This window comes from Pristiophorus japonicus, chromosome 20 (assembly GCF_044704955.1).
Source record: "Pristiophorus japonicus isolate sPriJap1 chromosome 20, sPriJap1.hap1, whole genome shotgun sequence".
Lineage (NCBI taxonomy): Eukaryota > Metazoa > Chordata > Chondrichthyes > Pristiophoridae > Pristiophorus > Pristiophorus japonicus.
Window position 1 is genome coordinate 71835926 of NC_091996.1, and position 72089 is coordinate 71908014.

At 49.7% G+C, this 72089-nt stretch overlaps 1 protein-coding gene across 1 annotated transcript; it reads right to left on the minus strand.

Annotated features, from left to right (window-relative positions):
• Nucleotides 1-9555: 9555 nt before the first annotated feature.
• Nucleotides 9556-58043, minus strand: LOC139232966 (coiled-coil domain-containing protein 183-like). The gene is made up of 5 exons (XM_070863463.1): nucleotides 57927-58043; nucleotides 57012-57177; nucleotides 54814-54939; nucleotides 30604-30688; nucleotides 9556-9782 (listed from the first exon to the last, which is right to left on the minus strand). The coding sequence occupies exons 2-5, from the start codon at nucleotides 57114-57116 to the stop codon at nucleotides 9622-9624; spliced, it is 477 nt and encodes a 158-aa protein (XP_070719564.1). The 5' UTR covers nucleotides 57117-57177; nucleotides 57927-58043; the 3' UTR covers nucleotides 9556-9621.
• Nucleotides 58044-72089: the final 14046 nt, after the last annotated feature.

Consider the following 72089-nt stretch of genomic DNA (forward strand, 5'->3'; position numbering starts at 1 on the left):
GGGCAGGCGGCATCAACAAAACATGTACCATGATCGCGCAAATTTGTCACGTGATATTGAAGTCAATGACCCTGTATTTGTACTCAACTATGGACATGGTCCCAAATGGCTTGCTGGCACTGTCGTAGCCAAAGACGGGAGTAGGGTGTTTGAGGTCAAACTTGCAAATGGACCAAACCAAACTGAGATTCACAGAGAGCCACGAGCAACCTGAAGAGGACACCACCAACTTCGACCCTCCGATACACACACAAGTGGCAACCGACATCACGCCAGCTTCGAAGCTGAACCCATCATCCCCAGCAGGCCAGCTGCGTAGCAGCCCAGCGAAAGCCCAACCAACTCACCTGCACCTGTGTTTGTACTGAGACAATCGACTAGGGAGCAGAAAGCCCCAGATTGTCTCACCCTGTAAATAAATGTAATATTGACTTTGAGGGGGGGAGTGATGCTCGAATGTAACCAGCATTCTAGCGCCATCAGAGGGCACATCTGATGGAGTCTCAAGGGATCCCAGCATCCCTTGGGAGCACTGTATATAAGCAGGCCTCCCATGCTGTGCCAGCACTCTGGAGTCAGAATAAAGAGACTATGGTCACATTTACTCAAGTCTACAGTAATCAGTCACATTGCTTTATTTGAGACATAACAGTTCGAATTAGAGATTGATCACAAGCCACACATTTCCTTGTTTTCCAAGAGCAAAGGTATCAATGCCAATGCTTCATCCCGCATCCAAAGGTGGGCGCTGATGTTATCTGCCTACAATTATGTGATTCGCCACAGACCTGGCACAGTGAATTGTGCCGATGCTTTGAGCCGGTTGCCGTTGCCCACACCGGAGGTGGAAACGCCACAACCGGCGGATCTAATGTTAATCATTGATGCTTTTGAGAGTGAAGGAACCCCTGTCACAGCTCAACAAGTTAAGTCCTGGACCAACCAAGACCCGATTTTATCGGTCGTAAAGGGTTGCATCCTCAAAGGGGATTGGTCTGCCATACCTAAGCAAATGTGCAAGGAGGCCAAACCGTACATTTGTCGCAAGGATGAACTGTCGATTCAAGCAGATTGCATATTGTGGGGCAATTGTGTTATAATGCCCAAGAAAGGGAGAGAGAAGTTCATGCATGCGTTACACAGCACGCATCCTGGTATAGTGATGATGAAGGCCATCGACAGGTCCCATGTATGGTGGCCAGGAATTGATTCGGAGCTGGAAGCATGCGTGCATCAGTGCAACACTTGCATGCAGCTCAGCAAAGCACCAGTGGAATCGCCGCTGAGTCAGTGGTCGTGGCCATCCAAACCTTGGTCCAGGATCCATGTAGATTTTGCAGGTTCCTTCCTGGGCAAGATGTTTTTAGTGGTGGTGGACGCTTATTCAAAGTGGATAGAATGCATAATCATGTCATCCAGTACGTCCACGGCAACCTTGGAGAATCTCAATGTCATGTTCGCGACACATGGTCTGCCTGACATAGTGGTGAGAGACAATGGGTCGTGCTTCACCAGTCAGGAGTTTCAGGAGTTTGTGAAACGTAATGGCATAAAACATGTAAGGTCAGCATCATTCAAGCCTGCGTCCAACGGGCAAGCTGAACGGGCAGTACAAATTATCAAGCAAAGCATGAGGAGTAACCCAAGGGTCACTGCAGACCCTCTTGTCCTGCATACTACTGAGTTACAGGACAAGACCCCACACACTCACAGGGGTCTCGCCTGCTGAACTCATGATGAAAAGAAGTCTTAAGACCAAGTTATCTCTGGTACATCTGGATTTAAATAATCATGTTGAATACAGAAGACAAAGTCAACAAGGGTACCACAATCGCTCAACTGTGTCACGCGAGATTTCTGCTAATGATCCTGTATATATGTTGAACTATGGTCAGCGTCCCAAATGGATCGGTGGTACGGTCATGGCCAAGGAAGGCAACAGAGAATTAGTTATTATGGGCAAACTTGCATGAAACACATGGATCAAACAAAGCTGAGGCACACAGACGAGCCAGAGCAGTCGGACGAAGAAACCTTCGATGACCAACCAACCTACCAGCAGTCTTCAGAGGACTCAAGGTGTAAAGTCCTGACCCCTCAGTACAGATTCACACGAGGTATGTAGTGAAGTCAAGGTCACTCTGGACCTGCACCTTTATTTCACAGCTCTGGAATGCTGCACTTGCCTGAGACCTGCCCTTATATATCTGTCTCTTGCAAGTGCACCTCTGGTGGTAAGGTATGCTGGTGGTGACAGGTCATATCTTATTACAGTCATGTATAGCATGTTAGGATACAGTTATATATAATAATGTAAGATACATGACATCACCCTCCCCCAAGGTCTTATTGTCTTTATAGGTTCAGTGTCTCAGGTGGTCTACGCTCTCACGTGGAGCATCAGAGTTGTGGCTCAGTTGTTTGCCTTGGTGTCTGTTTATCTTTGGGTGTGGTTGCTGATATCTCGCCTGGGCTGTCTGTTTCGATTGGCGTGATTGTTGTTGACTCGCCTGGGCTGTCTGTTGGGATTGCTCTTTCCTCAGGTTGTTCCCTCTGTCTGTCCACCAGGTGTGGTGCGAGTTCCACATTGTAGTCTGCCTCTGGTTCCGCAGTGTTGTTGGTAAATCTACTTTTGACTTGGTCGACATGCCTCCGGCAGGTTTTTGCCATTGTCCATTTGTACTACCAGTAGCCTGTTTCCTTCCTTGCCCGTTGCTGTCCCCGCAAGCCATTTGGGACCCCTGCCATAGTTTAGTACCCTATCTCATTCCATCTCCCCCTCGAATTTCTGTCATGGTACTCAGTCAGCTTACGGCGCTTTGCCTCAACGATTTTGTGCATGTCTGGGATGATTAATGAGAGCCTTGTTTTTAAAGTCTTTTTCATCAACAGTTGCGCGGGAGGATCCCAGTCAATGAGTGCGGACGAGATCTGTATGCCAGCAGCAGTCGCGACAGGCGACCCTGCAGCGTGGAACCTTGGATTTTAAGCATGCCTTGTTTAATGATTTGCACTGCTCTCTCCGCCTGGCCATTGGAGGCCGGCTTGAACGGTGCCGTCTTGACGTGATTTATGCCGTGGTCAATTATAAAGTCTTGGAATTCTGCGCTGGTGAAGCATGGACCATTGTCACTGACCAATATGTCAGGGATTCCGTGTGTTGCAAACATGGTTGCGAGGCTCTCCATAGTGGTGGAGGTTGTGCTTGAGTTTAAAATGGTGCAGTCGATCCACTTTGAAAATGCATCTCCAACTACGAGGAACATTTTGCCCATGAATGGGCCCGCATAGTCTACGTGCACCTGCGACCATGCTTTGGTAGGCCAGAGCCAGGGGCTCAGTGGAGCCTCCCTGGGGGCATTGCTGAGTTGGGCACAAATGGTGCACCTTCGGACGCAGAGCTCCAAGTCCGCCTTAATACCAGGCCATCAGATGTGGGATCTGACTATGGCCTTCATGAGAACGATCCCCGGGTGCTCGCGGTGGAGCTCCCGGACAAATGTCTCTCTGCCTCGCAGAGGCATGACTACTCAGCTGCCCCACATCAGGCAGTGTGCTTGTCGTGATAGCTCATGCATGCGCCTGTGAAAGGGTTTTAATTCCTCCGGGCAGGCATCGCGAGCCTCTGCCCAGTCACCAGTTAGGACACATCTTTTTACTAAGGATAACGTGGGGTCGCTGGCTGTCCAGGCTCTGATTTGGCGAGCCATCATGGGCGAACTGTGGACTCAAAGGCATTGATTGCCATGACTATCTCACAGTCCTGTTTGTCAGACCCTTCCGTGGTTGCCAGGGGTAGCCTGCTGAGCGCATCGGCATAGTTGTCTGTGCCTGGTCTGTACCTTATGGTATCGTCGTAGGACGCCAGCATGAGTGCCCGCCGTTGAATTCGCACCGAGGCGTTGCCGTTTATTGCCTTGCTGACGGATAGGAGGAACATGAGGGGCTTGTGGTCGGTTTCGAACGCGAACTTGGCCCCGAAAAGGTATTGGTGCATCTTTTTGACACCATACACGCACCCGAGCGCCTCCTTCTCTACCATTCCGTACCCGCGCTCCGCCCGCGAAAGTGACCTGGAGACATAAGCTATGGGTTGTAATTTGCCCGCACTATTGACATGTTGCAAAATGCACCCGACCCCATACGCTGACACATCGCATGTGAGAACTAGCTTTTTACCTGTGTCAAAGAAAGTCAAAACACTGTTGGAACACAGAAGGTTGCATGCCTTATCGAAGGCGCGTTCCTGGGTGTCCCCCCAAAACCAATCGCACCCCTTCCTGAGTAGCACGTGGAGAGACTCCAGCAGCATGCTTAAGTTCAGCATAAAGTTCCCAAAGTAATTGAGTAGCCCGAGAAAGACGCGCAGTTCTGAGACATTCCGGGGCCAAGGTGCCAGGCGAATTGCTTCTGTTTTGGACTCTGTTGGGCGGATTCCATCAGCAGCAATCTTTCTGCCCAAAAATTCAACCTCGGGTGCGAGAAACAGGCACTTGGATTTCTTGACTCGTAGGCCTATCCGATCCAACCGCTTTAGTACTTCCTCCAAATTACAGAGATGGGAGTCGGTGTCCCTGCCCGTGATAAGTATGTCGTCTTGAAATACAACCGTCCCCGGGATGGACTTGAGCAGACTCTCCATGTTGCGCTGGAATATGGCAGCTGCCGACCTGATACCGAATGGGCATCGATTGTACATGAAAAGGCCTCGATGTTTGTTGATGGTGGTGAGTAGCTTGGATTCCTCGGTCAATTCTTGCATTATATACGCAGATGTGAGGTCTAATTTTGAGAAAAGTTTACTTCCAGCCAATGTGGCAAATAAATCCTCCGCTCTGGGCAGCGGGTACTGGTCCTGTAGGGAGACTCTGTTTATGGTAGATTTGTAGTCCCCACAGATTCGTACGGATCCATCAGGCTTCATGATTGGGACGATGGGACTTGCCTCGTCGCAAATTCCACAGGTGATATAATGCCTTCCTGCAGAAGCCTGTCTAGTTCGTGTTCAATTTTTTCCCTCATCACATAGGGTACAGCTCCGGCCTTGTGATGGACCGGTGTAGCATCCTGTGTGATGTAGATTTTGACTTTGGCCCCCTTTGAAAGTGCCCACACCTGGCTGAAAGAGATGTTCAAATCGCTTTATAACTGTTGAGCAGGAGGTCCGTTCCTCTAATGACATGGCATGGACATCATCCCATTTCCAGTTTAGTTTTGCCAGCCAGCTTCTCCCCAGCAGTGTTGGGGGGTCTCCGGGGACAATCCACAGGGGAAGTCGGTTCACTGTCCCTTTGTGTGTGACAGAGAGCATGGCACTGCCGAGGACTGGTATGATTTCTTTGGTATAGGTCCTTAGTTTGGTGTCGACCCTTGTGAGTTTTGGTCTGTCTATTTTATGCGGCCACAGTTGTACAAATTGTTGAGCGCCCATGAGAGATTGACTCGCTCCCATATCCAGCTCCATGTTGACAGATATCCCGTTGAGTAGGTCCCTCACCATTATATGAGGTGTCCTGTTGTAGGAGCAGTGGCCATTGATCGTGTTGACCCACTGTACATCGGTGTCCTGGGTACTGTCCCCACCATCTTCTGGTCCGCTTTCCAACCCATCCGATTCGTATACCAGCCGAGCTGCCATTTTTTTGCACATGCGGGCCAAATGCCCTGTATATTCACAATTTCCGCAAACAGCCTGCTGAAATCGACATTCCCTTGACGAGTGCCCACCCCCACACCTCCAGCACAGACCTGTTCCATTGTTCAAAGTGCTCCCAAAGTATGAGCTGCGTCTGGCTGATCTCTCTTGAGCTTCTCTCAGTTTGTAGTTGATTGCTCGCATTGTGGGTTGATGAGGTATGAATGGCCATTCCTGTGGCCCTTGATGGCTTCTGCCTGCTGTCGAGAGCCTGTTCTCCCGGTTTTGTCTGTGTGTGGGGGTAGCAGCTTGTTTAGTGCTGTGAACTTCTTGTTCCGATATTTCGTTAGTTGTCGTACCTGCATTGTAAATCAACCTCGTTTCTTCTTCCCCTACCAAGAATGTCTGTGCAACCAGTGCTGCTGCCTCTAAGGTCAGGTTCTTGGTCTCTATGAGCTTTCGGAATATGCCTGCATGGCCTATTCCTTCAATGAAAAGGTCTCTCAGCATTTCTCTCCTCAGTTCATCGGAGAACTCACATAAACTAGCCAACCTCCGAAGTTCCGCCATGAAGTCAGGTATGCTCTGGCCCACACAGCGTCTGTAGTTGTAGAACCTGTGTCTGGCCATGTGTAGGCTGCTCGCTGGCTTCAGGTAGTCTCTTACCAGTGTGCTCAATTCTTCAAACGACTTGCTTGCTGGTTTCTCGGATGCCAACAGATCCTTCATTAAAGCGTATGTTTTCGAGCCACAGTTGGTCAAGAGATGGGCTCTTCTCTTGTCTGCCTTATCGTCTCCTAACCAGTCTTTGGTTACAAAGCTTTGCTGGAGCCTTTCTATAAAGTCCTCCCAATTGTCTCCCACATTGTACTTTTCATCTGATCCGTTGTTCGCCATTCTGTGGATTCTGTAATCCCGTAACTCGTCGCCACTGTAAAGTCCTGTCCCCTCAGTACAGATTCACACGAGGCATGTAGTGAAGTCAAGGTCACTCTGGATCTGCATCTTTATTTCACAGGTCTGGAATGCTGCACTTGCCTGAGACCTGTCCTTATATACCTGTCTCTTGCAAGTGCACCCCTGGTGGTAAGGTATGCTGGTGGTTACAGGTCAGATCTTATTACAGTCATGTATAGCATGTTAGAATACAGTTATATATAATAATGTAAGATACATGACACAAGGGTCATCAGTGAACCCCTAATTCCCATCACGGACCTGTTCAATAAAAATGGAGTTGCAATTTCTGACATGGCCACTGCCACCCCCAACAAGTCAGTCATCCAGCCATCAGCCATAACAGACCCTGCATACTGAACACTCACCCAAGGCTGGAATCGAACTGAGACGGTCAACCCGGGAGCGCAAGGCACCGGACCGTGTCAACTTGTGAAAGACTGTGGTAAGATCTCAGAGGTGGGTATTGTCATGTATGTACATTCTGTTTGTAGCCACCAGATGGCGTCATTGTTGGAGGCCACTGAGCAGCACGTGTATGGTGCTGCTCTGGTATAAAAGGCCAGCCATTTTGAGAATCAGGCACTTTGGGCCGAAATAAAGCAGAGCCAAGGTTGTACCTTGGTTAGTTAAACAGTACTCAGTTTGTACCTTTATTGCATACATAACAGGGGAAGCCTGTAATTCTGCCAACCCCACATGTCCTCTCATTCTGGCTGTCGCTGCTCATTGGGAACGTTGTGAAGTCCATTCTGTGGGTGTACAGAGCCTTTGTAACCTGGCGAATGCAGTGATGTGCTGTGAATTATGAGACGCTGTATACGTCCCCTGCTGCTGCTTGGAAGGAGCCAGAGGCATAGAAGGCCAGCGCCACAGTCACCTTCACCTTGACGGACAGCGCAGTCCTGTTGGCGCTGGAAGGCTGTAGGTCTGCCTGTAGGAGATGGCATATCTCTGTCAGCACTTCTTTTTGGAAGTACAGCCTTCCCATACACTGCTCCTCAGAGAGCTGGAGGTATGAGCTTTGGTCCCTGTAAACCCGTGGGGGGTAAAGCCCGCTTTCCCGAAGTCTTCGGTCTCTCCTCATCCGTGGGCTGACTTGGCCAAGAGCCTTTATTCTAGCTTGAAGGCACCTGCCAATAGCAATCAGCATAATACGCTTGCGAACTCGTAATGCCCCCATTACATTCTCTCACTCTCCTTGTCAGGGCACTGTAATGGCAGATAAAAGCGCCGTTTGCAAGTTGTGCGCAACTGATGCAGTCAATGTGACCTGCGATGTCGGATCCTCCTCCCACCATACATCAGCAATACCGCCTGCTGCACCCTGGGTATGCCTGCTTTTTCAGACATTTCCTGGGGCGGGCCTTAAATGAGGTGTAAGGGCCAAATTTTCCACCTGGGGTGCAAGTGCAGCATTGCACGACGATTGACGTGGTGATCTGTCAAATTGGAGCGGGGCGGGGGGGGTAAGTTTTTGCACCATTTTGCACCATCGCAAATCAGGAGCCAAATTTACCGTCCGGGCGCTAGACACCCAGAAACACCATTTACCGCCCCTTTAGGGAGGCAATCAGAGGTGCAAGAGAGCCGAAAATCCAGCCCTTGCTCTCTATCTAACCCGTGCTGTACCTGCCCTCGGAGTGTGTGATGGGACAGTGTCGAGGGTATTGGTGAAGCCACACCTGGAGTACTGGATACAGTTTTGTCTCCGTATTTAAGGAAGGATATACCTGCATTGGAGGCTGTTCAGAGAAGGTTCAGTAGGTTGATTCCAGAGATGAGGGGGTTGACTAATGAGGATAGGTTGAATAGGTTGGGCCTATACTCATTGGAGTTCAGAAGAATGAGAGATGGTCTTATTGAAACTGATAAGATAATGAAGGGGATTGACACGGTGGATGCAGAGAGGATATTTCCACTCAGAGGGGAAACTAAAACTAGGGGACATAATCTTAGAATAAGGGGCCGCCCATTTAAAACTGAGATGAGGATAAATTTCTTCTCTCAGAGGGTTGTAAATCTATGGAATTCTCTGCCCCAGAGAGCTTCGTAGGCTGGGTCATTGAATATATATAAGGCGGAGATAGACAGATTTTTGAGCGATAAGGGAGTAAAGAGTTATGGAGAGGGCAGAGAAGTGGAGCTGTGTCCATGATCGGATCAGCCATGATCTTATTAAATGGCGAAGCAGGCTCGAGGGGCCAAATGGCCGACTGCTGCTCCTATTTCTTATGTAAAGGGAGCTTTACTCTGTATCTAACCCGTGCTGTACCTGCCCTGGGAGCGTTTGATGGGACAGTGTAGAGGGAGCTTTACTCTGTATCTAACCCGTGCTGTACCTGCCCTGGGAGTGTTTGATGGGACAGTGTAGAGGGAGCTTTACTCTGTATCTAACCCGTGCTGTACCTGCCCTGGGAGTGTTTGATGGGACAGTGTAGACGGAGCTTTACTCTGTATCTAACCCTGTGCTGTACCTGTCCTAGGAGTGTTTGATGGGACAGTGTAGAGGGAGCTTTACTCTGTATCTAACCCGTGCTGTACCTGTCCTGGGAGTGTTTGATAGGACAGTGTAGAGGGAGTTTTACTCTGTATCTAAACCGCACTGTACCTGCCCTGGGAGCGTTTGATGGGACAGTGTAGAGGGAGCTTTATTCTGTATCTAACCCGTGCTGTACCTGCCCTGGGAGTGTTTGATGGGACAGTGTAGAGGGAGCTTTACTCTGTATCTAACCCATGCTATACTTGCCCTGGGAGTGTTTGATGGGACAGTGTAGAGGGAGCTTTACTCTATATCTAACCCGTGTTGTACCAGCCCTGGGAGTGTTGATGGACAGTGTAGAAGGAGCTTTACTCTGTATCTAATGTCTGTATTTTGAGTGCTGCAAAGTTAAATGGTTTCCACTCCTTACTCTATTTTCTTGTGTAAATGTTGATGTACAAATTAAATCAGTAAGTGTTGGTCCACACAGTAAACACACAGCTGTTTATTTTCAGCCATTGAGACAGAACCATTCTCGGACACCAATCTAACAAATAACCTTCTTCTTGCTGACGTATCGTTTCCTGCCCTTCTTCTTCACGGTCCTCACTATTCTCATCTTATCTTGCACCAGACGCTCACTCCGTTTTTTAATTTCTTCTCTTGTGAGAACACCATCAGTGTCCAATCCTGCATAGTCTGAATCTTCTGGAATAGAAGAAGAGAAGAATGGCAGACAATTCCCAACAACAACTGACCCCGGTAAGGCTGAGTCCAGCCACAAAGTGGTCTGGACCGTCCTTGGGCGAGGGTCAGCCCCAGTCCCAGCAATCGACACAAGAGCTTGTGGTACAAATAATGCTGAGGCCATCAGCGCTCACCGTTATGAAAGCGAAACTCGGACACAACTTCCGGTGACCGCACATACAGTTAAACGTGGAAATCAGGAGGTTGCTGTCAGAGATACCCCATTCACCCAGAAGCTCCACAATAATGACATCTCACCAAGAGAATCAGCATTGAAATACATGGCAGGGTGTGCAGGTTTTCGAGGAGGTAACCAGGAGGGTCGATGAGGGTAGTGCATACGATGTAGTGTATATGGACTTTAGCAAAGCTTTTGATAAGGTCCCACATGGCAGAGTGGTCACAAAGGTTAAAGCCCATAGGATCCAGAGCAAAGTGGCAAGTTGGATCCAAAATTGGCTTTGAGGTAGGAAGCAAAGGGTAATGGTTGATGGATATTTTTGTGACTGGAAGGATGTTTCCAGTGGGGTTCGCAGGACTCAGTACTGGATCCCTTGCTTTTTGTGGTATACATCAATGATCTAGAGCGCCAGTGCAGCCTTCAGCCACCTGAGGAAAAGAGTGTTTGAAGACCAGTCCCTCAAAACTGTCACCAAGGTCATGGTCTACAAGGCCATTGTAATACCCACCCTCCTGTATGGCTCAGAGACGTGGACCATGTACAATAGACACCTCAAGTCGTTGGAGAAATAATGTCTCCGCAAGATCCTGCAAATCCCCAGGGAGGACAGACGCACAAGCATTAGTGTCCTCGTCCAGGCCAACATCCCCAGCATTGAAGTACTGACCACACTTGATCAGCTCCGCTGGGCAGACCACATAGTTCGCATGTCAGACACGAAATTCCCAAAGCAAGCGCTCTACTCGGAACTCATCCACGGCAAACGAGCCAAAGGCGGGCAGAGGAAACGTTATAAGGACACCCTCAAAGTCTCCCTGATAAAATGCGACATCCCCACTGACACCTGGGAGTCCCTGGCCATAGACCGCCCTAAGTGGAGGAAGTGCATTCGGGAGGGCGCTGAGCTCCTCGAGTATCGTCGCCGAGAGCATGCAGAAATCAAGCGCAGGCAGCAGAAGGAGCGTGCGGCAAACCAGGCTCCCTGCCCACTCTTTCCCTCAATGACTATCTGTCCCACCTGTGACAGAGACTGTGGTTCTCATATTGGACTGTTCAGCCACCTAAGAACTCATGCTAAAAGTGGAAGCACGTCTTCCTCGATTCCGAGGGATTGCCTATGATGATGAGATTTGAATATAGGATGTATGATTAAGAAGTTTGTAGATGATACTAAAGTTGGCTGTGTGGTTGATAATGAAGAGGAAAGTCATGGACTGCAGGAGGATATCAATCTACTGGTCAGGTGGACAGAGCAGTGGCAAATGGAATTTAATTCGGAGAAGTGTGAGGTAATGCACTTGGGGAGGGCTAATAAGGAAAGGGAATTCACATTAAACGGTAGGCCACTTAAAAGTATAGATGAAAAAAGGGACCTTGGAGTGCTTGTTGACAAATCCCTGAATGTAGCATATGAGGTGAATAAGGTGGTTAAGAAAGCATATGGAATGCTTGCCTTTATTGGCCGAGGCATAAAATTCAAAAGCAGGGAGGTTATGCTTAAATTGTATAATACTCTGGTTAGGCCACAGCTGGAGTACTGCGTGCAGTTCTGGTCGACGGAGGAAGGACGTGATTGCACTGGAGAGGGTGCAGAGGAGATTTACTAGGATGCTGCCTGAAATGGAGAATCTGAGCTATCAGGACAGATTGGATCGGCTGGGTTTGTTCTCAGGAGGTTGAGAGGAGATTTCATTGAGGTGTATACAATTTTGAGGGCCTGGATATAGTAGATAGCAAGGGCCTATTTCCCTTGGTGGAGGGGTCAATTACGAGGAGGCATAGTTTTAAGGTGGTTGGTGGAAGGTTCAGAGGGGATTTGAGGGGAGGCTTCTTCATGCAGAGGGTTGTGGGGGTCTGGAATTCACTGCCTGGAAGGGTGGTGGATGCAGAAACCCTCACCACATTTAAAAGGTGCTTGGATGGGTAACTTGAGGTGCAATAACCTGCAGGGTTCTGGACCTCGAGCTGGTAATTGGGATTAGACTGGATAACCTCTTGTTGGCTGGCGCAGATACGATGGTAAGTACTGCAGGGAATCGAAAAAGGCCAGGGTGATCTCCTGGACTAGTTTTGATCACCTGGATGGGTCGGAGAGGAATTTTCCCAGATTTTTACCCCCCGGTTGGCCTGGGTTTTTTATCTGTTTTTTGCCTCTCCCAGGAGATCACATGGCTCCGGTTGGGGTGGAGTATAGAATGTTGCGGTGCAAGGGGTGTCGCAGTTGTGTGGGGCGGACTGGTTGGCCTGGGTGCTCTTTACCTTTCTGCCATTGTTCATTGTTCATCGTTTTATATGTAACCTTCAGGGCTGCTGACCGAGGGCTGTGTGGCTCTTTGTCGGCTGGCACGATGCTCCTTCTGCGCTATAAATTTCTAAGTTTCTACTCAGCCGATAAGCCCTCTACACTGTCCCATCTGACGTAATAGGTCTTAATTATTGCCAAACAACCGCGCAGGTACTGAATATTAACTTCATAAGTGACGTGTGCACTCTCAATCCTTCAGATTTGAATCATTGTTGGAGTTTTTCAAAACCAAAATAATTTAAATAAAAAATATTTATTTTACTTTTTCTCGTTATCTCTCTCTCCTGATCCCATCTTTCTTTCCCTCTCTTTATTTAGTTTTCTGAACAAGATTTGGCATTGAATTAATTCGTGGGCCTGAAATTCGGGTCGGAGGCTTCTTTTGCACGAACGCCTCCGACTGGAGAATTTTTACAAATCTACCTGGTGGTCTCGAGATTCCGGTGGGGAGGCCTTCCCTTCCCGCGCTGCGAAGCACGTTCCCGTCCTCAAGGTTCGGAAGCAGAAGGTGCAATCACGTGTGACTGCTCAGCCATTAATAGCAATGAGAACTCCGTATCTACCAGTCCTCATTGTTATTAATGAGAAAAAGCAAACACACTAAACACAACATAAAAAATAAAAAACACACCTCACATAATTAAAATTAATTGAAATTAAAGTTAATAATTGTGTTAGAAAAAATATATATTTTTCCAATTTTTAAAAAAGTTTTGTAATTAGGGTTTAACATAAACTTACTTTAGTGGGCAGGGTTTTTAACTTAAAAATGTGTTTATAAATTTTATTTTTAGATGTTTTTTATATGTTTTAAAACTCTTACGCTGGTAAAAGTAGGCTATGTACCTGCTTTTACCAGGCGCAAGAGTTTGAAGGACATTCGCTGAGCAAGAGATGGGCAAATACCGCAATCTTGCCCATGCGAATGTCCTTGGTGCCGAGATGCGTTGGATCTGTCAAGCTTGACAGATCGGAAAAGCCATTTTTTGCGCACCGAAAACCGACTTTTGCGATGCCTTCCCGGGTCCGTACACACTCCGTATGGAACCAGGAAGGCCGGGATTTCAGGCAACTTAAACTTCCTATATGGAGGTAACTTTAACCGCAAAAAACAGGTGGTGAGGGGTAGTGTAATGTATGCCATTGTGAGTATGCTCACAGGTTTGTAGAGTTGTTGAGTTAGGAGTGGCTTAGTTAGTCACATGATCTTCACAAGACTCAAGAAAACCCCAGCCAGTTAGGTTCAGGGGATCCACGATAAGGCAAGTGGTTGTGAGCCTGGTGGATGAACTGGTAATGTGTAGTGTGATTGTTAAATCTTTGCTAATAAACCAACTGTTATATATGCATACTATAGATATACTCTTTGTGTAGTCACTGTAGAGTTTCATAAGATGGAGACTTGTTTACCTGATGTATTATCAATAAGGTTTACACTGTGTATATACTCTGCTGGCATCACTAGAGAGTGCAACTGGTGGAGACCGGGGTTTCCTGCCCTGGTGGCAGGGGCTGTATAAAAGGGTAGCCACCATGTGGCTGCCTGATTCTGGAGTTACGAATAAAGGACTAAGGTCACTACAGTTTGAGTACAACACATTGCCTCGTGGAGTCACTGATAAGTACATTACAGACATAAAAACTGGCGACGAGAATAGGGACTTTCACACAATTATGGCTACCTTTGGCACACTAAAAGACTTCACAGAGTGTGATGATTGGGATGCCTTCACGGAAAGGCTCGAGCAATATTTCGTGGCAAACGACCTGGCAGGGGAGACGGACACATTGGTGGAGAAGCACAAGGCTATACTGCTGACCAGTTGTGAGCCCGAGGTCTACCGCCTCATCAGGGACTTGCTGGCACCCACGAAGACCAAGGATAAACATACTATGAGCTGACTGAACTAATTCACAACCAACTAAAACCAAAAGAGAGCATCCTCACGGCCAGGCACAGATTCTACACTCACCGCAGACCTGAGGGCCAGGAGATTGCAAAATATGCTGCCGACCTCAGGAGACTTGCGGCACCATGTGATTTTGGTACGCACCTTGACGAAGCATTGCAAGACATCTTCGTTATGGGAATTGGCCACGAGGGCCTCCTTCACAAGCTATTATCTGCCGACACCACAGTCAACCTGCAGAAGGCCATCAGCATCAGTCAGGCGTTCTCGACCTACAGCACCAAGCAAATTATTCATCCTGTGGACTCAAACCCGCCAAGTAATGTACGCAGAATGGTGCCTTTCACAGGCAAGACTGTAGAACGTGGCACTGCCCAGGGCAGAGAGCACAGATCTCAGGGTTGCAGAATTCAGAGTCCACCGAGGGGTACTAATCGAGTAGCACCATGCTGGCGTTGCGGAGGAAACCATAGGGCTCACCAGTGTCGATTTGCTGAGTACGTATGCAAAGCCTGTAACACGAAGGGCCACCTCCAGCGTATGTGTAAAAGAAATACGACTCACCGTCTAGCAGAGGAGTCGGTAGATGACTTTGAATCCAGCGGGGAGTATGATGATTTGGCCAGAGAGACAGCTCAGCCCCAAGAAGAAATGTATGGAGTGTATACTTGCACCACCGATTGTCCCAGCAGCGTCGGGAGCAGCAGTCGGGAGGTGGAGCAGCGTGGGACAAGAGGTGCGAGGCCTATTAAGGCTCAGCAGCATCGGAAGCAGCAGTCGGGAGGCGGAGCAGCGTGGGACGAGAGGTGCGAGGCCTACTAAAGGCCCAGCAGCATCGGGAGCAGCAGTCGGGAGGCGGAGCAGCGAACGGTGAGAGGTGCGAGGCCTACTAAAGGCCCAGCAGCGTCGGGAGCAGCAGTTGGGAGGCGGAGCAGTGAGCAGCAAGGGGTGCGAGGCCTACTAAAGGCCCAGCAACAAGCTACTGCAGGGAGAAAGGGCAAAAAAGTAAAAAGAAATTGAAAGGTGACGTCACAGCCAAGGTGGTAAGTGATTGGCTGGTGATTGGTGAGTAGTTTTTCCTTATCTTTATCTTTTTCTTTTTCTTATCAGTAAATAACTTTGGCATAGTTGCCAAATTAAATTAATTTAAGGGTTAATTCATGGCAGGCGAGCCCAGTCTCCTGTCATGCTCCTCCTGTGCTATGTGAGAAATCAGGGACAGTGTCCTTGACGACTATGTATGCAGCAAGTGTATCCAGCTGCAGCTTCTGACAGACCGCATTGCAGCACTGGAGCTGCGCATGGATTCACTCTGGAGCATCCGCGATGCTGAGGATGTCGTGAATAGCACGTTTAGTGAGTTGGTCACAGCGCAGGTAAAGGTTACAAAGGCAGATAGGGAATGGGTGATCAACAAGCAGAACAGGAATAGGAAGGCAGTGCAGGAGTCCCCTGCAGTCATCTCCCTCCAAAACAGGACCTCAAAATTAGTAATCTCGGGATTGCTACCAGTGCCGCGTGATAGTCAGAGTAGGAATCGCAGGATAGCGCAGATGAATACGTGGCTTGAGCAGTGGTGCAGCAGGGAGGGATTTAAATTCCTGGGGCATTGGGACCGGTTCTGGGGGAGGTGGGACCAGTACAAACCGGACGGTCTGCACCTGGGCAGGACCAGAACCAATGTCCGAGGGGGAGTGTTTGCTAGTGCTGTTGGGGAGGATTTAAACTAATATGGTAGGGGGATGGGAACCAATGCAGGGAGACAGAGGGAAATAAAAAGGAGGCAAAAGCAAAAGACAGAAAGGAGATGAGGAAAAGTGGAGGGCGGAGAAACCCAAGGCAAAGAACAAAAAGGGCCACTGTACAGCAAAATTCTAAAAGGACAAAGGGTGTTAAAAAAACAAGCCTGAAGGCTTTGTGTCTTAATGCAAGGAGTATCCGCAATAAGGTGGATGAATTAATTGTGCAAATAGATGTTAATAAATATGATGTGATTGGGATTACGGAGACGTGGCTCCAGGATGATCAGGGCTGGGAACTCAACATTCAGGGGTATTCAACATTCAGGAAGGATAGAATAAAAGGAAAAGGAGGTGGGGTAGCATTGTTGGTTAAAGAGGAGATTAATGCAATAGTTAGGAAAGACATTAGCTTGGATGATGTGGAATCTATATGGGTAGAGCTGCAGAACACCAAAGGGCAAAAAACGTTAGTAGGAGTTGTGTACAGACCTCCAAACAGTAATAGGGATGTTGGGGAGGGCATCAAACAGGAAATTAGGGGTGCATGCAATAAAGGTGTAGCAGTTATAATGGGTGACTTTAATATGCACATAGATTGGGCTAACCAAACTGGAAGCAATACGGTGGAGGAGGATTTCCTGGAGTGCATAAGGGATGGTTTTCTAGACCAATATGTTGAGGAACCAACTAGGGGGGAGGCCATCTTAGACTGGGTGTTGTGTAATGAGAGAGGATGAATTAGCAATCTCATTGTGCGAGGCCCCTTGGGGAAGAGTGACCATAATATGGTGGATTTCTGCATTAGGATGGAGAATGAAACAGTAAATTCAGAGACCATGGTCCAGAACTTAAAGAAGGGTAACTTTGAAGGTATGAGGCGTGAATTGGCTAGGATAGATTGGCGAATGATACTTAGGGGGTTGACTGTGGATGGGCAATGGCAGACATTTAGAGACCGCATGGATGAATTACAACAATTGTACATTCCTGTCTGGCGTAAAAATAAAAAAGGGAAGGTGGCTCAACCGTGGCTATCTAGGGAAATCAGGGATAGTATTAAAGCCAAGGAAGTGGCATACAAATTGGCCAGAAATAGCAGCGAACCTGGGGACTGGGAGAAATTTAGAACTCAGCAGAGGAGGACAAAGGGTTTGATTAGGGCAGGGAAAATGGAGTACGAGAAGAAGCTTGCAGGGAACATTAAGGTGGATTGCAAAAGTTTCTATAGGTATGTAAAGAGAAAAAGGTTAGTAAAGACAAATGTAGGTCCCCTGCAGTCAGAATCAGGGGAAGTCATAACGGGGAACAAAGAAATGGCAGACCAATTGAACAAGTACTTTGGTTCGGTATTCACTAAGGAGGATACAAACAACCTTCCGGATATAAAAGGGGTCAGAGGGTCTAGTAAGGAGGGGGAACTGAGGGAAATCTTTATTAGTCGGGAAATTGTGTTGGGGAAATTGATGGGATTGAAGGCCGATAAATCCCCAGGGCCTGATGGACTGCATCCCAGAGTACTTAAGGAGGTGGCCTTGGAAATAGCGGATGCATCGACAGTCATTTTCCAACATTCCATTGACTCTGGATCAGTTCCTATGGAGTGGAGGGTAGCCAATGTAACCCCACTTTTTAAAAAAGGAGGGAGAGAGAAAACAGGGAATTATAGACCGGTCAGTCTGACCTCAGTAGTGGGTAAAATGATGGAATCAATTATTAAGGATGCCATAGCAGTGCATCTGGAAAATGGTGACATGATAGGTCCAAGTCAGCATGGATTCGTGAAAGGGAAATCATGCTTGACAAATCTTCTGGAATTTTTTGAGGATGTTTCCAGTAAAGTGGACAAAGGAGAACCAGTTGATGTGGTATATTTGGACTTTCAGAAGGCTTTCGACAAGGTCCCACACAAGAGATTAATGTGCAAAGTTAAAGCACATGGGATTGGGGGTAGTGTGCTGACGTGGATTGAGAACTGGTTGTCAGACAGGAAGCAAAGAGTAGGATTAAACGGGTACTTTTCAGAATGGCAGGCAGTGACTAGTGGGGTGCCGCAAGGTTCTGTGCTGGGGCCCCAGCTGTTTACATTGTACATTAATGATTTAGACGAGGGGATTAAATGCAGTATCTCCAAATTTGCGGATGACACTAAGTTGGTGGCAGTGTGAGCTGCGAGAAGGATGCTATTAGGCTGCAGAGTGACTTGGATAGGTTAGGTGAGTGGGCAAATGCATGGCAGATGAAGTATAATGTGGATAAATGTGAGGTTATCCACTTTGGTGGTAAAAACAGAGAGACAGACTATTATCTGAATGATGACAGATTAGGAAAAGGGAAGGTGCAACGAGACCTGGGTGTCATGGTACATCAGTCATTGAAGGTTAGCATGCAGGTACAGCAGGCGGTTAAGAAAACAAATGGCATGTTGGCCTTCATAGCGAGGGGATTTGAGTACAGGGGCAGGGAGGTGTTGCTACAGTTGTACAGGGCCTTGGTGAGGCCACACCTGGAGTATTGTGTACAGTTTTGGTCTCCTAACTTGAAGAAGGACATTCTTGCTATTGAGGGAGTGCAGCGAAGATTCACCAGACTGATTCCCGGGATGGCGGGACTGACCTATCAAGAAAGACTGGATCAACTGGGCTTGTATTCACTGGAGTTCAGAAGAATGAGAGGGGACCTCATAGAAACGTTTAAAATTCTGACGGGTTTAGACAGGTTAGATGCAGGAAGAATGTTCCCAATGTTGGGGAAGTCCAGAACCAGGGGTCACAGTCTGAGGATAAGGGGTAAGCCATTTAGGACCGAGATGAGGAGAAACTTCTTCACCCAGAGAGTGGTGAACCTGTGGAATTCTCTACCACAGAAAGTAGTTGAGGCCAATTCACTAAATATATTCAAAAGGGAGTTAGATGAAGTCCTTACTACTCGGGGGATCAAGGGTTATGGCGAGAAAGCAGGAATGGGGTACTGAAGTTTCATGTTCAGCCATGAACTCATTGAATGGCGGTGCAGGCTAGAAGGGCTGAATGGCCTGCTCCTGCACCTATTTTCTATGTTTCTATGTTTCTATGGCTCATCAGGGGAAGGCAGCAGCAGCCAAGTTCATGGCACCATGGGTGGCTCGGCGGCACAGGAGGGCAGGAAAAAGAGTGGGAGAGCTATAGTCGTAGGGGATTCTATTGGGCAGGACCGGAACCAATGTCCTAGGGGGAGTGTTTGCTAGTGCTGTTGGGGAGATGTTAACCTAATATTGCAGGGGGATGGGAACCTATGCAGGGAGACAGAGGGAAGTAGAATGGGGGCAGAAGCAAAAGATAGAAAGAAGAAAAGTAAAAGTGGAGGGCAGAGAAACCTAAGACAAAAAGCAAAAAGGGCCACATGACAACAAAATTCTAAAGGGTCAAAGTGTGTTAGAAAGACAAGCCTGAAGGTTCTGTGCCTCAATGCGAGGAGTATTCGGAATAAGGTGGTCAAATTAATTGCACAGATAGCAGTTAACGGATATGATGTAATTGGCATCATGGAGACATGGCTCCAGGGTGACCAAGGCTGGGAACACACCATCCAGGGGTATTCAACATTTAGGAAGGATAGACAGAAAGGCAAAGGAGGCGGGGTGGCATTGCTGGTTAAAGAGGAAATTAATGCAATAGTAAGAAAGGACATTAGCTTGGATGATGTGGAATCGATATGGGTGGAGCAGCGGAATACCAAGGGGCAGAAAACGATAGTGGGAGTTGTATACTGACCACCAAACAGTAGTAGTAAAGTTGGGGACAGCATCAAACAAGAAATTAGGGATGCGTGCAATAAAGATACAGCAGTTATCATGGGTGACTTTAATCTACATATAGATTGGGCTAACCAAACTGGTAGCAGTGCGGTGGAGGAGGATTTCCTGGAGTACATTAAGGATGGTTTTCAAGACCAATATGTCGAGGAACCAACCAGGGAGCTGGCCATCCTAGACTGGGTGATGTGTAATAGAAACATAGAAACATAGAAAATAGGTGCAGGAGTAGGCCATTCAGCCCTTCGAGCCTGCACCGCCATGCAATGAGTTCATGGATGAACATGCAGCTTCAGTACCCCATTCCTGCTTTCTCGCCATAACCCTTGATCCCCCTAGTAGTAAGGACTACATCAAACTCCTTTTTGAATATATTTAGTGAATTGACCTCAACAACTTTCTGTGGTAGAGCATTCCACAGGTTGACCACTCTCTGGGTGAAGAAGTTTCCCCTCATCTCGGTCCTAAATGGCTTACCCCTTATCCTTGGACTGTGACCCCTGGTTCTGGACTTCCCCAACATTGGGAACATTCTTCCTGCATCTAACCTGTCAAAACCCGTCAGAATTTTAAATGTTTCTCTGAGATCCCCTCTCATTCTTCTGAACTCCAGTGAATACAAGCACAGTTGATCCAGTCTTTCTTGATATGTCAGTCCCGCCATCCCGGGAATCAGCCTGGTGAACCTTCGCTGCACTCCCTCAATAGCAAGAATGTCCTTTCTCAAGTTCGGAGACCAAAACTGTAACAATACTCCAGGTGTGGCCTCACCAAGGCCCTGTACAACTGTAGTAACACCTCCCTGCCCCTGTACTCAAATCCCTTCGCTATGAAGGCCAACATGCCATTTGCTTTCTTGACCGCCTGCTGTATCTGCATGCCAACCTTCAATGACTGATGTACCATGACACCCAGGTCTCATTGCACCTCCCCTTTTCCTAATCTGTCACCATTCAGATAATAGTCTGTCTCTCTGTTTTCACAACCAAAGTGGATAACCTCACATTTATCTACATTATACTTCATCTGCCATGCATTTGCCCACTCACCTAACCTATCCAAGTCACTCTGCAGCCTCATAGCATCCTCCTCGCAGCTCACACTGCCACCCAACTTAGTGTCATCCACAAATTTGGAGATACTACATTTAATCCCCTCGTCTAAATCATTAATGTATATTGTAAATAGCTGGGGTCCCAGCACAGAACCTTGTGGTACCCCACTGTCACTGCCTGTCATTCTGAAAAGGACCCGTTTATTCCTACTCTTTGCTTCCTGTCTGCCAACCAGTTCTCAATCCACATCTGCACACTACCCCCAATCCCATGTGCTTTAACTTTGCACATTAATCTCTTGTGTGGGACCTTGTCGAAAGCCTTCTGAAAGTCCAAATACACCACATCAACTAGTTCCCCCTTGTCCATTCTACTGGAAACATCCTCAAAAAATTCCAGAAGATTTGTCAAGCATGATTTCCCTTTCACAAATCCATGCTGACTTGGACCTATCATGTCACCTCTTTCCAAACGCGCTGCTATGGCATCCTTAATAATTGATTCCATCATTTTACCCACTACCGATGTCAGGCTGACCAGCCTATAATTCACTGTTTTCTCTCTCCCTCCTTTTTTTAAAAGTGGGGTTACATTGGCTACCCTCCACTCCATAGGAACTGATCCAGAGTCTATGGATTGTTGGAAAATGACTGTCAATGCATCCGTTATTTCCAAGGCCACCTCCTTAAGTACTCTGCGATGCAGACCATCAGGCCCTGGGGATTTATCGGCCTTCAATCCCATCAATTAATGAGAAAGGACTAATTAGCAATCTTGTTGTGCGAGACCCCTTGGGGAAGAGTGACCATAACATGGTAGAATTCTTTATTAGGATGGAGAGTGACACAGTTAATTGAGAAACTAGGGTCCTGAACATAAGGAAAGGTAACTTCGATCTTGTTGAATGGCGTTGCAGGCTCGAAGGGCCGAATGGCCTACTTCTGCACCTATTTTCTATGTTTCTATGTTTCTAACTGGGCCTTTATACATTGGAGTTTAGAAGGATGAGAGGGGATCTCATAGAAACATACAAGATTCTGACGGGACGGGACAGTTAGATTCGGGTAGATTGTTCTTGATGGTGGGGAAGTCCAGAACTAGGGGACACAGTCTTAGGATAAGGTATAGGGCATTTATGATTGAGATGAGGAGAAACTTCTTCACTCAGAGAGTTGGTAACCTGTAGAATTCTCTATTGCAGAAAGTTGTTGATGCCAGTTCATTGGATATATTCAAGAGGGAGTTAGATATGGCCCTTACGGCTAAGGGGATCAAGGGGTATGGAGAGAAAGCAGGAAAGGGGTACTGACGGAATGATCAGCCATGATCTTATCGAATGGTGGTGCCGGCTCGAAGTGCCAAATGGCCTACTCCTGCATCTATTTTCTATGTTTCCATGTAAGGGGAATAGATAGGCGTTTCTACGGTCGCAACCGAGACTCCAGGATGCCTCTCTGGTGTAAGGGTAAATGATGTCTCGGAGCGGCTGCAGGGCATTCTGGAGGGGGAGAATGAACAGCCAGTTGTCGTGGTGTATAAATGTACCAAAGATATAGGTAAAAAATGGGATGACGTCCTACAAGCTGAATTTAGGGAGCGAGGAGTTAAATTAAAACGTAAGACCTCAAAGATAGTAATCTCAGGATTTCTACCAGTGCCACGTGCTAGTCAGAGTAGAAATAGTAGGATAGCTAAGATGAATACGTGGCTTGAGGAGTGGTGCAGGAGGGAGGGATTCAAATTCCTGGGACATTGGAACCGGTTCAGGGGGTGGTGGGACCAGTACAAACCGGACGGTCTGCATCTGGGCAGGTCCAGAACCAATGTCCCAGGGAGAGTGTTTGCTAATGCTGTTGGGGAGGGGTTAAACTAATATGGCAGGGGGATGGGAACCTATGCAAGGAGACAGAGGGAAGTAGAATGGGGTAGAAGCAAAAGATAGAAAGAAAAAAAGTAAAAGTGGAGGGCAGAGAAATCCAAGGTAAAAATTAAAAGGGCCACATTACAGCAAAATTCTAAAGGAACAAAGTGTGTTAAAAAGACAAGCCTGAAGGCTCTGTGCCTCAATGCGAGGAGTATTCATCATAAGGTGGACGAATTACCTGCGCAGGCAGCTATTAACAAATATGATATCATTGGGATTACGGAGACATGGCACCAGGGTGACCAAGGCTGGGAACTCAACATCCAGGGGTATTCACCATTCAGGAAGGATAGACAGAAAGGAAAAGGAGCTGGTTAAAGAGGAAATTAACGCAACAGTAAGGAAGTACAGTAGCTTGGATGATGTGGAATCGGTATGGGTAGAGCTGCGGGATACCAAAGGGCAGAAAACGCTAGTGGGAGTTGTGTACAGGCCACCAAACAGTAGTAGTGAGGTTGGGGACAGCATCAAACAAGAAATTAGGGATGTGTGCAATAAAGGTACAGCAGTTATCATGGGCGACTTTAATCTACATATAGATTGGGCTAACCAAACCGGTAGCAATACGGTGGAGGATGATTTCCTGGAGTGTATTAGGGGTGGTTTTCTAGACCAATATGTCGAGGAACCAACTAGAGAGCTGGCCATCCTAGACTGGATGAATTGTAATGAGAAAGTACTAATTAGCAATCTTGTTGTGCAAGACCCCTTGGGGAAGAGTGACCATAATATGATAGAATTCTTCATTAAGATGGAGAGTGACACAGTTAATTCAGAGACGAAAGTCCTGAACTTAAGGAAAGGTAACTTCGATGGTATGTGACGTGAATTGGCTAGAATAGACTGGCGAATGATACTTAAAGCGTTGACAGTGGATAGGTAATGGCCGACATTTAAAGATCACATGGATGAACTTCAACAGTTGTACATCCCTGTCTGGATCAAAAATAAAACAGGGAAGGTGGCTCAACCGTGGCTAACAAGGGAAATTAGGGATAGTCTTAAATCCAAGGAAGAGGCATATAAATTGGCTAGAAAAAAGCAGCAAACCTGAGGACTGGAGAAATTTACAATTCAGCAGAGGAGGACAAAGGGTTTGATTAGGAGGGGGAAAATAGAGTACGAGAGGAAGCTTGCCGGGAACATAAAAACTGACTGCACAAGCTTCTATAGATATGTGAAGAGAAAAAGATTCGTGAAGACCAACATAGGTCCCTTGCAGCCAGAATCAGGTGAATTTATAATGTGGAACAAAGAAATGACAGACCAATTGAACAAATACTTTGGTTCTGTCTTCATGAAGGAAGACACCAATAACGTTCCGGAAATACTAGGGGGACCGAGGGTCTAGCGAGAAGGAGGAACTGAAGGAAATCCTTATTAGTCAGGAAATTGTGTTACGGACATTGATGAGATTGAAGGCCGATAAATCCCCAGGGCCTGATAGTCTGCATCCCAGAGTATTTGAGGAAGTGGCCCGAGAAATAGTGGATGCATTGGTGATCATTTTCCAATAGTCTACTGACTCTGGATCAGTTCCTATGGACTGGAGGGTAGCTAATCTAACACCATTTTTTAAAAAATGAGCGGGAGAGAAAACGGGTAATTATAGACCAATTAGCCTGACATCAGTAGTGGGGAAAATGTTGGAATCAATTATTCAAGATGAAATAGCAGCACACTTGGAAAGCAGTGATGGGATCGGTCCAAGTCAGCATTGAATTATGAAAGAGAAATCATGCTTGACAAATCTTCGAGAATTTTTTGAGGATGTAACAAATAGAGTGTACAAGGGAGAACCAGTGGATGTGGCATATTTGGACTTTCAAAAGGCTTTTGACAAAGTCCCACATAAGAGATTAGTGTGCAAAATTAAAGCACATGGTATTGGGGATAATGTATTAACGTGGATAGAGAACTGGTTGGCAGGCAGGAAGCAGAGAGTCGGGATAAACAGGTCCTTTTCAGAATGGCAGGCAGTGACTAGTGGGTGCCGCATGGTTCAGTGCTGGGACCCCAGCTATTTACAATATACATCAATGATTTAGATGAAGGAATTGAATGTAGTATCTCCAAGTTTGCAGATGACACTAAGCTGGTTGGCAGTGTGAGCTGTGAGGAGGATGCCAAGAGGCTGCAGGGTGACTTGGACCGGTTAGGTGAGTGGGCAAATGCATGGCAGATGCAGTATAATGTGGATAAATGTGAGGTTATCCACTTTGGTGGCAAAAACAGGAAGGCAGAATATTATCTGAATGGCGACAGATTAGGAAAAGGGTAGATGCAATGAGACCTGGGTGTCATGGTACATCAGTCATTGAAAGTTGGCATGCAGGTACAGCAGGCGGTGAAGAAGGCAAATGGCATGTTGGCCTTCATAGCTCGGGGATTTGAGTATAGGAGCAGGAGGTCTTACTGCAGTTGTACAGGGCCTTGGTGAGATGGGGAAGATCCAGTGGAAATGGGAAGACCTCTTCACTCCAGCAAAGGATGTCCCCGTGGTCAGAGGCAGAGCAAAACCTCACCTTCGCTTGGGCCAGGCACCAGAGAACAGACCAGCGCAGCACCTGAGGCACAGACCGTCCATCACGACTGCATGGCAATGATCCGACCGGAACGACCTAAAAGTACCTTCACGGCTCCAGTGGCAGGACTCCTGGGAAGGAAGATCGAATTCACAGCAACTCTTCCAGCTTTTGTGGCAGAATCGTGGGAGGGATCAAGGCAATCGACCTCAAGGACAGAGGCAAGATGGTGTCCCTGCTGCTGCGAGGTGCAGCGTGGCTTTAAAAAAAAGATGGCCCCGGCCAGACCATGAAGTGCAACACTGAGGGACCAACACGTGGTGTCTAACAAAGGATTTGATTGGGGTAAAGCCAGCAGGGTTCTCTTAAAGGAGACCTGCAACCAACTGAACTTAAAGAGACATAGTATGCATGGCAATCAATGTAACGAACCGATTAAGATTGTGAACAAAATGTTGTTGCGAGATGTCGGGAATAGAGTGTCCCCAAAAGTAGCAAGCGAGTGCTTTCTGCCCCAGGTCTATCCCACGCTGCAGGCACCCGATGGTACTATCCGCCACGGACATGGAAACGAAAACGGCGCCAATACGCACAGTCGGCTGCCGTTGCCCATCACCCGGGTGGAGACGGCGCAGCCCCCAGACCCAGTCACTACCTCGGGAGCGAAAGATCAGAACCAACGAGTTCCCCAAATGGGAGCTGGGACAGTCAGGTTCCCAACACGGTTAGAGAGCAGGCAGAAGATTGTGCAGCCCTCAATGGAGGACAGGGAGGCCACACACATCTGTGGCTCTGCCCACCACTAGGCAATGGTAAAGGCTCTGAGTCCTGGCAAGGTGAGCGAACCAAGCCCACCCCGCGAGCAGGAGGTGCAGCGAAGCCATCAGACGTCTAGGACCCCGTCCGGTTGCTCTGGAACTAGCGTCCTTGCATACCTGTACTGCTACCTCAGTACTGACCATGACTGAACCATGAATGCAATCTACCCAATCCTGGCACACGACCACAAAACGTAACGAATGTAAGTCACGGAACCAAAGTGTCGCGATACAAACTGTAACTTCCTTTCTTTGTACTTGCACTGTGTCTGATCCTGTATGTTAATGTATTGGGTCTGCTGCATGATCTCGCTGTGGGGCGGGGTGGGGGGAGGGGAAATGGACATACACATAGATCACACCCAGAACTCACTGGAACCTCCACTGCATCATCGAACCATCCAAACTGGTAACCACTACCTAACGTTGTGGCAAAAGGACTTGGGGTTAACAGGGAGAGAGCCAAGCCAAAGCACAGCCAAGGTACAAGGGCTATTGGCACTTAAGTCTGGGGAGAGCTAATGCCAAAGCACATAGTGCAAAGGTAATTGGCACAAAGGACTTGGGGGAGAGCGATGTTATATATGCAGATTATAGATATACTCTCTGTGTAGTCACTGTATAGTTGTATAAGATGGAGACTTGTTACCTGATGTACTATTAATAAGATTTACACTGTGTATATACTATGCTGGCACCACTAGAGGGTGCAACTGGTGGAGACCGGGGGTTTCCTGCCCCTGTGGCAGTGGTTGTCCACCAGAGGGCACTGCAGTGGGAGACCTGAGGGTCACCTGCATAGGTGTGCAGGGCCCTGTATAAAAGGCTGCCCACCATGCTTGTGCCTGACTCTGGAGTTACAAATAAAGGACCAAGGTCACTACATAGAAACATAGAAAATAGGTGCAGGAGTAGGCCATTTGGCCCTTGGAGCCTGCACCACCATTCAGTAAGATCATGGCTGATCATTCACCTCAGTATCCCTTTCCTGCTTGCTCTCCATACCCCTTGATCCCTTTAGCCATAAGGGCCATATTTAACTCCCTCTTGAATATATCCAATGAACTGGCATCAACAACTCTCTGCGGCAGGGAATTCCACAGGTTAACAACTCTCTGAGTGAAGAAGTTTCTCCTCATCTCAGTCCTAAATGGCTTACCCCTTATCTTTAGACTGTGTCCACTGGTTCTGGACTTCCCCAGTATCGGGAACATTCTTCCCGCATCTAACCTGTCCAGTCCCGTCAGAATTTTATATGTTTCTATGAGATCCCCTTTCATCCTTCTAAACTCCAGTGAATACAGGCCCAGTCGATCCAGTCTCTCCTCATATGTCAGTCCTGCCATCCCGGGAATCAGTCTGGTGAACCTTCACTGCACTCCCTCAATAACAAGAACATCCTTCCTCAGAGTAGGAGACCAAAACTGAACACAATATTCCAGGTGAGGCCTCACCAAGGCCCTGTACAACTGCAGTAAGACCTCCTTGCTCCGATACTCAAATCTCTTATCTATGAAGGCCAACATACCATTTGTCTTCTTCACCGCCTGCTGTACCTGCATGCCAATTTTCATGACTGATGTGCCATGACACCCAGGTCTCGTTGCATCTCCCCTTTTCCTAATCTGCTGCCAATCCGATAATATTCTGCCTTTGTGTTTTTGCCTCCAAAGTGGATAACCTCACATTTATCCACATTATACTACATCTGCCATGCATTTGGCCACTCACCTAACCTGTCCAAGTCACCCTGCAGCCTCTTAGCATCCTCCTCACAGCTCACACTGCTACCCAGCTTAATGTCATCTGCAAACTCAGAGATATTACACTCAATTCCTTCATCTAAATCATTAATGTATATTGTAAATAGCTGGGGTCCCAGCACTGAGCCCTGCGGCACCCCACTAGTCACTGCCTGCCATTCTGAAAAGGACCCATTTATCCCGACTCTCTGCTTCCTGTCTGCCAACCAGTTCTCTATCCACGTCAGTACATTACCCCCAATACCATGTGCTTTAATTTTGCACACCAATCTCTTGTGTGGGACCTTGTCAAAAGCCTTTGAAAGTCCAAATACACCACATCCACTGGTTCTCCCTTGTCTACTCAACCAGTTACATCCTCAAAAAATTCTAGAAGATTTGTCAAGCATGATTTCCCTTTCAGAAATCAATACTGACTTGGACCGATCCTGTCACTACTTTCCAAATGCGCTGCTATATTATCTTTAATAATTGATTCCAACATTTTTCCCACTACTGATGTTAGGCTAACTGATCTATAATTACCTGTTTTCTCTTTCCCTCCTTTTTTAAAAAGTGGTGTTATATTATATACCCTCCAGTCCATAAGAACTGATCCAGAGTCGATAGACTGTTGGAAAATGATCACCAATGCATCCATTATTCCTAGGGCCACGTCCTTAAGTACTCTGGGATGCAGACTATCAGACCCCGGGGATTTATCGGCCTTCAATCCCATCAATTTCCCTAACACAATTTCCCGCCTAATAAGGATTTCCTTCAGTTCCTCCTTCTCACTAGACCTTCGGTCCCCTAGTATGTCCGGAAGGTTATTTGTGTCTTCCTTCGTGAAGACAGAACCAAAGTATTTGTTCAATTGGTCTGTCATTTCTTTGTTCTCCATTAAAAATTCACCTGAATCTGACTGAAGGTGACCTATGTTTGTCTTCACTAATCTTTTTCTCTTCACATATCTATAGAAGCTTTTGCAGTCAGTTTTTATGTTCCCGGCAAGCTTCCTCTCATATTCTATTTTCCCCCTCATAATTAAATTCTTTATCCTCCTCTGCTGAATTATAAAATTCTTCCAGACCTCAGGTTTGCTGCTTTTTCTGGCCAATTTATATGTCTCTTCCTTGGATTTAACACGATCCTTAATTTCTCTTGTTAGCCACGGTTGAGCCACCTTCCCCGTTTTATTTTTTAGTCCAGACAGGGATGTACACTTGTTGAAGTTCATCCGTGTGATCTTTAAATGTTTGCCATTGCCTATCCACCGTCAACCCTTTGAGTATCATTTGCCGGTCTATTCTAGCCAATTCACGTCTCATACTATCGAAGTTACCTTTCCTTAATTTCAGGAGCCTAGTCTCTGAATTAACTGTGTCACTCTCCATCTTAATAAAGAATTCTACCATATTGTGGTCACTCTTCCCCAAGTGACCTCGCACAACAAGATTGCTAATTAGTCCTTTCTCATTACACATCACCCAGTCGAGAATGGCCAGCCCTCTAGTTGGTTCCTCGACATATTGGTCTAGAAAACCACCCCTAATACACTCCAGGAAATCCTCCTCCACCGTATTGCTACCAGTTTGGTTAGCCCAATCAATGTGTAGATTAAAGTCGCCCATGATAACTGCTGTATCTTTATTGCACGCATCCCTAATCTCCTATTTGATGCTGTCCCCAACCTCACTACTATTGTTTGGTGGTCTGTACACAACTCCCACGAGTGTTTTCTGCCCTTTGGTGTTCCGCAGCTCCACCCATACAGATTCCACATCATCCAAGCTAATGTCCTTCCTTACTATTGCGTCTTTAACCAGCAATGCTACCCCACCTCCTTTTCCTTTCTGTCTATCCTTCCTGAATGTTGAATACCCCTGGATGTTGAGTTCCCAGCCTTGGTCACCCTGGAGCCATGTCTCCGTGATGCCAATTATATCATATTCATTAATTGCTGCTTGTGCAGTTAATTCATCCACCTTATTATGAATACTCCTCGCATTGAGGCACAGAGCCTTCAGGCTTATCTTTTTAACACACTTTGCCCCTTTAGAATTTTGCTGTAAAGTGGCCCTTTTTGATTTTTGCCTTGGGTTTCTCTGCCCTCCACATTTACTTTTCTTCTTTCTATCTTTTGCTTCTGCCCCCATTCTACTTCCCTCTGTCTCCCTGCGTAGGTTCTCATCCCCCACCATAGTTTGAGTACAACACATTGCTTCGTGGAGTCATTCATAAGTGCATTACAGACATAACACACGACAATTGGTTACGGTGATATAGTTACTTGCCCTGGTCTCAGATGGCCGGTGCAGGGCACCACAGGGTTTGGATTCCCACCGGTTGGAATGCGAAAGCCCACAGTACGCCTGTGGCCAAGTCGGAGTGTAATGAATGCCGAGCGCTGTCCACGCACCGCCAAATCCGCACCATCGTGTTTGAAAGCAGTGCCTGCTGCTGAACAGAAGCATTGCTTTCCCGAACAGCTGCGGCTGAAAGGCTTGCCCTCCCTGTGCACGGAGGGGCTGGCGATGCTGACGTTCAGGAACGTAGCAACCGGAGGTGAGCAGACACAACAGGAAAGCAACGAGTCGGTCAGCCTGAGGCAGCACTGTTGCACCACCACAGGTATCCGAGGCCCTTCCCACACAAGGGCTGCCTGGGGCTGAAGTAGATGGCTGGGATAACAGACTCTCACACTGCAGGGACCAAGGGATCAGTGTCCCAACGACCAGTGAGCAAGCTGGATGCTGAAGTTAGTGGAGCCTCCTCATCAACACTCACCTTGCACGTTGTAGTCAACTAAATCAGTCAGGACGTTCCTGTTTTGTGGATTCTCCCCAAATGTCTTCTCCATTAATTCTGTTAACTGAAACCGAACAAAGATCGGGGTTAGTTTACAAGGGTCAGATTTAAAGCTGGTTCCTGCTGTAACCGGGCTGGTGGGGAGTCTTTCCGAACATTGACCCCTGCAGCAGCTGATTCACCGCTCACTACAATGAAGTGTGAATCCTGGGCCCCAGCCGTGTTGATCTAGAACTTTCTGGAACATCCAGAAAAGTCAGCTAGATGTTGGCTGCTGTGGACTCCTCCCCCGGGCCTAGTATTGGAGGCAGTGTCCGAGAATCGTCATCAATCAACATGGGAAAGTAGGCTGGATAAGACCCTACAGCCTGCTGTCTAAAATTAACACCCCTTAATCTCCCACTCCCCGCCCTCCCCACCTAAATATCTGTCCAATGCTCTGCCCCCACCCCCCCCCTCGCATGGCCATCCATTCCACACGCACATCGCCACCTGTAAAACCCGTCAGTCTAACCCGTCCAGGCCCTTCCCGCTTGGGCCCGTGTCTCTGGGTCGAGAGTTTGCAACAATATCCAGTTCCATTTATCCATTCCCTTCAGAATCTCAAATCCTTCAATAATCTCTCCCCGATCCTTCTCTTCATCGCAGTGCTGGGCTTTGCACCCTCTCCCCAGGCTTCAGGCACCTCATGCTTGCCATCCGTTTGGTTGCCCTTATCTGCACTCACTCTAATGCCTGGATATTCTTGGTGAAGTAGTGAGACCAAAATTGTGCCCTATACTCCAGGTGTGGATACCAGTGCCTAGAATTGAATCCAGTGTCACACTGCTTGTCTGACATCCAGTGCCGGATGAGTCAACATTTCCTTCAATTAAACATTGTGAAGACTGAAGCAATTGTCTTCGGTCCCTCTCCCTGGCCACTGTCTCCAGACTGAATGAGACTGTACGCAGCCTCAGCATTCTATCTGACCAGAGCTGACCTTCCGACTCCATGTCCTCTCCGTCGCCAAGACCGCCTACTTCCACCTCTGCAATCGCTAACACCTCGATTTTAAAATTCTCATCGTTGCTTTCAAATCCCTCCATGGTCTCTCCCCTCACTATCTCTGTAATCTCCTCCAGCCCCACAACCCTCCTCCAATTCTGGCCTCTTGCGCATCCCTGATTTTGATCGCTCCACCATTGGCTGCCATACCTTCAACTGCCAAGGCCCTAAGCTCCGGAAATCCCTCCCTAAACCTCCCCACCTCTCTTTCCTCCTTTAAAGCACTCCTTAAAACCTTCCTCTTGGAATAAAGGTTTGGTCACCTGTCCTAATATCTCCATATGTGGTGCGGGGTCAAATTTTGTTCGACAATGCTGCTGTGAAGCGCCTTGGGACATTTTACTACAATTAATGACGCTATATAAATGCAAGTTGTTGTTGTTGTAAGCACCGCTATCAGCTCCAAATCATTTAGAATCATGCAATCGTAGAATTTTACAGCACAGAAGGAGGCCATTCAGTCCATCATGCCTGTGCTAGCTCTTTGAAAGAGTTATCCATTTTGTCCCATCCCTTTGAAGATGTAATGAATAGGGTGGATAAGGGGGGGACCAGTAGATGTGGTGTTTTTGGATTCCCAGAAGGCATTCGATAATGTTATGTATGTAACTATGTAACACCTGCCACCAGAGGGCGTGACTGTTGGAGTCCTAATGGGCACCTGCACACATGTGCAGGGCCAGTATAAGAGGTTGGCTGCCATGTTGTTTAGGCACTCTGGCATTGTAATAAAGAAGACTAAGGTCACACTAAATATAGCTCACAGTACTCAGCCTCGTGGAGTTCTTTTATACACAACAATTGCCGACGAGTAACAGAATACGAACCCTCACGCAACCATGGCTGCCATTGGGATATTAGAGAGATTCGTAGAGGGTGATAACTGGGAAGCCTTCGTCGAGTGTCTCGACCAATACTTCATGGCCAATGAGCTGGAAGGAAACACTAATGCGGTCAAGCACAAGGCTGTTCTCCTCATCGTCTGTGGGCCTAAAATATACGGCCTCATCAAGAATCTGCTCGCACTGACAAAACCAATGAAGAAGGAATATACAGAGTTGTGCACACTGGTTTGGGACCACCTCAAGCCGAATGAGAGTATCCTCATGGCCAGGTATCGTTTTTGTAGTATATGTAGGCACCTTTAGTAATGACTCCACGAGGCAGGGTATGATACTTAAACTGTGCAGACCTGCAGTCCTTTATTTGCAGCTCCTGAGTGCCGACAACAAGCTGTGTGTTCCTTTTTATACTGGGTTACCTGCAGTGTGCAGGTAATCCTTAGGTCTCCAGCAGCAGCAACCTCTGGTGTACAGGCAAGGTGTGTACAGTGTAAGGGTACATTTAGTGTTGCATAACAGTGTTACAGACATCACACAGTAAACAGGCATGCATACACAACAGTTTTTACACGCACCATTGCTTCGGGGGCCAGGACGTGGCGGATTATGCCGTCGACCTGAGACGCCTCACGGGACCTTGCGATTTTGGAACTGCGTTGGGGCAAATGCTGCGGGACTTTTCGTGCTGCTGGCTGCCGAAACCCTAGACCTGAGCAGGGCCATTGCGATTGCCCAGGCAAGCATGGCCACGGACGATAACACCAAACAGATACCTCCTCAACATTGAAGCTCACCGGCAAGTACTGTGCATAAAATGACGTTGCTAGCAGGCCGAACTGCATATGGCAGGGCCTATACGTCTGTGGTTGCAAGACCTGTGATAACTCAGAGTCTGCCATCAGGGGTGAACGTGAATCCATTAGCACCTTGTTGGTGCTGCGGGGGTAATCATCTGCCCATCAATGTTGATTCAAGCACTACATGTGCAAAGGCTGCGCAACAATGGGGCAGCTCCAGCGAATGCGCAAACGTGCTGCGACACACCACATGGCAGAGGATGATCGATCCGGCGCGGATCACGCAGCACAGGCAACTCAACCCGAGGAAGAAGTGTATGGGGTACATACCTTCACCACAAAGAGCCCTCCTATAATGTTGAAAGTCAAATTAAATGGAGTTCCAGTATCCATGGAGTTGGACACGGGTGCGAGTCAGTCAATAATGAGCCAGAAGGCTTTCGAGAAACTATAGGGCAATAAGGCATTAAGGCCCAAACTGAGCCCGATTAATGCAAAGCTGCGTACCTACACCAAAGAGCTCATACCAGTCATTGAAAGTGTGGCTGTGAAGGTGGAGCTGTGCATGACCTATCATTGTGAACTGTTCCAGGCAATGGCCCAACGCTGTTCGGTAGAACTGGCTAGAAAAGATTAGATGGAATTAGAACGACATCAAAGCACTATCTCCAGTGGATGACGCCTCGTGTGCTCAAGTGCTGAGCAAGTTTCCCTCGCTATTCGAACCAGGCATCAGCAACTTCACAGGCGCCAAGGTACAGATCCATCTAGGCCCCGGTGCATGACCTGTCCATCACAAGGCTCGGGCAGTTCCGTACATGATGAGGGAGAAGGTCGAGATCGAACTGGACAGACCCCAACGCGAAGGAATCACATCGCCAGTCGAGTTCAATGAGTGGGCCAGTCCAATTGTTCCGGTGTTGAAAAACGAATGCATGGTCAGAATCTGCGGAGACTACAAGGTAACGATTAACCAAGTCTCACTACACGATCAGTATCCGCTGCCCAAGGCGGATGACCTGTTCGCAACGTTAGCAGAGGGGAAGTCGTTCACTAAGTTGGACCTAACCTCCGCCTACATGACACAGGAGCTGGCTGAATCTTCGAAAAGGCTGACATGCATCAACACACACAAAGGGCTGTTTATATACCTAGGGTGCCCTTTCATGATTCGCTCGGCTGCAGCCATTTTCCAGAGAAACATGGAGAGTTTGCTGAAATCTGTTCTGCACACCGTTGTGTTTCAAGACAACATCATGATCACCGGTCGTGACACCATCGAACACCTACATAACCTGGAAGAGGCTCTAAGTCACCTAGACACAGTGGAACTCAGGCTGAAATGCTCCAAGTGTGTTTTCCTGGCACCAGAAGTCGAATTTTTGGGGAGAAAGATTGCAGCAGATGGTATCAGGCCCACGGACTCAAAGGCAGAGGCCATCAAGAATGCACCCAGACCACAGAACGTGATGGAGCTGCATTCATTCCTGGGACTCCTCAACTATTTTGGTAACTTTCTACTGGGCTGAGCATGTTGTTGGAGCCTTTGCACATGTTGCTACGTAAGGGTGACGACTGGGTTTGGGGCAAATCTCAAGACACAGCTTTTGCGATGGCCAGGAACCTGCTATGATCAAATAAGTTACTTGTACACTATGACCTATGTAAACGTTTAGTGCTAGCTTGTGACGCCTCATCGTATGGGGTCGGCTGTGCATTACAGCAAGTCAATGTATCGGGCAACCTCCAACCGGTTGCATACGCGTCTAGAAGTCTGTCTAAGGCTGAGAGAGCCTATAGTATGGTCGAGAAAGAGGTGTTAGCATGTGTATATGGTGTTAAGAAAATGCACCAATACCTATTTGGACTTCGGTTTGAGCTTGAAACTGGCCACAAGCCGCTTATTTCACTGTTTTCAGAGAGCAAAGGTATAAACACCAATGCTTCGTACCGCATCCAAAGATGGGCACTAACATTATCCTCTTATGACTATGTTATCCGCCACAGACCAGGCACTGAAAACTGTGCCGATGCTCTCAGCCGGCTACCATTACCCACCACTGGGGTTGAAATGGCGCAGCCCACAGACTTGCTACTGGTCATGGATGCTTTTGAGAGCGAGGGTCACCCGTCACAGCTCGCCAGATCAGGACCTGGACAAGCCAAGATCCTGTGCTATCATTAGTAAAGAGTTGCATCCTAAATGGTCGGCCGTTCCCAGGGAAATGCAAGATGAAATTATGCCGTTTCACCGACGCAATGTCCATCCAGTCAGATTGTCTCTTATGGGGTAATCGCGTGGTTTTGCCAAACAAAGGCAGGGAAACGTTTATATGTGACCTACACAGTAACCACGCAGGCATTGTCATGATGAAGGCAATTGCCAGGTCGCATGTTTGGTGGCCCGGCATTGACTTGGACTTGGAGACATGAGTGTATCAGTGCAGCACTTGGTCACAACTGAGCAATGCACAAGGGAGGCTCCACTAAGTCTGTGGTCATGGCCCTCCAAACCGTGGTCCAGGATCCACGTAGATTTTGCCGGCCCCTTTCTAGGAAAGATGTTTTTAGTCGTAGTGGACGCTTACTCCAAATGGATTGAATGCATAATCATGTCATCCAGCACATCCACTGCCACCATTGAAAACTTTCGGGCCATGTTTGCCACCCATGGCTTGCCCGACGTCCTTGCCAGTGACAATGGACCGTGTTTCACCAGCTCGGAATTCAACGAGTTTATGACCCGCAATGGCTTCAAGCATGTCAGGTCTGCTCCATTTAAGCCCACATCTAATGGTCAAGCGGAGTGGGCAGTTCAAACAATCAAGCAGAGCATGAAACGCGTGACGGATGGCTCCCTGCAGACCCACTTGTCTCACATTCTGCTCAGTTACCAGACGCGACCCCACTCACTCACCGGGGTTCCCCCAGCAGAATTGTTAATGAAGAGAGCCCTCAAAACCAGGCTCTCCCTAGTCCACCCAGATCTCAATGATCAAGTGTAAACCCAGTGACATCGGCAGAACATGTACCACGATCGCGTGGCTGTTTGACATGACATTCATTGATGTTAACGACCCTGTATTTGTCCTAAATTACGGTCATGGCCCCAAGTGGGTTGCTGGCACTGTTTTGGCCAAGGAAGGGAATAGGTTGTTTATAATCAAGCTGTTAAATGGCCAATCATGCAGAAAGCATTTAGATCAGACCAAATTGCAATTTACTGACAACCAGGAATAACTTGAAGAGGACATCACCATCGACGATCCACCAACACACACCCAACCAGCAATCGACCTCACCGTCAATCACCCAACCACCGTTCCTGACAGTCCGGTCAGACCAGCCGCGGTGCAGTGTAGCAATGGTCCGGCCAACTCACACGCGCCAAGGTTTGAACTTAGACGATCAACCGGGGAGCGAAGGGCTCCGGATCACCTCAACTTGTAAATAACTTGTAAATAACTTTGGGGGGGGGGGAAGTGATGTTATGTATGTAACTATGTAATACTTGCCACCAGAGGGCGCAACTGGTAGAGTCCTAATGGTCACCTGCACATATGTGCAGGGCCAGTATAAAAGGTTGGCTGCCATGTTGTTTAGGCACTCTGGAGTTGTAATAAAGAAGACTAAGGTCACACTAAGTTTAGCTCACAGTACTCAGCCTCGTGGAGTTCTTCTATACACAACAGATAAGGTGCCACATAAAAGGTTACTGCACAAGATAAACGTTCACTGGGTTGGAGGTAATAAATTAGCATGGATAGAGGATTGGCTAACTAACAGAACACAGATTATCGGGATAAATGGGTCATTTTCCGATTGACAAACAGTGACTAGTAGAGTGCCGCAGGGATTGGTGCTGGGTCCTCAACTATTTACAATCTATATTAATGACTTGGATGAAGGGACTGAGTGTAATGTAGCCAAGTTTGCTGATGATACAAAGATGGGTGGGAAAACAAATTGTGAGGAGGACACATAGCATCTGCAAAGGGATATAGACAGGCTCAGTGAGTGGGCAAATATTTGGCAGATGGAGTATAATGTGGGAAAATATGAGGTTATCCACTTTGGCAGAAAAAATGGAAAAGCAAATTATAATTTAAATGGAGAAAAACTGCAAAGTGCTGCAGTACAGAGAGACCTGGGGGTCCTTGTGCATGAAACACAAAAAGTGAGTATGCAGGTACAGCAAGTAATCAGGAAGGCAAATGGAATGTTGGCCTTTATTGCAAGGGGGATAGAGTATAAAAGCAGAGAAATCCTGCTACAACTGTACAGGGTATTTGTGAGGCCACACCTGGAGTACTGCGTACAATTTTGGTCGCTGTATTTAAGGAAGGATATACTTGCACTGGAGGCTGTTCAGAGAACGTTCACTAGGTTGATTCCGGAGATGAGGGGGTTGACTAGGTTGAGTAGGTTGGGCCTCTACTCATTGGAGTTCAGTAGAATGAGGGGTGATCTTATCGAAATATGGGGGGCCCGACAAGGTTGATGCAGAGAGGACATTTCCACTGATAGGGGAAACTAAAACTAGGGGACGTAGTCTCAGAATAAGTGGCCGCCTATTTAAAACTGAGTTGAGGAGGAATTTCTTCTCTCAGAGGGTTGTAAATCTGTGGAATTCTCTGCCCCAGAGAGCTGTGGAGGCTGGGTCACTGAATATATTTAAGGCGGCGATAGACAGATTTTTGAGTGATAAGGGAGTAAAGGGTTATGGGAAGCGGGCAGGGAAGTGATGCACTGCGACGATTCTGGATACTAACCATTATATTTAAATCAGGGTCCTACATTGGTTGGGTGGCCATTTTGTAATACTGGTCTGCCCCAGCCTCAGCCCGTCCCCCAGCCCCTCCCCCAGCCCCAGCCCCTCCCCTGCCCTTCCCCCAGCCCCAGCCCTTCCCCCTGTACCTACCCCAGCCCCAGCACCTGCCCCAGCCCCTGCCCCAGACCCAGCCCCTCCCCCATCCCTCCCCTGCCCTTCCCCCAACCCCCAGCCTCTCCCCTGCTCCTGCCCCATCCCCAGCTCTTCCCCCAGCGTGTGATAAACTCACTCAGCAACCGTGGTGCTAACAGCCAGCAATGACAAGCGAGTTACAGGGATCACGCATTACATACAGCTTCGTCGCTGGGCTCTCCTTGTAGCCTGCTGGTTAACCTCTGATTTCTTACTTACACAATTTAATTCTGACTTTAGAAAAGAGTTTTTTGCTGGTGCTGTACGACTTTGCAAAGAGTTGTACTGCAGCCAGGGGTGGTCTGGTGGGGCTGCATCGGGGCTGGAGGACGAGGGGCGGGGGGGCGGAGGGCAGCGAGGGATACAACGCAGAGCAGGAGTAGCTGGGACAGGAGGGAGGAGGAGGCCACTGCCCAGGAGCTGGGAGAACCGACTAAATGTAGTGCATGTAAAGAGTGGCATTGGGAATTCAGAGCTGAGGGGGAAGGGGGTACGATGCAATTTATACCCAGGGGTAACAGCAAATAGAAAAAGTGAGGCCATAATCAACAGACGTGGAGGAGCAGCAGAACCCGAGGAAATGAGGTGAGTATTGTGGTACGTATTTCGATACCCCTTTGTGTGTTTAGTATCTTTAGTACAAGTGTAAGTAGGAAAATGAGCAAAGTGATTAAATTCTAACTGCATTTAAAGATGTTAATAACTGATGAATAGCTAAGTAATTAATCACAGTGACTAATTAATTTAACATCAAGCGAAATCCACATATTGAATAAATCTAGACCTCAAGTGACCAATTAGTGCAAGAAATAAGCTACAGATAACTAATAAATAAATAAATGCAGACTGTGTGTCGGATTGTAGTATCTGGGAGTTTGTGAACAACGAGACAGTCCCACACTGCCACATCTGCAAGAAACGTCTCTGCCTCAAGACACTCCGGCTCAGAGTCGGTGAGCTGGAGTCCGAGCTAGACACACATGTACTCATCAGGGAGAAGGAGGAATTACTTGACTCGAGTACAGTAACACATCAGAAGAAAGCACAGGTGCAGGAAGGGCAGAGTGTGACTGTCAGCCAGCCACGTATGGGAAACATAGAAGTAGTGAAGGAGGTCCAACAGACTCTGCTCCTGTCCAATAGGTATAAAGTACTCGATACATATGAGGATCAGGAAAAAGACAGTGGGAAGGACAGCCGGAATGCTGCCAAAGGCACCATGAAACAGGAGGAAGTCCAAGGGGAGGAGGTGCAGAGAGGAAAGATTGTAGTTATAGGGAATTCTATCATTAGGAGGGTAGATTGTATTCATTTGCATTCAGGATCGAGAGTCCCGAAGGGTGTGTTGCCTCCAGTGCCAGGGTAAGGTACATCTCGAAACGTCGGTAAAATAATCTGGAAAGGGAGGGGGAGGCTCCAGCTATTGTGCTCCATGTTGGAACCAATGACATAGGAATGGTTAGGGAAGAGGTCCTGCTAAGGGAGCATCAGGGGCTAGCAACTAAATTGAAAAGCAGGACCTCACAGGGGTGTGTGGGGGTAATAATTTGGGGATTATTAACCGACCAACATGCAAATTGGCATCGCGATGAAGTGAACATGCGGCTAAAAGGCTGGTGTGGGAAAGAGGGTTCCATTTCATGGGACTCTGGCACCAGTACTGGGACAGGAAGTGTTATGTTTAGAATAGCTCCACAAGGCTGTACATCTTAAGTTCAAACTGTTGTGATCTTGGTCTCTTTATTGTAACTCCAGAGTGAGGAGGCAGCATGGTAGACTGCCTTTTATACCTGCTTGCCCAGGTGTGCAGGTGACCCTTGGGTCTCCCACAGGTGCGCCCCCTGGTGGCAAGTCTTAGATATTGGTAGTGTTTACATACATAACATCATTCCCCCCAAAGTCTTACGTACAAGTTATTTACAAGTTGAGGTGATCCGGGGCTCTGCGTTCCCGGGTTGATCGCCTGAGTTGAAGTCCTGGCATGGGTGAGTCGGTCGGATCATTGCTGCACTGCAGTATGGCTGGTCTGGTCGGACTGTCGGGCATGGTGGGTTCATCCTCGTGGTTAACCGTGAGGTCAATTGCTGGTTAGGTGTGTGTGGGTAGATCAATGATGGTAATGTCTTCTTCAAACTGTTCTTGGTTGTCAGTGAACCGCAGTTTGGTCTGATCCAAGTGCTTTCTGCACATTTGTCCATTCAAAAGTTTGACAACACTCTATTCCCCTCCTTGGCGAACACAGTGCCAGCAACCCATTTGGGACCATGACCATAATTAAGAACAAACACAGGGTCATTGACCTCAATGTCACGTGATGCAACCGTGCGATCGTGGTACATGTTATGTCGGTGATGCCGGGTTTCTACATGATCATTGAGATCCGGGTGGCCTAAGGAGAGCCTGGTTTTGAGTGCTCCCTTCATTAGCAATTCTGTAGGGGGAACCCCGGTAACCGAATGAGGTCACGTGCAGTAGCTGAGCAGAATCCGAGATAACCGGGTCTGCAGGGAACCGTCCATTACGCATTTCAAGCTCTGCTTGATGGTTTGGACTGCCCGTTCTGCTTGACCAATCAATGCGGGCTTAAACGGCGCAGACCTGACATGCTTGATGCCATTGCGGGTCATGAACTCATTGAATTCCAAGCTGGTGAAGCATGGTCCATTGTCACTAAAAAGGACGTTGGGCAAACCATGGGTAGCGAACATGGCCCGGAGGCTTTCAATGGTGGCAGTGGATGTACATGACGACATTATTATACATTCAATCCATTTAGAGTAAGCGTCCACTGCTACTAGGAACAACTTTCCTGGAAAGGTGCCAGTGAAATCTACGTGGACCCTTGACCACGGTTTGGAGGGCCGTGACCACAGACTCAGTGGGGCTTCCCTTGGTGCGTTGCTCAACTTTGAGCAAGTGTTGCATTGGTGTACGCATGACTCCAATTCCGAGTCAATGCCGGGCCACCAAACGTGTGACCTGACGATAGCCTTCATCATGACTATGCCTGGCTGGGTACTGTGAAGGTCGCGTATAAACGTTGCCCTGCCTTTTTTTGGCAAACTTACATGATTCCCCCATAGGAGGCAGTCCGAATGGATGGACATTTCGTCCTTGCGTCGGTGGAACGACTTAATTTCGTCTTGCATTTCCCCTGGGACCGCCGACCAGCTCCCAATGAGTACACAGCTTTTTACTAGTGATAGCACCGGGTCCTGGCTAGTCCAGGTCCTGATCTGGCAAGCCATGACGGGTGACCCCTCACTCTCAAAAGCATCCATTACAAAGAGCAAGTCTGCGGGTTGCGCCACTTCCACCCCGGTGGTGGGCAATGGTAGCCGACTGAGGGCATCAGCACAGTTCTCAATGTCTGGTCTGTGGTGGATTACATAATCATACACAGATAACATTAGTGCCCATCTTTGGATGCGGGACGAAGCATTGGTGATAATACCTTTGCTTTCTGAGAACAACGGAATGAGCGGCTTGTGGTCGGTTTCGAGCTCGAATCGGAGCCCAAATAGGTATTGGTGTATTTTCTTAACCCCGTATACGCATGTTAATGCTTCTTTCTCAACAATACTGTAGGCAGTTACAGCCTTAGATAAGCTTCTGGACTCATATGCAACCGGTTGCAGTTTGCCTGACCCATTGGCTAGCTGTAACAGACAACCGACTCCATAACAAAGATGCATCACAAGCTAGTACTAAACGTTTACATGGGCCATACAATGGAAGTAACTTGTTAGAACATAGCACTTTTCTGACCTTGTTAAAGGCTGTCTCTTGAGATTTACCCCAAACCCAGTCATCACCCTTGCGTAGCAATAAATGCAAGGGTTCCAGCAAAGTGCTCAATCCCTGTAGAAAGTTACCAAAATAGTTGAGGAGTCCCAGGAACGACCGCAGCTCCGTCACATTCTGTGGTCTGGGTGCATTCTTGTTGGCCTCCGTCTTAGAGTCCGTGGGTCTGATGCCGTCCGCCGCAATCTTTCTCCCCAGAAATTTGACGTCTGGTGCCAGGAAAACACACTTGGAGCGTTTCAGCCTGAGTCCCACTCTGTCCAGTCGCTTGAGAACCTCCTCTAGGTTGTGCAAGTGTTCAGTGGTGTTGTGGCCAGTGATCAAGATGTCGTCTTGGAACACCACGGTGCATGGAACCGATTTCAGCAGACTCTCCATGTTCCTCTGGAAGATGGCTGCCGCCGAGCGAATCCCAAAGGGGCATCTGTGGTACACGAACAGTCCTCTGTGCGTGTTGATGCACGTCAATTTTTTCAGCCAGCTCCTGTGTCATGTAAGCAGAGGTTAGATCCAGCTTGGTGAATGACCTCCCTGCTGCTTGTGTTGCAAATAGGTCATCTGCTTTGGGTAGTGGATACTGGTCATGTAACAAGACTCGATTGATCGTTACCTTGTAGTCCCCGCAGATTCTGACCGACCTGTTGCTCATCAACACCAGAACAATTGACCCACTCGTTGAACTCGACTGGCGATATGATCCCCTCTCGTTGAAGTCTATCCAGCTCGATCTCGACTTTCTCTCGCATCATGTATGGAACCGCTCAGGCCTTGTGATTAACGGATCATGCATCAGGGATCTGCACTTTGGCGCCTGTGAAGTTGCCGATGCCTGGCTCGAATAACAACGGGAATTTGTTTAGCACTTGGGCACACGAGGCGTCATCCTCCGAAGAAAGTGCTTTGATGACGTCGCAGTTCCATCAGATCTTTCCTAGCCAGCTTCTGCCGAACAGCATTGGGCCATCGCCTGGTACAATCCATAGTGGTAGATCATGCACAGCTCCATCGTACGATACCTTCACTGCCGTACTGCCAATGACTGGTATGAGCTCTTTGGTGTAAGTGCGCAGCTTGGTGTGGATCGGGCTTAGTTTTGGCCTTTGTGCCTTGTTGCCCCACAGTTTCTCAAAAGCCTTCTGGCTCATAATTGACTGGCTCACCCTCGTGTTCAATTCTATGGAAACTGGAATGCCATTTAATTTGACATTTAACATTATCGGAGGGCTTTTGGTGGTGAAGGTGTGTACCCCATACACTTCCTCTTCAGCCTCGGGTTGAGTTACCTCTCTTACTTGTTCAGCGTGATCTGCACCGGATCGGTCATCTTCTGCCGACTCTGCCACGTGGTGAGTCACAGCATGTTTGCACATTCGCTGGAGGTACCCCAGTGTTTCACAGCCCTTGCACACTTAGTGCTTGAATCGACATTGATGATTACCCCGCAGTGCCAACATGGTGCTAATGGATTCGCATTCACGCTCCACGGCGGGCTGTGAGTCATCCTAGGTCTGGCCTCTGTGGGCGTGTAGGCCCTGCCCTGTACAATTCTGCCTGCTGAAGGTGTTATTTTATGCACAGTACTTATTAGTGAATTGCGATGCTGCAATGATATCTGTTTAGTGTTATTATTCGTAGACATAAAAGCCTGGGCTATCGTGTTGGCCTTGCTCAGATCGAGGGATTCGGCAGACAGCAGTTTGCGAAGAATGACCTTGTGGCCGTTTCCAAGCACAAAAAAGTGCTGCAACACTTCCCCTAAAAATCCAGCAAACACGCATGGTCCCGCAAGGCATCTTAGGTCAGCGACATAGCTCGCCACATTCTGGCCCTCGGAGCGGTGGTGCATATAAAAGCAATACCTGGCCATCAAGATGCTCTCCTTCAGCTTGAGGTGTTCCCGAACCAACATGCACAACTCTTCATATGTCTTCTCCGTTGGTTTCGTCGGTGCTAGCAGATTTTTGATGAGGCCATATATCGTGAACCCGCAAAAGGTGAGGAGAATCACCCTGCGCTTGACCGCGGTTTCTTCCTTTTCAAGCTTGTTGGCCAGGAAGTACTGGCCAAGAAGCTCAACGAAGGCTTCCCAATCATCAACTTCAACAAATCTCTCAAGAATACCAATGGCAGCCATAACTGCGTGAAAGTTCGTGATCTGTTACTTGTTGCCAATTGTTACGTTCAGAATAACTCCACAAGACTGTACATCTTAAGCTCAAACTGTTGTAACCTTGGTCTCTTTATTGTAACTCCAGAGTGAGGTAGTCTGCCTTTTATACCTGCTTGCCCAGGGTGTGCAGGTGACCCTTGGGTCTCCCACAGGTGTGCCCCCTGGTGGCAAGTCTTACAAATTGGTAGTTTTTACATACATAAGAGGAAGGAGCTGTGCCATTGGGACAGGAAGGAGATGTACCATTGGGAAAGGAGGGAGATGTACCACTGGGAATGGAAGAAAATGTACCACTGGGACTAGAAGAAGATGTACCACTGGAACTGGAAGAAGATGTACCACTGGGACTAGAAGAAGATGTACCACTGGAACTGAAAGAAGATATACCACTGGGACAGGAAGAAGATGTACCACTGGGACTGGAAACATAGAAAACATAGAAAATAGGTGCAGGAGTAGGCCATTCGGCCCTTCTAGCCTGCACCGCCATTCAATGAGTTCATGGCTGAACATGCAACTTCAGTACCCGCTTCCTGCTTTCTCGCCATACCCCTTGATCCCCCTAGTAGTAAGGACTTCATCTAACTCCCTTTTGAATATATTTAGTGAATTGGCCTCAACTACTTTCTGTGGTAGAGAATTCCACAGGTTCACCACTCTCTGGTGAAGAAGTTTCTCCTCATCTCGGTCCTAAATGGCTTACCCCTTATCCTTAGACTGTGACCCCTGTTTCTGGACTTCCCCAACATTGGGAACATTCTTCCTGCATCCAACCTGTCTAAACCCGTCAGAATTTTAAACGTTTCTATGAGGTCCCCTCTCATTCTTCTGAACTCCAGTGAATACAAGCCCAGTTGATCCAGTCTTTCTTGATAGGTCAGTCCCACCATCCCGGGAATCAGTCTGGTGAACCTTCGCTGCACTCCCTCAACAGCAAGAATGTCCTTTCTCAAGTTAGGAGACCAAAACTGTACACAATACTCCAGGCGTGGCCTCACCAAGGCCCTGTACAACTGTAGCAACACCTCCCTGCCCCTGTACTCAAATCCCCTCGCTATGAAGGCCAACATGCCATTTGTTTTCTTAACCGCCTGCTGTACCTGCATGCCAACCTTCAATGACTGATGTACCATGACACCCAGGTCTCGTTGCACCTTCCCTTTTCCTAATCTGTCACCATTCAGATAATAATCTGTCTCTCTGTTTTTACCACCAAAGTGGATAACTTCACATTTATCCACATTATACTTCATCTGCCATGCATTTGCCCACTCACCTAACCTATCCAAGTCACTCTGCAGCCTCATAGCATCTCATCGCAGCTCACACTGCCACCCAACTTAGTGTCATCCGCAAATTTGGAGATACTACATTTAATCTCCGCGTCTAAATCATTAATGTACAGTGTAAACAGCTGGGGCCCCAGCACAGAACCTTGCGGTACCCCACTAGTCACTGCCTGCCATTCTGAAAAGTACCCATTTACTCCTACTCTTTGCTTCCTGTCTGACAACCAGTTCTCAATCCATGTCAGCACACTACCCCCAATCCCATGTGCTTTAACTTTGCACATTAATCTCTTGTGTGGGACCTTGTCGAAAGCCTTCTGAAAGTCCAAATATACCACATCCACTGGTTTTCCCTTGTCTACTCTACTAGTTACATCCTCAAAAAATTCTAGAAGATTTGTCAAGCATGATTTCCCATCCAACATTTTCCCCACTACCGTTGTCAGGCTAACCGGTCTATAATTCCCTGTTTTCTCTGTCCCTCCTTTTTTTAAAAGTGGGGTTGCATTAGATATCCTCCAATCCATAGGAACTGATCCAGAGTCTATAGAATGTTGGAAAATGGCCACCAATGCATCCACTATTTCTTGGGCCACTTCCTTAAATACTCTGGGATCCGCAGGCACTGAGGATTTATCGGTCTTCAATTCCATCAATTTCCCGAATACAATTTCCCGACTAATAAGGATTTCCTTCAGTTCCTCCTTCTCGACCCTCGGTCCCCTATTATTTTTGGGACGTTATTCGTGTCTTCCTTAGTGAAGACAGAACCAAAGTATTTGTTCAGTTGGTCTGAACGAAGCTGGACTTGACCTCAGCCTACATGACACAGGAGCTGGGGGAATCATTGAAGGGCCTCACCTGCATCAACACGCACAAAGGTCTCTTCATCTACAACAGATGCCCGTTTGGAATTCGATCAGACACAGCGATATTCCAGAGAGACATGGAAAGCTTACTGAAGTCGGTCCCGCGCACGGTGGTCTTCCAGGACGACATCTTGGTTACAGGTCGGGACACAGTTGAGCATCTGCAGAACCTGGAGGAGGCTCTTCGTCGACTCAACCGTGTGGGGCTCAGGTTAAAATGCTCGAAGTGCGTTTTCCTGGTACCTGAATTGGAGTTCCTGGGGAGAAGAATCGCAGCAGATGGCATCAGGCCCACTGATTCAAAGACGGAGGCAATCGAGAACGCACCGAGGCCACAGAACATGATGGAGCTGCTGTTGTTTCTAGGACTCCTGAACTACTTTGGTAACTTCTTACCAGGTCTCAACACACTGTTAGAACCACTGCACGCCTTACTGCATAAAGCAGACGAATGGGTATGGGGCAAAAGCCAAAAAAATGCCTTTGTAAAAGCTAATAAATTGTTATGCTCAAACAAATTGCTTGTGTTGTATGGTCCATGTACTAGCATGTGATGCGTCATCGTACGACGTTGGGTGTGCATTGCAACAACCGAATGAATCTAGGAAATTGCAACCGGTTGCTTATGCATCCAGAAGTCTGTCTAAGGCTAAGAGAGCCTACAGCATGATTGAAAAAGAAGCGTTAGCGTGTGTTTATAGGGTAAAGAAAATGCACCAATATCTGTTCGGGCTCAAATTTGAATTGGAACTGACCATAAGCCACTGATATCTTTTTTTTCCGAAAGTAAGGGGATAAATACGAATGCATCAGCCCGCATCCAGAGAAGGGCGCTCATGTTGCCCGCATACAACTACGCCATCCGCCACAGAAAACTGTGCCGATGCTCTCAGTAGGCTACCATTGCCCACCACGGGGGTGGAAATGGCACTGCCCGCAGATTTAGTCATGGTTATGGAAACAGTCGAGAGTGAGCAATCACCCGTCACAGCACGGATTAGAACCTGGATGAGCCAGGACCCCTTACTGTCCCTCGTAAAAAATTGTGTGCTTCACGGGAGCTGGTCCAATGTCCCAGTGGAAATGTACCACGGCACAAAGATGAAATGTCTATACAGGCAGACTGTCTTCTGTGGGGTAATCGGGTAGTGCTCCCCAAGAAGGGCAGAGACACTTTCATCAGTGACCTCCACAGTACTCACCCAGGCATTGTAATGATGAAAGCGATAGCCAGATCCCACGTGTGGTGGCCCGGTATCGAGGTGGACTTGGAGTCCTGCGTGCACAAATGTAACACATGCTCGCAGTTAAGCAATGCACCCAGGGAGGTGCCACTAAGTTTATGGTCGTTGCCCTCCAAACTGTGGTCCAGGGTCCATGTCCACTATGCAGGCCCGTTTTTGGGTAAAATGTTCCTTGTGGTTGTAGATTCGTACGACAAATGGATTGAATGTGAGATAATGTCGGCAAGCACATCCGCTGCCACCACTGAAAGTCTGTGGGCCATGTTTGCCACGCACGGACTGCCTGATGTCCTTGTGAGTGACAACGGGCCATGTTTCACCAGTGCCGAGTTCAAAGAGTTCATGACCCGTAATGGGATCAAACATGTTACATCTGCCCCGTTTAAACCAGCGTCCAACGGTCAGACAGAACGAGCAGTTCTAACAATCAAACAGGGCTTGATGAGGGTAACTGAAGGCTCACTGCAGACCTGCCTATCCCGTGTCCTGCTTAGCTACCGCACAAGACCCCACTTGCTCACTGGGATTCCACCAGCTGAACTGCTCATGAAAAGGGCACTTAAGACAAGGCTCTCGTTAGTTCACCCTGATCTACACGAACAGGTAGAGAGCAGGCGGCTTCATCAAAGTACATATCATGATAGCGCAAATGTGTCATGCGAAATTTAAATCAATGATCCTGTATTTGTGTTGAACTATGGACAAGGTCCCAAGTGACTTCCTGGCACTATTGTGGCCAAAGAGAGGAGCAGGGTGTTTTGGGTCAAACTTTCAAATGGACTCATTCACTGGAAACACTTGGACCAAATCAAATTCAGATTCATGGACTATCCTGAGCAACCCACTTTGGACCCTACCTTTTTTGACCCCCCAACACACACACCAGTGGCAACCAACACAGCAGTTGACCACGAAGCAGAACCCATCACCCGCAGCAGCCCAGTAGGACCCACCACACCAGGCAGCTCAGCAAGGCCAGCTGCACAGCAGCCCAGCGAGGGCCCAACAAACGTCTCACCAAAACCAGCATTTGCATTGAGACGATCAACCAAGAAAAGAAAGGCCTCAGATCGACTCACCTTGTAAATGGTTACACTGTTGACTTTGGGGGGAGTGTTGTTTATATGTAAACCTGTATATACCTCGTGTAGCTACCAGAGGGCTCATCCCCTGGAGTCCCAAGGGATCCCACAATCCCTTGGGAGCACAGGTACATAACAAGGCCTCACAGACTAGGGAGGCACTCTGGAGACCTGCAATAAAAGACTAAGGTCACACTTTACTTTGAGCTCACAGTATCCAGTCAGACTCTTTATTCATACATAACAGAAAGAATCACTGCTGGATCTAGGAATAAGTGATGAGCCAGAACAGATATGAGAAGTAAGAGTAGAAGATCATCTTGGTAGTAGTGATCATAACATAGTAAGGTTCAAGGTTGGGACCGAGAGTGACATAAGTAGAACAAACACTAAGGTAATGGAAATCTTTAAAAGGACAATCAATAGCGTGCAAGAGAAATGTATTGCACTAAGAGCCAAATACAAGCAAGCTAATTGTGGAGCACTGTGGATGAATAAAGCACGAAAGGGAAAATATAATCTAAAAAGACATACACGAAGTATTTAGATACTAAAAGCGAGGACTATAGGTGAATACGAAGAACTTCGGAGGGAAGTTAAAAAAAAAATCAGGAAAGCGAAGAGAAATTACAAAATGAAATTGTCAATGAATAGTAAAAGAAATAATAAATTATTCTATAGACACGTAAATAACAGAAGGAAAATGAAGGTGGGGATCAGGCCACTAAAGGATGAGCAAGGTAAATGCATAGGTAGTGACAGAAAAGTGACAGACGCATTGAATAACTACTTTGCCTCAATTTTTACTAAAGAAGATAATTAAATAGACACTTCACTGCAGGATGAGATTAAAAAGATTATCAGTACAGTTGGGATAGAAAGGGTTAAATTAATTGAGAAATGTGTAAAACTAAAAGAGGATAAAAACCCAGGTCCGGATGGTATGCACCCCCGCATACTCAAGGAGAGGAGGAGATAGCAGAGGCACTAGTTTATATATACAAAAGTTCCATTTCAGAAGGGTTAGTGCCAGAGTGGAAGACAGATAATGTTCCTACATACAATAAAGGAGTTACAACAAAACCTAGGAACTATATAGACCAGTCAACTTAACGGCAGTTATAGGAAAGGTACTGGAATCTATACCAAAAGAAGTGATAGAAGACGGTCTGAAGATAGAAAATAAAATAAAATGTAGACAGCGTGGATTCCGAAAGGCTAAGTCATGCTTAACTAACCTGATAAAATTCCTTGAAGATGTAACGGAAATAATAGGCAAGGATAATGCAGTAAAATAAAGACTAGTATTTCTATAACTCCTTCCATGACCTCAGAACATCCCAAAGCGCTTTACAGCCAATGAAGTACTTTTTGAAGCGTAGTAATGTCACTGTTGTAATGTAGGAAACACAGCAGCCAATTTGCACACAGCAAGCTCTCACAAGCAGCAATGTGATAGTGACCCAGATGGTCAGATTTTTTAGTGATATTGGTTGAGGGATAAATATTGACCAGGACACCAGGGATAATTCCCCTGCTCTTCTTTGAATAGTGCCATGGGATCTTTTACATCCACCTGAAAGAGCAGACGGAACCTGGGGTTAATGTCTTATCTGGATCTGACAGTGTCGCAGTCCCTCAGTACTACACTGGAGTGTCAGCCTCGACTTGGAACCACATGGTGGGGTCATGACAAACGTCAGGGCATGTGGAGTCAGGGGACACATAGCTAAATGATTAGCAAATTGGCTAAAAAATAGAAAGCAGAGCGTAGGGGTAAAGGCAATTCAGATTGGAGGAGGGTAGAAAGCAGTGTTCTACAAGGATCAGTGCTGGGAACTCTTACTGATAATTTACGTCAATGATTTGGACTGAGGAATAAATAACTCAAAATGAACATTTGCAGATGATAGCAAACTGGGGGTGGGTACAGCTAACACTGAGGAAGAATGCAACATGATACAAGAGGACATTAGAAAACTTGCAGACTGAGCAGTTAAGTGACAAATTAACTTTAGCATCGATAAATGTACGGTAGGAAAAGCAGAATCATCACCTACACCTTGGAAAACAAAACACTGGAAAGAGGTGGAAGAGCAAAGGGATCTGGGGATACAGCTGAACAAATCATTAAAAGCAGCATCGCAGGTGTGCAAAGCAATTAAAAATGTTAACAAAGCACTGGGATTAATTTCTCGGAGTATCGATTTGATCAGTAGTGAAGTTAAGTTAGCCATGCTAATATGGACTGGATTTTCGGTCTTCTGCCGCCCCTGTTAGCGCCTCCCCCGGAGGGGCAGCAATGGTGGCGGTAAGCGTGCAGCCATCCTCCAGCGCCTCGCCGGGACATTCGGTGCCGGTTTCGAGGGGACGCGGAGCATTACTGCCCGGGAGAGGCGAGCCAGTGTGCAATGCCCCTGGTTGTGACACCGGCTCGATTTTAGCCTCCCGCCTGATCCGTTGCGCCCCATAGAGCGCCCCCTGCTGGGACCACCTGTGAAAGCGGGCGGTCCGAGCTGTAGCGGCCGCAGTGAGGTAAGTGTGATTGGTTTTCTTTTGCGATTTATGTTGTAGTGGCATGAGTTATTTATTGGGAATATTTTTGGTGGTTTTTTTTCAGTTTCCTCCCCAGCCCGCTCGGGATTTTCGCATGTTCAGCCGGCCTAGCGCCCTAAGAGAGGTGTGCAACGCCTCCTTTAGCGCTCCGCCCCACACTCAGGGCCCAGCTGCCCAATTTTGCTGACTGAGGCGCAAACTTTACCGCCCCGCCGCCATTACCGCCCCAACATCAGCAAAGTCCAAAATCCAGCCCAGAGTGCTGTGCACCGCTCTACAGGGCCTTGCATTGCCACTTTGGATGATCCGGGGAAAAATTGCCCAGTTTTGAGAAGGGTTTTTTTCCTCAGGTTTCTGCTCAAACTCATTTGCATATCGCTGACCCTAAAATCTGCCGTGAACCAGCGCCATTTGGCAACAGTTTAGAACGTCATCTTAAAAAAATGTTGCTTTAAAAAATATTCCGTGATATATTGAAGAATGGTAACTTGGTGCAGTTTTATTAATACAGCTGAAAATGTGTCTATCAGTAATCAGAGTGTCTGAATTTAAATAATTGAAAATGACTTAAAAAAATGATACAGAGCCATTGGAGTCGTGAGTTTCTCAGCAAATTAAAAATAAAATTATATTCAAAAGCTTTTAAAACATGTCTATTAATGTCCCTGCGTCTAAAAAATAAAGCTTAACTTTAAGAGCCTTCTTGAAGGGCCACAATTAGTGGAAACTCGGCATGGTAATTGATGTGAAAGGGGAAATGTCCAGTTTGTGGGTGGGGCCGTGCCCAGTTTGTGGGTGGGACCATGCCCAGTTTGTGGGCGGGGCCGTGGCCAGTTTGTGGGTGGGGCCGTGCCCAGTTTGTGGGTGGTGCCGTGCCCAGTTTGTGGGTGGTGCCGTGCCCAGTTTGTGGGTGGGGCCGTGCCCAGTTTGTGGGTGGGGCCGTGGCCAGTTTGTGGGTGGAGCCGTGGCCAGTTTGTTGACGGGGCCGTGCCCAGTTTGTGGGTGGTGCCGTGGCCAGTTTGTTGACGGGGCCGTGCCCAGTTTGTGGGTGGTGCCGTGCCCAGTTTGTGGGTGGGGCCGTGCCCAGTTTGTGGGTGGGGCCGTGCCCAGTTTGTGGGTGGGACCGTGGCCAGTTTGTTGACGGGGCCGTGCCCAGTTTGTGGGTGGTGCCGTGCCCAGTTTGTGGGTGGTGCCGTGCCCAGTTTGTGGGTGGGGCCGTGCCCAGTTTGTGGGTGGTGCCGTGCCCAGTTTGTGGGTGGGGCCGTGCCCAGTCTGTGGGTGGGGCCGTGCCCAGTTTGTGGGTGGGACCGTGCCCAGTTTGTGGGTGAGGCCGTGCCCAGTTTGTGGGTGGGACCGTGCCCAGTTTGTGGGTGGGGCCGTGCCCAGTTTGTTGACGGGGCCGTGCCCAGTTTGTGGGTGGTGCCATGCCCAGTTTGTGGGTGGGGCCGTGCCCAGTTTGTGGGTGGGGCCGTGCCCAGTTTGTTGACGGGGCCGTGCCCAGTTTGTTGACGGGGCCATGCCCAGTTTGTGGGTGGGACCGTGGCCAGTTTATGGGTGGGACCGTGCCCAGTTTGTGGGTGGGGCCGTGGCCAGTTTGTGGGCGGGGCCGTGGCCAGTTTGTGGGTGGGGCCGTGTCCAGTTTGTGGGTGGGACCGTGCCCAGTTTGTGGGTGGGGCCGTGGCCAGTTTGTGGGTGGGACCGTGCCCAGTTTGTGGGTGGGGCCGTAGCCAGTTTGTGGGCGGGGTCGTGGCCAGTTTGTGGGTGGGGCCGTGCCCGGTTTGTGGGTGGGGCCGTGCCCGGTTTGTGGGTGGGGCCGTGCCCGGTTTGTGGGTGGGACCGTGGCCAGTTTGTGGGTGGGGCTGTGCCCAGTTTGTGGGCGGGGCCGTGGCCAGTTTGTGGGCGGGGCCGTGCCCAGTTTGTGGGTGGGGCTGTGGCCAGTTTGTGGGTGGGGCCGTGCCCAGTTTGTGGGTGGGGCTGTGCCCAGTTTGTGGGTGGGACCGTGGCCAGTTTGTGGGTGGGGCCGTGCCCGGTTTGTGGGTGGGGCTGTGCCCAGTTTGTGGGTGGGACTGTGGCCAGTTTGTGGGTGGGGCCGTGCCCGGTTTGTGGGTGGGACCGTGCCCAGTTTGTGGGTGGGACCGTGGCCAGTTTGTGGGTGGGGCCGTGCCCGGTTTGTGGGTGGGACCGTGGCCAGTTTGTGGGTGGGGTCGTGCCCGGTTTGTGGGTGGGGCTGTGCCCAGTTTGTGGGTGGGACCGTGGCCAATTTGTGGGTGGGGCCGTGCCCGGTTTGTGGGTGGGACCGTGGCCAGTTTGTGGGTGGGACCGTGCCCAGTTTGTTGACGGGGCCATGCCCGGTTTGTGGATGGGGCTGTGGCCAGTATCCAAAACTATGAACCATAAATACAAGATAGTTACTAATAAATCCAACTGGGAAATAAGGAGAAATGTCTTTCCTCAGAGAGTGGTTCGAATGTGGAGCTCTGTACCACAGGAAGGAAACTAGACAAGTACATGAGGGGAAAGGGACCAGAAAGACAGGCTGAAAGGCGAAGATGAGTTCGTTGGGATGGGAGGAGTCTCGTACGGAGTATAAACATCTCACCTGACTACACTTCATGACTTCAGGATGTCTCAAAGCACTTTACAGCCAATGAAATACTATTGCAGTGTAGTCATTGTTGTATGTGGGAAACACGGCAGCCAGTTTGTGCACAGTAAGATCCCACATACAGCAATAAAATAGTGACCAGATAATCTGTTTTAGCGATGTTAGTTGAGGGATAAATATCGGTCAGGACTGTCATGTATCTCACACTACTGTACATAACTGTATCTTACCATGCTATACATGACTGTAACTAGAGATGATCTGTAACCACAAGCTTACCTTACCACCAGGGGTGCACTTGCAGGAGAAACTGGATACCTGTCCTAGACAGGTATATAAAGACAGGTCTCAGGCAAGTGTGGCATTCGAGAGCTGTGTAATAAAGGTGCAGGTCCTGAGTGACCTTGACTTCAGCATGTGCCTCGTGTAAGTCTGAACTGCAGGGACAGGACTTTACAAGGACACCGGGGATAACTCTCCTGCTCTTCTTTGAATAGTGCCGTGGGATCTTTTACATCCACCTGAGAGAGCAGACGGGGCCTCAATTTAACGTTTCAGCCAGTGAAAAGGTTTCCCTCATCTCCCCTCATAGTGAATCTCTGCTACACCTGCTCATGGCCTAGACCTCCTTCCCAAAGGCAGGCGGCCCAATATTCGGACTGTTGCCGGACCAATGATCTGTGGAGGTTCGGTATGACCTCCTTGCTGTTGTATTGAATGTGTAACATGGACCCTTCACAGATTTACCAGCTTGTCCTCCTACTCTGCTCCTCTACTACGTTTAAAGTTTCCCCATTTCGTGTATTCCTCATTCCTCCCCAAATGTGTGGGTGTAACGGCAGTACATGTTCCTCACTCACACACTCACCGCAGGTCAGGCCAGGAGCGTGACTGACCCACGCTCACTACACACAACCTTACCTTCTCCTCTTCACCTGTCATCCAGTCCTCACGGATGAAATTTGCAGCTTTACTCTCCAAGTGAACTAATTTCTGCTCACAGACTCGTAACTTCTCGTAGGCGTCCTGCGGTTCGCCAGATGAAAACTGAGACAAAACAGAGGTTGTTAGATTACTGACGGTGGGTACAATCCCATCGCCCCATTCAGAACAAGCAGGGGTGCCTGAGACACATCCAGTTCAGGATATCATCAGGTGACATTCACTCAGTCTGCACTGCGTTAAACTTCCGCTGGGGAAGCTCAACACCAACAAATCAATTAAGACCAGGTAGGTACAAACACAAAACAGGGCACAAAGGGGAGACTGGCAACTGTACACCAGTGAGAGTCAGTGTGTGTGGGACCCGTACCCCAGTGAGAGTCAGTGTGTGTGGGACCCGTACCCCAGTGAGAGTCAGTGTGTGTGGGACCCGTACCCCAGTGAGAGTCAGTGTGTGTGGGACACGTACCCCAGTGAGAGTCAGTGTGTGTGGGACACGTACCCCAGTGAGAATCAGTGTGTGTGGGACTGTACCCCAGTGAGAGTTAGTGTGTGTGGGATTGTACCCCAGTAAGAGTCAGTGTGTGTGGGACCCGTACCCCAGTGAGAGTCAGTGTGTGTGGGACCTGTATCCCAGTGAGAGTCAGTATATATGGGACACGTACCCCAGTGAGAGTCAGTGTGTATGGGACACGTACCCCAGTGAGAGTCAGTGTGTGTGGGACCCATACCCCAGTGAGAGTCAGTGTGTGTAGGACACGTACCCCAGTGAGAGTCAGTGTGTGTGGGACACGTACCCCAGTGAGAGTCAGTGTGTGTGGGACTATACCGCAGTGTGAGTCAGTGTGTGTGGGACCCGTATCCCAGTGAGAGTCAGTGTGTGTGGGACCCATAGCCCAGTGAGAGTCAGTGTGTGTGGGACACGTACCCCAGTGAGAGTCAGTGTGTGTGGGACCCGTACCCCAGTGAGAGTCAGTGTGTGTGGGACCCGTACCCCACTGAGAGTCAGTGTGTGTGGGACACGTACCCCAGTGAGAGTCAGTGTGTGTGGTACCCGTGCCCCAGTGAGAGTCAGTGTGTGTGGGACCCATACCCCAGTGAGAGTCAGTGTGTGTAGGACACGTACCCCAGTGAGAGTCAGTGTGTGTGGGACACGTACCCCAGTGAGAGTCAGTGTGTGTGGGACACGTACCCCAGTGAGAGTCAATGTGCGTGGGACACGTACCCCAGTGAGACTTCGTACTTTCAGGAGTTGAGGAAATAAGATTGACAAGCACTGCTCGTTCCTCTTTGTCCAGCCACAGAGGAATTGTGAGAAGGACCACCCCCCTCCCCCATCCTCCAACCCCCCCCCCATCTTCCCAGCCCCCATCCCCCCAGCGCCCACCAAAGTCCCCAGCCCCCCATCCTCCCTCCCCCCCAGCCCCATGAAGGAACTGTTGCCGGAAGCCCCTTATAATCGTGTAGGGACAAACAAACCCACCAGTGTAATTGACGCAAAACTCTGCAGCGCTTTAGCGGAGAGGTGAGTGTCCCTTTAAGCACCGCTGGAAAGGGCTGCCTCACAGTCTGTGGGCAGGGTGAGGAACCGGTGGTACAAATACCCACAGAGATAAAGATGGCGCTGGGATCCTAAACGCATACGAAGCAGCCGCGGCTTATTGTGGCCAGAGTTGTGGCGGTCATTATCAGGCTCGTGCCGTGTATGGGAAGCGAGGGACTCGTGGTGATGTCGGTGGGTCAATCCCGCACACACATCTGTTCCCGACATCGCCACAACTCGAAATTGCAAAGGAGCGGCAGCAAGACTTCTTCACACAAAGGGTGGTGGAAATCTGGAACACGCTCCCCTAAAGGCGGTGGATGCTGAGGGTCGATTGGAGCTTTCAGGACTGAACTCGATGGGTTGTCGTTGGATAAGGGTATCAAGGGAACTAATGGAGGGAAATGGATTTAAAATACAGATCAGCCATGATCTAACTGAATGGCAGATCAGGCCTGAGGGGCTGAATGGCCTCCTCCCATTCCTATGAAGTAAATGGCTCCCAGTGTGAATCGCACATGGTGTTTGACGTACATCAGTGAAGTGGTACAGAGAATGTTAAACACAAACATTATTCTTATCATCAAGAAACAAATGATTATTGTTGTAACAGACTGGTAGATTTGGCACAGACCTCAGTGTTGCCAGGGATGCCATACAGCAAGTAGTACAGGTTGTCAATGCCATTCTCAATGGCCAGGAGGTGCAGGTCACTGTTGCATAGTCGCCATAATACCATCGTAAAATTGTCCTTCTCAATCTTCAATTGGTTTTCCGTACCCTCCTTCAAACTGGTCAGGCTGATAGGACAGAAACACAGAGTGTGTCACATAACGGGCCCGGTGAGGATAGAAACACGGAGTGTGTCACATAACGGGCCCAGTGGTCACTGAAACACGGAGTGTGTCACATAACGGGCCCAGTGGTCACTGAAACATGGAGTGTGTCACATAACGGGCCCAGTGGTCACTGAAACATGGAGTGTGTCACATAACGGGCCCGGCGAGGATAGAAACACGGAGTGTGTCACATAACGGGCCCGGCGGTCACAGAAACACGGAGTGTGTCACATAACGGGCCCGGCGAGGATAGAAACAACGGAGTGTGTCACATAACGGGCCCGGCGGTCACAGAAACACGGAGTGTGTCACATAACGGGCCCGGCGAGGATAGAAACACGGAGTGTGTCACATAACGGGCCCGGCGAGGATAGAAACACGGAGTGTGTCACATAATGGGCCCGGTGAGGATAGAAACACGGAGTGTGTCACATAACGGGCCCGGCGGTCACAGAAACACGGAGTGTGTCACATAACGGGCCCGGCGAGGATAGAAACACGGAGTGTGTCACATAACGGGCCCGGCGGGGATAGAAACACGGAGCGTTTCACATAACGGGCCAAGGCCACTCCAGGGAGTCTATGACTGCGAGGATTATCCCAGCAGCTCCCTGCTCCTTAAGGAATGAATTTAAAATGTAATCTTGATTAGTATTTTCTTTTTAACGGGGTGTTGTATAATGGGTGTTTGTTTTAAACAGCCATATCACCTGTAGTGTAAGTAGACACCTTTAGTAATGGCTCCACGAGGCACAGTATGATACTTAAACTGTGTAGACCTGTAGTCCTTTATTTGCAGCTCCTGAGTGACGACAACAAGCTGTGAGTTCCCTTTTATACTGGGTTACCTGCCGTGTGCAGGCAACCCCTAGGTCTCCAGCAGTAGCACCCTCTGGTGTACCGGTAAGGTGTGTACAGTACAAGGGTACATTCAATGTGGCACAATAGTGTTACAGACATCACACAGTAAACAGGCACGCATACACAACAATAACCCCCCTGAGCATTTTTCATATCCTTATTGTCATGACCAGGGGAGGTGATCAGTGGTGGGCTATGGGAGGTTGTGGTGAGGGTTGTGTGGTTGCCAGGTGTGACCCCTGTGCTTGAGGCTTGCCTCGTATATTTCCCCTCCCTCACACACAGACCAAGTGGATGTTACTGTTGTGGGATCCCTCGGGGAGGTAGCCACGGCAGCAGTGGGTGGTGTGTATACACTGTGATGTGGGTAGTTGTGGGGCAGGGCCACAAGACTGAGTGGGCTCCCTGTCCACCAATGGGGATGAGAGTCAGGTCATCCCAGGGTTTGCCGGGGAAGCTGGCGGGTATTGGCCTCATAATCCTGGTGTTGGCCCTGGTGGCCAGGGGCTGTAGAGCTGGTCTGGTGCAGGTTGCCATTGGTGGTGGCTGGGCTGCCCATTGACCACTGTCCCTGTAGTGGGTCTGCTCCCACTGCCTGTGTGTGTGTCCTGCAAGGGGCATCACATTTGTTCCAAAGATCCAGGCTACATGGTCAGGTAGCCTGCTGAACCTGGGGGTCTCCCACAGGGGATTCCATTGGCATCAGCATGGTCCCTGTAGGACCCAATGTTCTTTGGCAGTGTCCTACTGGTATACATGACACCTTGGCTCTGATCACACATAGTTGAGCCTGCATTATACATTCTAGCATTTGCATCACTTTTGGGTGTCCTGGTTTCAACAGACATGGTTACATTAGGCATTTCACAATCTCTATCATTACTGTTAAGCATAATAAACTTGTTCTTAACCTTACTGACATCTGCATTCATATCATTAGTCACATTAGTTAAACCAGCATCACAATTCATTGTTACATTGCAGACATTTTCATACTTGCACCCTTTAATTGCATCTTTAGCTTTAAAGTCCGTGTACTCAAATAGTTGAAATTTCCCCTTTAAATTTCTTTGGTTACCGGTCTCCTTTAAGGGAGCCTTCAAATCCGATTGGCCGCTCGGTGTCATGTGATGCTCCTCCATGCTCACTGGTGGCATGGCGGCGGCCATTTTGATTACAAGTGTTTCTCCTTGTGCAGCTGGTGCTGCAGCCATTTCCTGCAGATGGGCTGTGGTGGTCTTTTCTTCCACAGCGCCAGCACTGGGCCATCCAGTTTGCCCCATGTGGCGGACTCAGGGTTGCGGGACTCGGGGCAGCATTTCTGCCTTCAGAAGTATCCATGCGGTGCACTGCGCTCGCCGGTTTAGAGTCCTGGGTCAGTATTCGCCTGGAGTCGCTGGCCGAAACCATGTAGGCCTGGCTCACTTGAATTGCTTTCTGCAGAGTGACCGTGATGTCAGCCGAGAGCAATTTGTGTAGGAGGCCTTCGTGGCCGATTCCGATGACAAATATGGCCCTTAGTGCTTCATTAAGATGGTCGCCAAAATCACACGGTGCAGCTAGTCTTCTTAAGTGTGCAGCATACTTGGCAATTTCTTGGCCCTCAGGTCCCCGGTAAGTGTTTGGCTGTGAGGATGCTTTCTTTCGGTTTTAGTTGTTCCTGTATGATTGTTACAAATTGCTCATAGCTCTTGGTGGTTGTCTTCTCCGGGGCTAGTAAGTCCCTGACGAGACCGTAGATGGTGGCCCACAACTGCTAAGCAGGATGGCCCTGTGTTTGTTCGGTAGTGTGGCCGGTGTGTCCCTGTCCAGGTCATTGGCTATAAAGAAGTGTTCCAATCTTTCCACAAAAGCGTCCCAATCTTCCCCCTCCGTAAAATGTTGAAAGTTGCTGAGGTTAGACATGTTGAGCGTGTAGTTCGTGACCTCGTATTCCCGTCGCCAGTTGTAGTGTAAGTAGGCACCTTTAGTAATGACTCCACGAGGCAGGGTATGATACATAAACTGTGCAGACATGTAGTCCTTTATTTGCAGCTCCTGAGTGACGACAACAAGCTGTGAGTTCCCTTTTATACTGGGTTACCTGCCGTGTGCAGGCAACCCCTCGGTGTCCAGCAGCAGCACCCTCTAGTGTACCGGTAAGGTGTGTGCAGTATAAGGGTACATTCAATGTGGCATAACAGTGTTATAGACATCACACAGTAAACAGGCATGCATACACAACATCGCCCTCCTCGCAGGAGGATGGTGCAGCACGGAATCAGCGATCTGATTTAGGAGGTCACAGTGTTGTTTTCACTTGACTTTGGGAGTGTACAGGAGCCCGGAGTCATGGGCTGACAGCTCCTCTCGCTCACAACATGGCCATTTATTACCCTTCTCCCCACCACTCTCCTCTCCTCTATTCTCAGTGTCAGCTCAGTAGGCAGCACTCTTGCCTCTGAGTCAGAAAGTTGTGGGTTCAAGTCCCAGTCAAGAGACTTGAGCACATAATCTAGGCATTTCAGTGGAGTGCTGCACTGTTGGAGGTGCTGTCTTTTGGGTGACACATTACAGTGAAGCCCCATTTGAAGATCAAGGGAGCTCTCCCCAGTGTCCTGGCCAATAGCCCTCAACCAACAACACTAAAAACATATTAACTGGGCGAACTCAGCTGCCTTGATTCTGCTCTGCTACTCAACCACCTTAAGTTTTAAGATAACTTGTTCCGATCCACACCTGCTGCTGTGACCTGTACCCTGCTGGGGCCTGTGTCCTGCTGGGACCCGTACCCAGCTGGGACCCGTCCCTTGCTGGAGCCTGTGTCCGGCTGGGGCCTGTACCCGGCTCATGCCTGTACCTCAGGCCTGTACCCTGTGTTATGTTGAGAATAAATCCACAGGACTGTATTGCAAGCTCAAACTGTTGTGACCTTGGTTTCTTTATTCAGACTCCAGAGTGGAGAAGCAGCATGGTGAATCATCTTTTTTACCTGCTTGCCCCAGGGTGCACAGGTGACCCTTAGGTCTCCCACATGTGTGCCCCCTAGTGGCAAGTCTTACATTTTGGTAAGGTTTACATACATACATAACATCACTCCCCCCACCCCCCCACCCCCCAAAGTCTTATGTACAAGTTATTTTTAAGTTTAGGCGATCCAGCGCCCTGTGTCCCCGGGTCGATCGACTGGGTTGAAGTCCTGACATGGTGGGTTCATCCTCGTGGTTGACAACGAGTTCGATTGTGTTAGTGGGTTGCTGGGGGCCAGGTCCTTTCACAATGGTTCCTGGTTATCTGTAATTCGCAGTTTGATCTGGATCAAATGCTTTACTCGTTAGCCCAGTTTGATGGTTTCACCATCAAACGCTCCGTTTTCATCACACGCACTCCATCCCCCCCTTGGCTAATACGGTGCTAGTGGCCCAACGGGGGCCCTGAACATGGTGCCCATCACTTATTCTAATGTCGCGTGGAGGGGCCGTGCGATCATCGGCTGATAGCATACAGAAGGCTCGATTCTGAGTGATTCTGTCTGATGATTGCATAGCACCCAGGATAGCCGGGGCTGTAGGCAGTCTACCATGACACACGTGGTGCTTGGCTTTGTGATTTGGGCTGCCTGCTCCGGACTATTGTCACTGACCCTAAGGTCTGGCAAGCCCAGGATGGCTGCAATGGCCTTGAGACTTTCAGTAGTGGCGGGAGGCCTCGGGGTCCCCGTGGATCCTGGGCCATAGTATGCGGGCCCCGGACCACCGACTGTGTGTAGCTGCCCTGCCTTGCTCTGCAACGTTGGGATGGGCCTTTCGTCTTTGCGACAGATAGGTTGCAACATCCCGTCTAGCAGTTCACCTTTGGCAGGCGGTAACGTGGGATCCTGGCTAGTCCAGGTCCTAAGCTGGGGGGCCGTTACAGTTGACCCCTCACTTTCTAGCACTTCCACGACCGCGAGCGGGTCTGCAGGCTGCACCGTTTCCACCCGGGTGGTGGGCAACGGTAGCCAACTGTGGGCATTAGTGCCGCTCTCAGTGCCTGGCCCGTGGCAGATCATGTTACAGTGCACAGACAGTGTTAGACATTCTCAAAACAACGCAGCGATAATGGTGCCTCTGCTCTCCCAAAACTGGGAGGGGCAGCTTGTCTGACTCAAGCAAATATTGGGACACTCTTTGGTACATCTCTTTTGTCCCGTGAATACAGGCTACTGCCTTGGTTAACTTATGGGACACATGTTCAACCGGTTGGGGCTCGCCTGCTACTTTGGCTTGCTGCACAACACACCCGACCCCGTGTGATAACATATCACTTGCTACAAGTACTTTGTTGATACATATACAACTGGTTGGGGTTCGCCTGCTACTTTGGCTTGTTGTACAACACACCTGACCCCATGTGATAACACATCACTTGCTACAAGTACTTTGTGAGATGCATATACGACCGGTTGGTGCTTCCCCGCTACTTTGGCTTGTTGTAAGGTCCCCCCAACCCCATATGAATGTATGTCATTGGCCGCGAAAGACCGCTCACATGGGTTACACAGTGCAAACAACTTCTTGGAACATAGTGGATTCCTGGCCTTCACAGCGGCCGCCCCTTTACCTTTGCCCCAAACCCAGTCGTCTTCCTTGCTGGGCGACACATTCCTCCATTCCGTTGCGGCGACCTCCCATGGTCTGGACGCACTTTCGTCCCGTGGTCTGGACGCACTTTCGTCTCGTGGTCTGAACGCACTCTCGTCCCGTGGTCTGGACGCCCTCTCGTTCCGTGGTCTGGACGCTCTCTTGTCCCGTGGTCTGGACGCCCTCTCATTCTGTGGTCTGGTCGCCCTTTCGTCCTGTGGTCTGGATGCTCTCTTGTCCCGTGGTCTGGACACTCTCTTGTCACATGGTCTGGATGCCCTTTCGTCCCTTGGTCTGGACGCTCTCTCGTCCCGTGGTCTGGACGCACTCTTGTCCTGTGGTCTGGACGCTCTCCCAGCCCGTAGTCTGGACGCTCTCTCGTCCCGTGGTCTGGACGCTCTCTCTTCCCGTATTTTGGACGCTCTCTCTTCCCGTGGTCTGGATGCTCTCTCGTCCCGTGGTCTGGATGCTCTCTCTTCCCGTGGTCTGGACGCACTCTCGTCCCGTGGTCTGGACGCACTCTTGTCCTGTGGTCTGGAAACTCTCTCAGCCCGTAGTCTGGACGCTCTCTTGTCCTGTGGTCTGGACGCTCTCTCGGCCCGTAGTCTGGACGCTCTCTCTTCCCGTGGTCTGGACGCACTCTCATCCCGTGGTCTGGACGCACTCTTGTCCTGTGGTCTGGACGCTCTCTCAGCCCGTAGTCTGGACGCACTCTCGTCCCGTGGTCTGGACGCTCTCTCTTCCCGTATTTTGGACGCTCTCTCTTCCCGTGGTCTGGACGCACTCTCGTCCCGTGGTCTGGATGCACTCTCGTCCCGTGGTCTGGACGCTCTCTTGTCCCATGGTCTGGACACTCTCTCATCCCGTGGTCTGGACGCACTCTTGTCCCGTGGTCTGCACGCTCTCTCTTCCCGTATTTTGGACACTCTCTCGTCCCATGGTCTGGATGCCCTTTCGTCCCTTGGTCTGGACGCCTTCTCGTCCTGTGGTCTGGACGCCCTTTCATCCCGTGGTCTGGACGCTCTCTCGTCCCGTAGTCTCGACGCTCTCTCGTTCCGTGGTCAGGACGCTCTCTCGTCCCGTGGTCTGGACGCTCTCTCTTCCCGTGGTCTGGACGCTCTCTCTTCCCGTGGTCTGGACGCACTCTCGTCCCGTGGTCTGGACGCACTCTCGTCCCGTGGTCTGGACGCTCTCTCTTCCCGTATTTTGGACGCTCTCTCTTCCCGTGGTCTGGATGCACTCTCGTCCCGTGGTCTGGATGCTCTCTCTTCCCGTGATCTGGACGCGCTCTCGTCCCGTGGTCTGGACGCTCTCTCGTCCCGTGGTCTGGACGCTCTCTCGTCCCGTGGTCTGGACGCTCTCTCGTCCCGTGGTCTGGACGCACTCTCGTCCCGTTGTTATGGACGCTCTCTTGTCCTGTGGTCTGGCCGCACTCTCATCCCGTGGTCTGGACGCTCTCTTGTCCCGTGGTCTGGACGCTCTCTCGTATCGTGTTCTGGACGCTCTCTTGTCTCATGGTCTGGATGCTCTCTCGTATCGTGGTCTGGCCGCACTCTCGTCCCGTGGTCTGGACGCTCTCTTGTCCCATGGTCTGGACACTCTCTCATCCCGTGGTCTGGACGCACTCTTGTCCCGTGGTCTGCACGCTCTCTCTTCCCGTATTTTGGACACTCTCTCGTCCCGTGGTCTGGACGCTCTCTCTTCCCGTGGTCTGGACGCACTCTCGTCCCGTGGTCTGGACGCTCTCTCTTCCCGTGGTCTGGACACACTCTCGTCCCGTGGTCTGGATGCTCTCTCTTCCCGTGGTCTGGACGCACTCTCGTCCCATGGTCTGGACGCTCTCTTGTCCCGTGGTCAGGACGCTCTCTCATCCCGTGGTCTGGACGCTCTCTCTTCCCGTGGTCTGGACGCACTCTCGTCCCGTAGTCTGGACGCACTCTCGTCCCGTGGTCTGGACGCTCTCTTGTCCCATGGTCTGGATGCTCTCTCGTATCGTGGTCTGGACGTGCTCTTGTCCCGTGGTCTGGACGCTCTCTTGTCCCGTGGTCTGGATGCTCTCTCTTCCCGTGGTCTGGACGCACTCTCGTCCCGTGGTCTGGACGCTCTCTTGTCCCGTGGTCTGGACGCTCTCTCAGCCCGTAGTCTGGACGCACTCTCGTCCCGTGGTCTGGACGCTCTATCTTCCCGTGGACTGGACGCATCTCGTCCCGTGGTCTGGACGCTCTCTCTTCCCGTGGTCTGGACGCACTCTCGTCCTGTGGTCTGGACGCTCTCTCGTCCCGTGGTCTGGATGCACTCTCGTACCGTGGTCTGGACACACTCTCGTCCCGTGGTCTGCTCGCACTCTCGTCCCGTGGTCTGGACGCTCTCTCGTCCCGTGGTCTGGACGCACTCTCGTCCCGTGGTCTGGACGCACTCTCGTCCCGTGGTCTGGACGCTCTCTCGTCCCGTGGTCTGGACGCACTCTCGTCCCGTGGTCTGGACGCTCTCTTGTCGTGTGGTCTGGCCGCACTCTCGTCCCGTGGTCTGGACGCTCTCTTGTCCCGTGGTCTGGACGCTCTCTCGTATCGTGGTCTGGACGCGCTCTCGTCCCGTGGTCTGGACACGCTCTCTCGTCCCGTGGTCTGGACGCTCTCTCGTCCCGTGGTCTGGACGCACTCTCGTCCCGTGGTCTGGACGCTCTCTCGTCCCGTGGTCTGGACGCGCTCTCGTCCCGTGGTCTGGACGCGCTCTCGTCCTGTGGTCTGGACGCATCTCGTCCCGTGGTCTGGACGCTCTATCTTCCCGTGGACTGGACGCATCTCGTCCCGTGGTCTGGACGCTCTCTCGTCCCGTGGTCTGGACGCACTCTCGTACCGTGGTCTGGACGTGCTCTCGTCCTGTGGTCTGGACGCATCTCGTCCCGTGGTCTGGACGCTCTATCTTCCCGTGGACTGGACGCATCTCGTCCCGTGGTCTGGACGCTCTCTCGTCCCGTGGTCTGGACGCACTCTCGTACCGTGGTCTGGATGCACTCTCGTCCCGTGGTCTGCTCGCACTCTCGTCCCGTGGTCTGGACGCTCTCTCGTCCCGTGGTCTGGACGCACTCTCGTCCCGTGGTCTGGACGCTCTCTCGTCCCGTGGTCTGGACGCACTCTTGTCCCGTGGTCTGGACGCTCTCTTGTCCTGTGGTCTGGCCGCACTCTCGTCCCGTGGTCTGGACGCTCTCTTGTCCCGTGGTCTGGACGCTCTCTCGTATCGTGGTCTGGACGCGCTCTCGTCCCGTGGTCTGGACACGCTCTCTCGTCCCGTGGTCTGGACGCTCTCTCGTCCCGTGGTCTGGACGCACTCTCGTCCCGTGGTCTGGACGCTCTCTCGTCCCGTGGTCTGGACGCGCTCTCGTCCCGTGGTCTGGACGCGCTCTCGTCCTGTGGTCTGGACGCACTCTCGTCCCGTGGTCTGGGGTCCTGTGGCCTTGACGCACTCTCGTCCCGTGGTCTGGACGCACTCTCGTCCCGTGGTCTGGATGCTCTCTTGTCCCGTGGTCTGGACGCTCTCGCATCCCGTGGTCTGGACGCACTCTCGTCCCGTGGTCTGGACACTCTCTTGTCCCGTGGTCTGGACGTTCTCTTGTCCCATGGTCTGGATGCTCTCTCATCCCGTGGTCTTGACGCACTCTCGTCCCGTGGTCTGGACGCACTCTCATCCCGTGGTCTGGACGCACTCTCGTCCCGTAGTGTGGACGCACTCTCGTCCCGTGGTCTGGATGCACTCTTGTCCCGTGGTCTGGACGCACTCTCGTCCCGTGGTCTGGACGCTCTCTTGTCCCGTGGTCTGGACGCTCTCTTGTCCGTGTCCATGATGCTGACTGGTGCGATCTTCCTCCCCAGGGATTTTGCCTCTGGCGTCGGGAAGATGCATTCGGTCGGGAAGACGCATTCGGATCGTTTCGGCCGGAGTCCTACTCTGCTTGGTTGACCTGGAGCCTCTTCCATCGTCGCGAAAAGGTCGTCGGCTTTGGGTGGTGGGTACTGTGCCTGTACCGCTGCTTGGTTGATCTTTACCTCCTCATGGTCGTGATGAGCGGCCTGTGCCTCGGGGATCTGCAAATGGATCTGCACTTCGATGCCTGGTTCAGCTGAAGGTGGGAGTTTGCTCAGCCTTTGGGAAGGGGAGATGTCGTTCACCGGAGAAGGTGCGCAAAGGTCTTCCCAGTTCCATCGAATCTTCCCTATCTACCTCCTGCCAAGCAGCGTTGGCCCATCACCTGAAACAATCCACAATGGTAAATCGTGCACTGCTCCCTCATGGGATACTCTTATGTCCGCACTGCCAATAACTGGTCTCAGTTCCTTGGTGTAGGTGCGCAGCTTTGCCTGTATCGGGATCAGCTCGGGTCGTTGTGCTCTGTCGCCCCACAGCCTCTCAAATGCCTTCTGGCTCATAACTGATTGACTCGCCCCCGTGTCGAGTTCCATGGAGACTGGAGTGCCGTTAAGTTCAACTTTTAACATTATCAGAGGGCTTTTGTTGGTGAAGTTGTGTATCCCATATACGTCCTCTTCATCCTCAGGTTGAGTTGCCTCTCCTGCTCGTTCATCGTGATCCTCGCTGGATCGGTCGTCCTCTCCTGACTCTGCCACGTGATGAGTCAGAGGTCGTTTGCACATTTGCTGGAGGTGCCCCATTGTTCCACAGCCCTCACACACATAGGGCTTGAATCGACATTGATGAGCTCTATGGCTACCCCCGCAGCGCCAACATGGTGCTAATGGATACGCATTCACGCCCCACGGCGGACTCTGAGTCACTCTAGACCTAGGTCTGGCCTCTGCGGTCGTGTGGGCCCTGCCCTGTACTGTTCTGCCTGCTGAAAGCATTATTTTATGCACAGTACTTACCGGTGAGCTTCGATTCTGTGAAGATATCTGTTTTGTGTTATCGCTCGTGGATATGAAGGCCTGGGCTATCGTGATGACCTTGCTCAGATCTAGGGATTCGGCGGACAACAGTTTGCGAAGGGTGATCTCGTGGCCAATTCCAAGCACGAAAAAGTCCCACAACATTTCCCCCAAGGATCCTGCAAAGTCGCACTGTCCCGCAAGGTATCTTAGGTCGGCGACAAAACCCGCCATGTTCTGGTCCTCGGAGCGATGGTGTGTGTAAAAGCGATACCTAGCCATCAAGATGCTCTCTTTGGCTTGAGGTGTTCCCTAACCAGCATACACAGCTCTGTGTAAGAATTGTTCGTTGGTTTGACCGGTGCCAGCAAATTTTTGAAGAGGCCATATACCAATGACCCATATACGGTGAGGAGAATCGCCCTGCGCTTGATCGCCGTCTCAGCCTTGTCCAGTTCATTGGCCACAAAGTACTGGTCGAGGCGCTCAATGAAGGCTTCCCAATCATCACCCTCAACAAATCTCTCAAGAATACCAATGGCAGCCGTTACCGCGTGAACGTTCGTGATCCGTTACTCGTCACCAATTTGTTATGTTCAGAATAAATCCACAGGACTATATTGTAAGCTCAAACTGTTGTGACCTTGGTCTCTTTATTCAGACTCCAGAGTGAGTGAATCATCTTTTATGCCTGCTAGCTCCAGGGTGCACAGGTGACCCTTAGGTCTCCCATAGGTGTGCCCCCTAGTGGCAAGTTTTACATTTTGGTGAGGTTTACATACATACATAACACCCTGCTCTCTCCTGGGCCACAGTCCACTCCGCAGGTGTCTGGATTTCAGTGTTATCTCCACCTTCACTGCCTCTTTCTACAGAGACTATATTCTATCCCTGTGTTCTGGTTCCCGGGCTCCGCCTGTGTCCTTAGTTTTCTGCTCGTCTGTTGGGTAGATTTCCCTCACTCTCAGCTAGCTCTGATCCTGCTGATCACTATTCTGCTCCAGATTCTGTTCCCTTGCACCCGAATGACCTTCTAAAGAAAAAGGCAGGCGCAAAGAACATAAACAACAAAGGAAAGGATGACAAAAGTGGGGTAGGTGAGGGAGGGAAAGGCAGGGGATGTGATAGTTACCTTGGTCCAGTGAGTGACTAACTCAACCTTTAGGCTATTAGGGCACAAGAAATAGGAGCAGGAGTAGGCCATACGGCCCCTTGAGCCTGCTCCGCCATTCAATAAGATCATGTCTGATCTTCTCCCTCAAATCCACTTTCCCGCTCCGATTCCCATATGCCTTGATTCCTTTAGTGCTGAAAAATCTATCGACCTCAGCCTTGAACATATGCAACGATTGAGCATCCACAGCCCTCTGGGGTAGAGAATTCCAAAGAATCACAACCCTTTGAGCGAATAAATTTCTCCTCATCTCAGTCCTAAATGTCTGGCCCATTATCCTGAGACTGTGATCCCTGGTTCTAGACTCTCCCAGCAGGGGAAACAGCCTCTCAGCATTTACCCTGTCAAGCCCTCTCAGAATCTTACATGTTTCAATGAGATCACCTCTCTTCTAAACTCCAGAGAATATTCTATTCAATCTCTCCTCGTAGGACACCCATCTTATCCCAGAAATCAATCAGCGAACCTTTGTTATAACCCTTCTAAGTCAAGCATATCCCTCCTTGGGTAGGGACACCAAAACTGTACAGTAGTCCAGGTGTGGAGTCACGATGTATTCTGGTTCTAAACAGAGGACAGGGAGGAGACGATACGAGACAGTCCAAAGTTAAAGTCTGAGGTCCTGCGGAGTGATGAAGTTGACATGTAGACCAGCAGAGGGGCGGGAATCACCTTGGACCATTGACCATTGACCTTAGACCATTGACAAACCAGTGTTCAGGTTCGGAGACCGTTGTGGAGGCCAAGTAAGTTGAGAGTACTGGTGGGTGCACTGCTGCAAAACAGAGAATCGAGGATCCAGCTTGGACCATTGAAAAAGCAGTGTCCATGTGGAGAGCCGACCATGAGACAGCGAAGGTTGATCCCAGGGGTGCAGCAAAGGGCATAACGGCCTTTGTTATGTATGCAAACCTCACCTATGTTTAATACTTGCCACTAGGTGGCACACCTGTGGGAGACTTATGGGTCACCTGTGCACCCTGCAGCAAGCAGGTATAAAAGGCAGTCCACCATGCTGCTGCCTCACTCTGGAGTTATATTAAAGAGACCAAAGTCACAATGGTTTGAGCTTACAACAGTCTCGTGGAGTTATTCTGAACTTAACAACTGGCGACGAGTTACAGATCACGAACTTTCACGCGGAAACGGCTGCTGTTAGTATTCTTGAGAGATTTGTTGAGGGTGATGATTGGGAAGCCTTCGTTGAGCGTCTCGACCAGTACTTTGTGGCCAACGAGCTGGACACGGCTGAAACGGCGATAAAGCGCAGGGCGATTCTCCTCACCGTATGTGGGTCTTCGATATAGGGCCTCCTCAAAAATCTGTTGGCACTGGACAAACCAACGGACAAGACTTACACAGAGCTGTGTACGCTAGCTCGGGAACACCTCAAGCCAAAGGAGAGCATCTTAATGGCCAGGTATCGCTTTTACACACACCATCGCTCCGAGGGCCAGAACGTGGTGAGCTTTGTCACCGACCTAAGACGCCTTGTGGGACAGTGTGAATTTGCCGGATCTTTGGAGGAAATGTTGCGGGACTTTTTCGTGCTTGGAATCAGCCACGAGGTCATTCTTCGCAAACTGCTGTCTGCCGAATCCTTAGATCTGAGCAAAGCCATCACGATAGCCCAGGCCTTCACATCCACGAGCGACAACACGAAACAGATATCTTCACAGCATCGAAGCTCACCGGCAAGTACTGTGCATAAAATAATGCCTACAGCAGGCAGAACTACACATGGTAGGGCCCACACGACAACAGAGGCCAGGCCTAGGGTGACTCAGAGGCCGCTGTGGAATGTGAATACGTATCCATTAACACCATGCTGGCGATGCGGGGGCAGTCATAGAGCCCATCAATGTCGATTCAAGCACTATGTGTGCAAGGGCTGTTGAACATTGGGACACCTCCAGCGAATGTGCAAGCGACCTCGGACTCACCATGTGGCAGAGTCAGCAGAGGGCGACCAATCCAGCGCGGATCACGCTGAACGAGCAGGAGAGGCAACTCAACCTGAGGATGAAGAGGAAGTGTATGGGGTACACACCTTCACCACCAAAAGCCCTCCGATAATGTTAAAAGTTAAACTTAACGGCATTCCAGTCTCCATGGAATTGGACACGGGGGCGAGTCAATCAATCATAAGGTAGAAGGCTTTTGAGAAACTGTGGGGCAACAAGGCAGAGGCCAAAACTGAGCCCGATTCACACAACGCTGCGCACTTACACCAAAGAACTCATACCTGTTATCGGCCGTGCAGCAGTGAAAGTATCATACGACGGAATGGTGCATGATTTACCACTAGTGATGGCCCAATGCTGCTCGGCCGGACCACCAAACGTGTGACCTAGCAATAGCCTTCATCATGGCTATGCCTGGGTGGGTACTGTGTAGGTCGCGGAGGGGGGAGGGGCGCGGAGGAAGGAGGGGAGCGGAGAGGGGAGTGGAGGAGTGAGGGGAGCGGAGAGGGGAACGGAGGGGAAGGTGAGCGGAGGGAGGATGGGAGCAGAGAGGGGAGGGCATGGGGGAGGGGAGCGGAGAGGGGAGCGGAGGGGGGAAGGGAGCGGAGGGAGGAGGGTAGTGGAGGGGGGAGGGGAGCGGAGAGGGGAGGGGGGAGCAGAGATGAGAGGGGAGGGGAGTGGAGGGGAGAGGGGAGCGGAGGGGGAGGGGAGCGGAGGAGGGAGAGGAGCGGAGAGGGGAATGGAGGGGGGAGGTGAGCGCAGGGGGAGGGGGCGGAGAGGGGAGGGGAGTGGAGAGGGGAGGGGAGCAGAGGGGGGAGGGGAGTGGAGTGGAGGGGAAGGAGAAGAGCAGAGGGGAGAGGGGAGCGGAGGGGGGAAGGGAGCGGAGTGGGAGGGGAGTGGAGCGGAGGGCGGAGGGGAGCAGAGGGTGGAGGGGAGCAGAGGGTGGAGGGGAGCAGAGGGGGAGAGGGGAGCAGAGTGGGAGGGGAGCGGAGTGGGAGGGGAGCGGGGGGGGGGAGGGGAGCGGGGGGGGAAGCGAGCGGAGTGAGAGGGGAGCGGGAGGGGGAGGCGAAGAGCAGCAGCAGAGGTGTAGTTAGCAAGAGGCACTACCCATGTAACGGGATTTCCAGACAGAGACCGAGCGTCTTTCACCTTTCAGAAAAGCCGTGTGTCGGGCGGCTCGGGTTATCGCATCAGGTGGTGGCAGACATCCGCAGTCTCCAAGAAGAAGACCTGCTCCCTGCTGGATCTGGAGGCCAGGTGGCTATCAAAGTGACCACCGCCCTCAACAACTGTGCCCCTGGGTCTTTCCAGGGAGCTACTGGAGACATCTCGAGGATCTCCCAGTCGGCTGCGCATGCGTGTCTCGGGCAGATGATGGATGGATTGTTTGGCA

Excerpts from the sequence above, each read along its gene's own strand:
- LOC139232966 (XM_070863463.1), bottom strand. The coding sequence starts at position 57,116 with ATGGTATTATGGCGACTATGCAACAGTGACCTGCACCTCCTGGCCATT. Across the intron at positions 30,689-54,813 it reads TGACAGGTGAAGAGGAGAAG|TTAACAGAATTAATGGAGAA; the intron begins GTAAGGTTGTGT and ends GTTCGGTTTCAG. Across the intron at positions 9,783-30,603 it reads AGTTGACTACAACGTGCAAG|AAGATTCAGACTATGCAGGA; the intron begins GTGAGTGTTGAT and ends CTTCTATTCCAG.